The following is a 72,089-nucleotide window of genomic DNA, read 5'->3' as shown; positions in this document are numbered from 1 at the left end:
CTTTGCCTTCTTAACTACTTAACGTTCACTGTCGAAGCTTGGAAAATCTACATTTAAAGGATTCATACCATAGTTAAGCCTTAATGATACTCTTAAATTCAAACTAGAATAATTCATGAGTTAACGAAAATTGGGCAGTATTTCCCCTATTTCATCTACTTCCACCATATTACAAAACAACTCCAAACATCCATAATAACATCCACAATATCATAATCAAGTAATCACATTCCATTAAGTCTTCAAAATTCAGTCTCATATTCAACTTATACTACCAACTTCACATCAACCCTTAGCACATTTTCATACAACGCTTCCTCATCATCATCATTACCTTTTATAACAAGAATATATCTATATCATACTAAGAATCATGATTCAAGTTGGCTTACTGCTCAAAAACATCATGAAAACTATATTTAGACCTCATCTTCTACTTTCTCATTCTACCCAAGTTGTTCAACAACTAAGCACTCTTAATAACATGAAATTAGCATGAAAACTAATCTTTTATCTCATAATAATGAGCTTTGGAGCAGCTATCAACTTATATGAAAAACCTAACTTCAATGCCCAAGAATTTCTTGTAGTCTACTAACCCTAGCAAGACTTCTAACACATGGATATCTTGATTCTTGCCTCTTGATATTTGTTTTCTCTTGGGTTGGAGTGGAATATACTTGGAGAAGGGTTTTGGAGCTCTCCATGACTTTTGGAAATGAAATAAAAGAACAAAGGTCATCTATTTATACAAAAAATTAAAAAGTTGCCCGATGGACTTATACGGACCACTTATACGGTCCATATAATACCACCAAGAAATTACCCCTCTCTTTAAGGGTCATGTTATACGGACCGTATAAAGTTATACGGACCGTATAAGTGGTCGTATAACCCACAGTTATCCGAAACTTTCTCTCGTTGATTCGTTTGACTTCCAATCCTTGTGGAAGCTTCTTTGCACTTCTATAACACTTGATTAACCATACAATAGACCCTATAGCATCCCCTAAAGATATTACCAAATAAATATTAGCTCAATTATAGCGAAAACCTTTCCAAACACGACTTACATTTCACTTCCTTCAACAAACTAAATTTCACATATTCATATGACTTCAAAATCTTACAGTATGCACCTTAAGCCCTCTAATACTTCCCTTTATCTCGCAAGGATTTCATAATCACCTTAAGCTCACGTTAGCCTACTCACAAGGCAACAATCCGAAATTTTCGAGATGTAACACCGAGTTTAAGAGATTGCCTCTTTAACCAGAGCCAAACACTAAGAATATTCCACCCTCTTTAACCCGAGCCACACACTAAGAAAATTCCACTGCCTCTTTTTCAGATTACAAGTGTGATGGATAATGAAAATATAACCCTAAAATGAAGGGGGTACACCCTTATTTATAGCTACAAATAGATGTGCCTTAGTACAATCTAAAAAAGTCCTTTCTAAGAAAACCCTAAAATGGATAAGGCGGCGTCCGTATGGGTACTCTGACACCCATATTGTTGTCAGTGCACATGGCGGAACGGTCAGATGACGCGTGGCCTGGCCAATAATGGATACTCTGAGCCTATGTTGATTGTCTTCGCCTTAGGCTCGGGTTTTCTGCGCTTATCAATATGCCCTCGATTTTGACACTCAATTGGATGAACTCACAACCCCTCGGTCCTCATTCCCTTTGATGGCCAACGACCTCGTTCTTCTTCGATCTCGTACAGGATAGCTGTAACATTTACTCTGATTCTTATCGAATACAAATTGCTTCAATTTTTACCGTATACAGATAGTCCCCATACTTCTCGGATCGAAGTTTCATCGAAGTGACGGGAAGTGGAACGATTACCTCGGTGCCTTAGTAAGCCTCTTCTTTGAAAATATGCAGGAAATGAAACGTCCTTTCATGTTACGTCTCTCTCACTTCAAACACGTGTCTCCTTTTGTTTGGACGACTTCGGTAACCGCCTCAAAATTTCCTCTATAAAAGGCGTTACAGTGATTTTATTTTTCACTTTTCACCTTTCACTTCTCTTTTTTCATTCTTCACATCTTGATCGTCTCACTTACCTTGTTGTGTTCTTGCTTCCTTTTGAATCTTTGTTCCGAAATTTTGTGTCTTCAAAAATTTGTTGAGAAAATTTATCCGAGGTCCCAAATCCTTCTCTAATTGTTTCTGGAAAATTCTCTTCAAGTCTTCACAAGTTCATCCTTTCCGTCTTCAAATCTTCATACTTTCCTCTTCGAATCTTCAAATCTTCATATTTTCCTCTTTAAGTCCTCAAAATGGCAACAAACACTGATCCTATTCATGAAGATGCCCCTTCGGTTAGCTCTCTGAATACCGACATTGTCGCTAGCCCTGGTGGCAAATCACAAACCAGTTCCTTCGAACCCCAGGCCAAAGACATAATTCCCTCGAAATATAACTTCAACCACGAGTTCGCCGTTGAAAAGGCTGTTGTTGACACCTAATTTTTGACCTCCCGTAATTTATTTTAGTCACTCGGAATCCTTGGATATCAAACAGAGTGAAATACGTATTTTAGAAGCTAAATGATTTTATAAAAAATTATTCAGATAATATTTCATCATTCTTAATTGGTAAGATAATTTCTATAAATATTATAAATCATTTATTGTTAAAATGTCAATTTGCAAGTATTTTACTATGTTCAATGCAAGGAATTTGGTTAATTAAATAAATTAATCATTTTACCTCTCAATTATTGTTTAATCAATCTATTATAATTTTATCATAATTATTTATGATTAATTCTGAAGATTGCCAATTAAATGGCTATAATTGAAATAATCAATCAATAGTCCAATTATGGCCCAATTGAAAATGAATTTCCTTAATTGGGGTCATTATTGCAAAATTAGTCTTTTTAATCGTTATTTAGTTTAATTGTAACTTTATATGAAAGGGCCAAAATCATTGGTTTGAGTAATTAAGGTCATTATTGCAAATTTTGCCCTAAGTTGGCTAATTGGACCAAATAAGGCCATAAGTAAAATAGCGTGGTCTTAAAATTAAGCCAATTAAGGCCATTATTTACAAGATTAGTTTTAGTTTCTTAATTAACCTGTTTTAATTGTAAGTGAGAGTCTAAATTAATTAGTCTTTACTTAATTTTGGTTATTTATTAAAACGAGTATCAAAACCTGGCATATATACACGTATATACACGGATATACATGTAATATAGATGTATATCACATGTATATATACATGTATACGGCCAAGGCCCTTTTATATTTTAAATGGGATCGAGCCAGCCCAATAATGAGGGGCATGATCCGGCCCAATACGGGTTATAAAGGGGCAAAACCCCACCTTTCTTTTATTTTCCTCACAACAACACGACTAAACACACCCTATCTCTCATCTTTCCCCTTTCCCTTTGAAACCCTAGTGCCGCACTATTACTTTCTCTCTCTCCTCGTCACTTTAGCGCCTAAAATGGCAACGCACAGAGCCCCATCGCTTTATTGCAGTGGGTGTTCAACTATTTTGAGTAAGCATTTAATGTCTCGTACCCGTTTCCACCTAAGTTCTACCAAACGAGGTATGAATATCCATTCCTTGATTACTTTTTCTGTAAATTCAAACGGGCATGACTGAGAAACCTTAATGGGTTTTATTGTATTTGATTTTGAATGCTTGATTTCTATTGGATCTTGAAGGACCCTACGGATCGATTTTTGTTGGCCTATTCCTGGCCTTTGATGTTTAAATTGATCGAATCGTAGCCCTACAATGCTATGTGGTGAGGAGCAAACCCTAAAATTGGGTTTATCCCACATCGGTGAACTTAAGGTTTAAGCGATTTAGGGATTCCTATATAAAGGGTCCTCTATTTGCATTTAAGGGGGGCATCTGATTTTCACTTGCAAAAAATTCGAATACCTAAGGAATTCTAGCATATTTTGCTTGAGACCTTAAATTTTCGATTGAGTTCAAATTTAAAAGTTTATTTCTTTTCGTTTGTGTGTGGTTCTCTGTGATTCCGAGCATTTGGGAGAAGCTTGAAGTTTTCCAAGTCCAAATCTCGATTCAAAGGCTGCACATAAGAAAGGTAATTCCCCTTCCCATTCATTTAGCATTTCCTTTTAGGTATCTATAGGTATATGTGTTTATGTGCTAGTTTTAGTTAGTTGAATATGTTTTCCTATATTAGTTTGGTTTAATAGTTAAGCATGTTTTATATGTTAGTTTTTAGTTAGTCCTGTATATTAGCTTAGCTTAGTCCTATAAAATATTGTTTGAATATGCCTTGTATGAATTTCTCTTGTTTTTGGTTTAAAAGTTGTTACTTAAGGTTTCATCTAAAACTGTTTTACTAAAACTTGTATACTGTTGCATATTGGTCCTGCATATTGTTGGCTGGGCTTTGAGTCTATTATTGCCAGCCCATATGAGATTTTGAATAATAAGAACCCTCAGCATGTTTTCCTGTAGCTCTTCTCTCAATATATTGGTTTTCTGCCCTATATACCAAGTGATATACCAAGGTATACAGAGTATATTCATCTCTGTACCCTCACAGGTGTATAGAGGTAGGTATATTTAGTATATCTAAGGTATATCACTCCTACAACTTATTAATATGGACTAACATTGTGCCAGTTTGGTCTTCTGGGCCGAATGCTTTTATCTAATCATCGGGTCTTGTCTTGCATGCTAAATATGCTTTGTACTTCGGCTGAATTTTTTTCCTGATTTTGTTAAGTGACCCATCTGGGCTTTGGACTTCTTTTTTTTTTACTTTGGGCCTTAGCTGTTTCTCCTAAATACCATGCTGTCACTGAATGACTTATTTGCTCAACTTGTGAGCTTGCTTAGCTTAAATGAAAATTGTTTATGCCTTAGTACCAATACTTAGACGTATACTAATCCTCTTTCTTTTATGTGCTCCATGTGAACCAATTCTGCCCCATTCTGCCCGTCTCTTGCATTAAAACTTGGTTGGGCCAGAGGCCTAACACTATTTCTTTTATCGAGTCCGAACGAAAAAAAGGGAAGCTAATATTGTTTGAAGGCCTAGTCATGGGTGAAAATGACATGAAGGCTCAACTATGGGTGAAAATAGTAACTGGGGGGATTAGGTGGGCCCACCAGCTTAAACCCTTTCCTTTTATATATTCATTTTATGTGAAAAATTGTATTTGTTAAGAAGACTTGATAATTATTGAAACCCATGTGAATGCTAGAACTTAGGAGATGATTAGATAGGAAAGTCGCCAAAATTGATTTCTAAACTCGGCTAATAACCATTTTAAAACTTAATCATAAATGATTTTAAATTGTTTCAAAATCACGATAAGGCATAAGAACAAGGAAGTGGGATTTAATTAAGTTAAACGGGTTTGGGTTAAATAAGATGAGTGTGTTCTTTTTCTACTGATAAATAACAGATTCTGGGTCTTAAGCCGATAATTAAAATATGAAACTGTTGGAAAGTTGTAATTGACAAAAACTGACTTTGAAATTGGACTCTAAACTACTTGCAAATTTCACACTTTGAGACTTGCAACAGTTTGGCCAGCCTGAGAATTGGGCTTGGAAATAATTCTGGAAAAGAAAAAATCTTTGGGCTTGGAAGGCCAACACTGAATTTGGACCGAAAAATCGGCTTAATGGACTGAACTCGAGGGCGAGATGGATTTGGACTTAGAATTGTATTGACCTGGTGGGCTTCAATGTTAAAACCGGACATGAATTAACACCTGTAAATTTCTTTATATATATATACATATACATACACGTAATAAAAATCGGAGATATACTCCATATTTTTATGTATACGAATAAGTAAAACCCGAAAGAATTAAACTCATTTTATTAGGACTAGAATAATAGTGATTCTGCTCGGGAGAAATTCCGGGTGTGTTCTAGTTCGGCAATAAAGGGAGTTGAACACTAACGCAGATTTTCAAACCATAACCCCTTTTTTTAAGGGGACTTTTTGCCGATTTTTTTTTTGAAATTATGATATGATATAAAATAACATTTATTGCGGAAAATTTAAAAACTTTTAAACAAATAAGTACATTAATCACACAATGAAGTTCATAGGTCAACCGTATTTTACGGATCTTTAATAATAGGGTGCGTAAAATCTTCCCTAGGGGATGATTACCAGAATCCTTACCTTGAACTTTGGTCCAAAAGATTTTCTTTAAGAAAAAATCTTTAAATCAGGTTTTCCTAGTTTTCCATAAATAAATTAGGTGGCGACTCTAAAAATACTAAAATTCAATTAGAGTACCAACAACCTCGTAGTAACTTTTATGCCTTGGCCCGCGTAAAAGCGAACCGTAACAGCTGTAAAGAAATCTGATCGAGGTTACGATGTGAGGCCTTACCCATCATCGATTAAGGAGGTGCACCTTCGCCGAGTCCGAACTGAGTGCGGTTGGGATAACCGCCCCATAGAGATTATTGCTCCCGGTGATGACGAAGCAATCACCGACTTTAGGGAGGGGTTTTCATATATTCACACATACCCTTTCACTTTCAAGCTTAACCCTCTAATAGATCTGGTTATCCTTGAGATGTGCTGGACATATAAAGTGTGCCTCGCTCAAGTAGGCCCAAACATATGGAGGATCGTGGCCTGCCTCCCTCTTTTGGCCGGTAATGCCAAAGTTAACTTCACCTTGCACCATCTGATTCAGCTATATTGCCCGAGGATCTTCCGTGGCAGAGTTATAAAGCTCTCTAAACGAAGAAGGAACCCCATTCTCTCCTGTGCCGATGAGAACAGAGATCAGGGCTGGTATGAGCGTTTTGTCCGGGTTAGGACCGAGGATATTATACCGGAGGAGTACATTCCTTTCCTCGAAAGGTGGAATGACAAATGTAAGTTTTATAGGACTTATCTCCCTTTTACGTACCTTTGGGCATTTTTTTCTAACTATTTTTGATGTTTCAGCTGATGGATGGCTTCCGGATGCGATCCCCGGATTTACTAGGTGGATCGAAAGTATTATCAGCCAACATCCGCGCCAAGAGCGGACATGGAAAGATCTGTCCCGCGACCGGTGGGCAGCACAAAATCATGGTATCTTTCTCTTCCCTTAGCTTCTTGTTATTTTCTTTTGTTCAACCTTCTTCTAGTTTTTATCCTTCTATTCCCGGCTCATTGCCGAGGATGAAAAGAAGAAGAAAAAACCCAAGTCTAAGGGTCAGAAAAGAAAGAAGAGCTTGAAGGATGGTGCAGGTACATCCGCAGTTCGAGGTTTGAGGGATGACCCCGATGATGATATTTGGGTTGCGAGCATCGGATCAGACCCTTATGTTGCTGCTGCTGCTATCGGGACTGAGAGAACTTCGGTGGACGTCCCGGAGAGTGTTGCAGCTGATTTGCTGAGCTCTGCCACGGGTGGGGAAATTGAGACGCCTTTACCTCCGGTAACCGAATATCTCCAAGCCTCGGTTCCCATAAAGGCCATCGAGCTGATAGACGTTATGGGCGACACTTCACCCGAGGCGGTGCCTTTGGCAAAAGGACCGAAACTATTCCAGCACCTCCTCCTGATCAATCTACTTCACCACTTCCTTCTGCTCCATCTTCGTAGTAGGAGAATTTTGATGACATGTTCACAGATAATCCTCCTGCAAAGGCAGCAGCCTCGAGGTTCGGACATCTCCCTATTCCTCAAGCATCGAGGAGGCCTACTCGATTTACTGAGTCTAGTTTGAGGTCTCGACTTACAGATATTTTTTCGGCCCTAAGTGCAGAGCCGAAAAGGACCTGGTCGGCCATAATCACCGTACCTGAAGATTGCAAATTTTTTTCCCGCCCCGTGGGGATGGCCAGCTATCTCCGACCTCTTATGTCGGAGTCCGACAAAGAGACGATGACAGGACTCTCGTGGCAGTGTGTCACACCCCGACTTTACTAGGGTGTGATGGGCACCCGACCCCATATCTGGAGCCGAGCGAACCCGCTGACTCTTATTACATAGATAAACTCTTGTATCAATTCAGAAATAAATACATGGTAAGCCCTCCAATATTTTTTTTCATATGTAATGTCTATCATCATATGGGACCCGCGACATGAAACATAATAACATTGTGACGGTTGAAGCCGTCTACCAAGCTGACACTCAATACTCATGACTCTGTCTGCAAAGTCTCTAACATTGAACAAACACCATAGCTCATATACTCTGACTCGGCAGCACTCCAGAACAAGTGGAGCCCGCCAACTCCGCTGGAACATCTTCTATGATAACTGTGGCTCAGCTGGTGTACCTGCGCGGCATGAACGCAGCCCCCGAAGGTCGGTGACCTCCGATTACATTATGGAATAATCATGGTCACTTTGTCTCACCTTGAAGGAACGAGTATTTTAAGGCGAGACTACCAACGGAAAATAGCCTTAAGAGAGAGCATAGAATGAAATCATGGACATTATAACCGCCAACTAATATGCTTTGAAGTCTTTTAGAAACTAGTGTCATAGCTAAAGAATAGAATTGAGGTTCAAGAACTAGTATAACACTTTCATATTCACATAGGATTCTTAGCTCAAGACTCTTAGTCATGGAATCATTCTTGTCGTACTTATCGTAGGCATATTCTCTTTCTCAACATCATCATTATCATTGTCATCATAGGAGTATCTTCGTTAGCATAGTTACAGTACTTGTCATTCGGTGAACGGAATACGGATCAAGGGTTTCTTTGGATTCTGCTTCAAAATAAATCAAACGGAACAATAAGGAAAATCCGGGGACCATGGGCCCACCTCGGGTCAAATGAGGTGGCGTACCAAATTTACATATGTTACATGTCATGGCGTTACTTGTGAGGGTTTTAGGGTAGTCGGGTCCTATTTATGCGAGTTCTAGAGGTTTAGGAAGTTCTTTCAACATTTTACACAATTTTTAATTCAATTCTACTGAATGAAAAAGGGGAAACTTTAAGCGCGGATTCCGGAGGGTAGAGTTATCCCCGAGGCTCATATCCAACATATTACATCTAAGACATGCCATAGAAGGAAGGGTGAAGCCTTACATACCTTTTATGCTTCTTATGCGACTCCAAATTCACGTTCCAAATCCGCCAAAATCTACAAATTGGTCATGTTTACCAAAACTTGATTAGAGCCTTTAGAAGTTGATTCTTTAAAGTAACACTTTGTCTGCCGAAATTTCGGCAGCATTTCCCCTGTAAATGTACCAACCCCGAGAGTAAGGCTCGGCCCCAAATCGATGACAACAATCCGGGAATTTGACCCGGCCAAACCAACAACAATACTAGCAATTATCCCAGCAACAATTGAATTAAATTCACTTCAATTCAATTCTCATAATCTTCCAACAACTTAATAAACATATATAATCAATCCAAAACCATACAAACATGATTCCATAACATTTCCAACAATCCACAAAATTTTCCAACACAACCCGAAACCTTCCAAGTCCAAGGAAATATCACAACACATTTCTTTCTTCAAAATTCACAAACTACACCAACAAACCACACTTTAACAACATTATTATCATAATTACAAGAAACTACATTTGATTCAAATTGGCTTACAAAAACAGCCCGCAACAACTACGACACCAACTTGGATCATTAAACTCTCATTTACATCACATAATCCACAACACAACAACCCAAACATACTAAATAAAATTAGTCCATTCTTTGACATGCAAAACAGTCCATTTTCGGCCACAACAACTACACCCCTATTTTCATGAATTTCCATCCTTTTCCATACATTGCAACAACAACTAACATACTACATAGAATTAATCCATTCTCTTCCAAATCACACTATGACCACACGGCCACAACTACATATACACGGACAACTATTCAACATCCATATTTTCATAATTTTCATGAGTTTCATTCGCTCCTACACACCACAACATACACAACCATACATAACATATAAAAGAAGATTAAGTTCTTACCCTTTTTCTTCAATTTCCCACTTGGCTAGAATGTTGATCTTGCAACAATAAATGTTCTACTTGTTCCAATGACCTCTTCTCCTTGCTAGGGACCTTCCAATTAGTAGAGAGTAATTTTTTGAGAAATTTTTCCAAGGTTCTTGTTTCCTCCAAGCTTGGCCGAAATTGGCCCTTTAATTTTCTTCCAAAGTGTCTTCTTTTTTTTTCTTTGTTTCTCTTGAAATTTCTAGAGTTGTAAATGATAAATTGTCTTGTTTTTTCAAGACTCATACATATATATATATATAGTTATAGTGGCATGTGAGGGGCACATGCCTCTCTCTAGATTTTTCTCTTTTTTTTTTTTTTCCATTTTTCCTTTTCTAGAGTTTTCTTGAAAAAGATGACTTGGTTGGCTTCTCTTGCAAGCTTTGTCCATACATGTACATAATTAACCCCCATTAAATAAAAATGTGGACATATAGGGGCATGCCACACGGCCAAGGGCCCTTCAAGAACATTCTTGATTTTTTTATTTTTTTTGTGAAATTCCCATTTTGCCCCTATTCTTTCCGCAATTTTACCATGAACCCTTTTGCGAATTTTCTTTCTTACCCTTGGCCTTTCTTAACATTTCCATTCTAGTAATGTCCATAATTGATATTTATAACCAACTTGTACATTAACATAATTTTTGAAAATAGCCTTACCCTTAACTTGCCACGACTACCTTGGAATATCCGAACGTTTAAAATACGGGATATAACATCCTCCCCCCCTTTAGAACATTCGTTCTCGAATGTTCAACTGGTCTTACGGGGTGTCATAATATTTCCGGAGGATCCCTTTGTAGTCGTCCTTTCCTTCATGCTCACTCCTTGTCCTTTACCTCATTCCTTTCATAATCGAACTTCTCGGTTTTTACATGAATCTTCTTCCCGTGTCTTGGGCTTTCTACTTTGTTGGGCCAACGTATTATCCTTGTCCTTCTCAGATCATCTCTTTTCTTGTTACTGTTTCATAACCATTTCTTAACAAAAACCACACCTTTAGATTCTTGCTACAACTCTTCTTTAGTCTCTTTTTGTATCTCTTGATACATGTATACTTGTCCTTGGCTTCATGTGTTGGTGCTCATTTCGTTCATCGTTATTCCTCGTAAGCCTAATATGGCCTCCCCCCCTTTAAGGGGTTCCTTATATGCTCATAGTCCTTTATGAAGTCTTCGCTTATACCTTTATCCCTCACCTTCTTTTCCAGCTTTGTGCTTAACATATCGAAAACTTCTTATCTTAAGCTTTTCTTTTACTTCATGTCTAGGTCCTCATTTGTCCACATTTCCATACCTTTCTATCCTTTATTCGTTCTTTCACTTGCTGAGCTCTCTTGCTCGTAATTCTTTCTAACCACGTGTTCGTGTTGTAGCTGTGTGCCCATATTTCTTAAACGTTTCGATACTCTCTTGAACCTCTAAGCATATTACTATGGTTACATACTTGTCCTTTTACAGATCTGTCAACTCAACACCATCACCATCCTAAGCATTCTTTCTCTTACTTCACATTCCTCTACCCTGGTCACCATTCTCTTAGACCTACTTGTTGAAATCAACTCTCAACCTCTCCACATTGCTCCTTGTTTCCTTTTACCTCACTCTATCTCGTCTCACATGCCTACTTGAATTCTCATCCTAGTGGTCTCGTACTTTTACCATTAATTTCTCGCGGGGGTTTCACTTACTAAGGTTTTCTTAACTTTCCTCTTTTCCGACATTTAAGCTTCCTATCTTCCCTTTACTCACACTCTCTTTATTTTCCGAGTATCGTTATACTGGAATTTCCGACCTCAACCTACAGTAAAATAATAACAGTTCACTCGCCGCACTTGTACCATTTATTCTTGCGGTCACTCGTACTTTTGCACCTTTGCGTGATCAATACCTTTCTTCCCGTAGTTTCGGTTACTAGGCTCGCACGCCACCGATACAATCATATACGGGATATCTTACACATTCATATATACATACATATTCACTATCAACTAGTTCACAAAATACTTCTAAGCGCTATTCAAGCCTATCCTAATTCTAGGGCTATGATGCATTTTCTGTCTCTTTACCGGGCTAGTCTGCCTTGTTTCACGCGTCTTCTTATGGTCTCTAATCATCCCATACACTTTAATGTTTCCTTAGACTACTCTAGCTTTTCATTTGTCTCTTATGTCTCAATTCATAAAATTTCTCATCAACTTCCCAGGGGGTCACCCATCATGGAATTGCTCCCACCTGAGCACGCTTAACCCAAAAGCTTCACTGAAATTCGGTGCCTTAATGCCGATATTTTCGCGTCAGCTTCCTCACATGACCTTTATTGCATGCTCTGGATCAAGTCGAAGTCTTACAGGCTCCGAAACATTTTCGTAACATGTCCTTTCTTTTATAATTACCGTTTTGCCCTCTTTGATTTCCAATGTTCACCTTCCGCCTGTGTATATGGCTACCCCCTATTCTGGACTTCCGGGTTCTCGATAGTAACGTTCACACCTCCGTTGCCATACCAAATCCACGACCTTTCTGGAACAACGCATCTTACCTATTGCCGGTTTGCAATATTTCCTTTCCACGCGCCTTCCTGTTAGGCGTATCCATTCTTACAGAATCTCCTTTACCATTCCCACTCTTCACAGTCTGTACGTAACAATTATCGACGATACTTTACAGAACATACAGCTGTATGACATATTCCAGCCATTCAGAACTTCCTGTCCCAAGTAACAGAACAAATATCCCAACTTACCTCTGTGTCTTACCGTGTCGTCATTCGCCTTTCTCCGTCGCTATTGGACGTCTGCGAAAATTAACGATTAGTACCAGGAATCTCATTTCCTATGGCTTAGCTCTATCGCACGATCTAAGACTGAATGAAGGTCAACATTTCCTAGATGCCCCGCAGCCTCCTATTTATAAATGTGGCCGGCTTCACACCCATAAACAGGACTCTACTGAACACGACTTTGCAGACAACCCTTAGACCGACCTGCTCTGATACCACTCTGTCACACCCCGACTTTACTAGGGTTTGATGGGCACCCGACCCCATATCTGGAGCCGAGCGAACCCGCTGACTCTTATTACATAGATAAACTCTTGTATCAATTAAGAAATAAATACATGGTAAGCCCTCCAATATTTTTTTTCATAAGTAATGTCTATCATCATATGGGACCCGCAACATGAAACATAATAACATTGTGACGGTTGAAGCCGTCTACCAAGCTGACACTCTATACTCATGACTCTATCTGCAAAGTCTCTAACATTGAACAAACACCATAGCTCATATACTCTGACTCGGCAGCACTCCAGAACAAGTGGAACCCGCCAACTCCGCTGGAACATCTTCTATGATAACTGTGGCTCAGCTGGTGTACCTGCGCGGCATGAACGCAGCCCCCGAAGAAGAGGGGTCAGTACGAGTAATGTACTGAGTATGTAAGGCATGAATAGTGACATAATAAAGGAATATATAGTATGAATAATAACGGAATAGACATATGGAGCTTATCTTGGAACAGAAGTAACCTGTACATATGAATGCCTTTCAGGCAGATGCCATGCATGCTTAGTCTTTTTTTTTTTTTCAGAAAACAGTACTTCTTATTTACATGTACAGAAAACAGAACGTTTCAGAAAACGGTATCCTTTATTCACATTTACAGACGCCGAGTACATCGGCTCTCCCACCCCCCTCCCCAACAGTGTCCCAACATATCATATATAAATGTATATAACATATACAGACGCCGTATCGGGCTCTCCCATATCCCGCGTCCGGGACGAAATCCAGCTGAATCAGGTGGTGATGTAACAGTGGCCCTTCCCCTTTTCCTCATACACATATTCACATTCATATACATATGTCATACAATTGGCATGCATGAGAGCCCAAAGAAAGTCATGTGTCCATCGGAGTGACGTAAGGTCGGTGACCTCCGATTACATTATGGAATAATCATGGTCACTTTGTCTCACCTTGAAGGAACGAGTATTTTAAGGCGAGACTACCAACGGAAAATAGCCTTAAGAGAGAGCATAGAATGAAATCATGGACATTATAACCGCCAACTAATATGCTTTGAAGTCTTTTAGAAACTAGTGTCATAGCTAAGGAATAGAATTGAGGTTCAAGAACTAGTATAACACTTTCATATTCACATAGGATTCTTAGCTCAAGACTCTTAGTCATGGAATCATTCTTGTCGTACTTATCGTAGGCATATTCTCTTTCTCAACATCATCATTATCATTGTCATCATAGGAGTATCTTCGTTAGCATAGTTACAGTACTTGTCATTCGGTGAACGGAATACGGATCAAGGGTTTCTTTGGATTCTGCTTCAAAATAAATCAAACGGAACAATAAGGAAAATCCGGGGACCATGGGCCCACCTCGGGTCAAATGAGGCGGCGTACCAAATTTACATATGTTACATGTCATGGCGTTACTTGTGAGGGTTTTAGGGTAGTCGGGTCCTATTTATGCGAGTTCTAGAGGTTTAGGAAGTTCTTTCAACATTTTACACAATTTTTAATTCAATTCTACTGAATGAAAAAGGGGAAACTTTAAGCGCGGATTCCGGAGGGTAGAGTTATCCCCGAGGCTCATATCCAACATATTACATCTAAGACATGCCATAGAAGGAAGGGTGAAGCCTTACATACCTTTTATGCTTCTTATGCGACTCCAAATTCACGTTCCAAATCCGCCAAAATCTACAAATTGGTCATGTTTACCAAAACTTGATTAGAGCCTTTAGAAGTTGATTCTTTAAAGTAACACTTTGTCTGCCGAAATTTCGGCAGCATTTCCCCTGTAAATGTACCAACCCCGAGAGTAAGGCTCGGCCCCAAATCGATGACAACAATCCGGGAATTTGACCCGGCCAAACCAACAACAATACTAGCAATTATCCCAGCAACAATTGAATTAAATTCACTTCAATTCAATTCTCATAATCTTCCAACAACTTAATAAACATATATAATCAATCCAAAACCATACAAACATGATTCCATAACATTTCCAACAATCCACAAAATTTTCCAACACAACCCGAAACCTTCCAAGTCCAAGGAAATATCACAACACATTTCTTTCTTCAAAATTCACAAACTACACCAACAAACCACACTTTAACAACATTATTATCATAATTACAAGAAACTACATTTGATTCAAATTGGCTTACAAAAACAGCCCGCAACAACTACGACACCAACTTGGATCATTAAACTCTCATTTACATCACATAATCCACAACACAACAACCCAAACATACTAAATAAAATTAGTCCATTCTTTGACATGCAAAACAGTCCATTTTCGGCCACAACAACTACACCCCTATTTTCATGAATTTCCATCCTTTTTCATACATTGCAACAACAACTAACATACTACATAGAATTAATCCATTCTCTTCCAAATCACACTATGACCACACGGCCACAACTACATATACACGGACAACTATTCAACATCCATATTTTCATAATTTTCATGAGTTTCATTCGCTCCTACACACCACAACATACACAACCATACATAACATATAAAAGAAGATTAAGTTCTTACCCTTTTTCTTCAATTTCCCACTTGGCTAGAATGTTGATCTTGCAACAATAAATGTTCTACTTGTTCCAATGACCTCTTCTCCTTGCTAGGGACCTTCCAATTAGTAGAGAGTAATTTTTTGAGAAATTTTTCCAAGGTTCTTGTTTCCTCCAAGCTTGGCCGAAATTGGCCCTTTAATTTTCTTCCAAAGTGTCTTCTTTTTTTTTCTTTGTTTCTCTTGAAATTTCTAGAGTTGTAAATGATAAATTGTCTTGTTTTTTCAAGACTCATACATATATATATATAGTTATAGTGGCATGTGAGGGGCACATGCCTCTCTCTAGATTTTTCTCTTTTTTTTTTCTTTTTCCATTTTTCCTTTTCTAGAGTTTTCTTGAAAAAGATGACTTGGTTGGCTTCTCTTGCAAGCTTTGTCCATACATGTACATAATTAACCCCCATTAAATAAAAATGTGGACATATAGGGGCATGCCACACGGCCAAGGGCCCTTCAAGAACATTCTTGATTTTTTTATTTTTTTTGTGAAATTCCCATTTTGCCCCTATTCTTTCCGCAATTTTACCATGAACCCTTTTGCGAATTTTCCTTCTTACCCTTGGCCTTTCTTAACATTTCCATTCTAGTAATGTCCATAATTGATATTTATAACCAACTTGTACATTAACATAATTTTTGAAAATAGCCTTACCCTTAACTTGCCACAACTACCTTGGAATATCCGAACGTTTAAAATACGGGATATAACAAAGTGCATATTTTCTAAAAAAAAAAAGGGGGGGGGGGGGGGGTTAATATCCCCGCCCCCCAATTTATTTCTCATTTTTACGCGTCATTTTAATTTTTACCCTAAACATTTCCTTTCTCTCTCTTTGAGAGAAACCGATGGCGGCGCAAGGGTTTTATTTTGGTACCATCACTAGCCACCGTTCCACCACCATTTTTTAGCCATGTTAGGTATTTCCCCACCATCTCTCGTGGTGTGGGATGCCCTGGGCTGAGCCTTGAGCTCTTAGCCATCCGGTGCCACCACACCACACATGAGAGATGGCGTTGTGGTGATTTGCTCGACACCTGGCTACGAAATTCGTCCTTTGTACTACTTTACAAGACGTGTAAGGCTTGGATTAATTTACAACGATCCTTTTTTGGATAAATTTCGGGTACAATTTGTTTGTTTGTGTGATTAGGCGTACGATTTGTGATTTCTGTTATTTTTGTGCACTGGTTTGGGTTCGTTTTTGTCCCTCTGGTGTACAATCACGCGTGATTTTGCAATTGGTACGATTTGGATAAAATTCCTTTTGTCTTTACTGATTTTTGAATTCTGATTTGATTATTTGGAACTTAAGGGAAAATTTCGTGGATGACACTTAGTTTAGGTCGATTATACCCCTAAGGTTATTATTTGGCATCCTGTAAATACATAGTATGGGTGACATTATAAGGGGCCAGATTTTTATTTATTTTTTAGTTCAAAAAACCTCTCATGGACAGCTAGGGTTTGATTGTCACATTGATTTTTCCATCCTACTGTTATATTACTACTATATTACCTAAATAATTTATTATTATTATACTACTACACTGATATTATACAAAAAATACTATTATTACTCTGAAAAATTCAAGAACAAGGGACCGTTTTGTTACACCTCAGAAATTTTTCGTGAGCCAACAATGAATAGACCAACGAAGAGCATGAGTGTGCGATGTTTTACTAAGTAGGGAATGACTATTTATGAACTTTGAAATTAAGAAAGTTGCAGAATTTCATTTCAGCCAGTGGTCGTAAAATGGAATACGGCCCGTAAAGTAATTTACGGACCGTAAAGTTCCATCGTCCTTCAACATTTCAAAAATTTCAACTTTCTGTCAAATGCTTCGAATGGTTAAAAACGACTTGGAATACGGACCGTAAATTGAAATACGGCCCGTAAACTGAGTTGTAAACCGCCATGATCTTCAGCTAAACTTTCTGTTCTTGATATGCTTAAATACGGTCGTGGGGGACGGACCGTAAACCAGTATAAGGCCCGTAAAGTGGGGTTTACGACCACTGTGCATTTCGACCACTGTTCATAAAAATTAGATTTTAGCTATTAAAAAGGAGGGACCCAAGTTCATTTTCTCATTTCATCTTCACGAAGTTTCTCCCATGAAATCTCTAGAACACTCCAAACACTTCAACCACAAGAATACCAAGGAAATCAATGATCATCAACACCAAATCTATGAAACAAAGTGTATGAAACCTAATTGGAAGTCATCTCCTTCAAGAAATTCCAAAAGAGGTGAAGAAGGGTTTTGGTGCTAAATGAGTGATTCCACTCTAGGCTTGTTCCACCATCATCTAAGGTATGTTTCATGACTTTATCATGTTATTTAAGGTATTGGAAAGCTAAGATGCTTGAAATGTAGAAGAACATAGAAAATGGGTCATTACTGAGTGAATAGTGTCACAATTGAATGATAGTTGGATGGAATCATGAACGTTGATATGTTGTGATGATGAATACGTTATAAGTGGCGTATAGACCATGGAATAGGTGTGAAGTAAGCAAAATTATGATGATGAGCTAAAACCATTAAATGTGGAGAAATTGGAGGAAAATGGTGGATTTTGCTAAATATAGATAAGTGATGAATGTTGATACGATATTGTGAGTGTTGTTGTAAATGTTTGGGAGTTGAAATAGAACATGAGAAAAGTAGTAGAAACAAAGGAAACGCTGCCCAATTTTCTCTAGAAATAAGATGCGTTCTTATGGTCGATTGACTAACTATAATGCGTATTCTCTCGTGAAGGTAGCAACGTGATATTGAAGGAGAACGAGTGAATGATAGCTTAACTAAGCGACAAAGGTATGTGAGGCTAATCCTTTTCTTTCTATGGCATGAATCCCATGGTATGATTCTTCTTCCTCTCCATGATTCTCCTATATTCCGGAAAGCCAAGAGCTTAAGATCATGAATAGCTATATGAGTCAAGAGATATGATACGACGTTCCTATAAAGTAAATGATGTCGTCCATTTTATACACTCACCTTACATACTAATCCCTTCAAGGTGAGGCAGAATGTTCATGAATGCCCATAGTGGAATCGAGGGTTCACGACCTTACGTCACCTCGATAATATACACTTGTTCTAGAGTCCCTATGCATGCACAATTGTGAGCATATTTTGATAAGCATATTATTATAAGTATTTCATAATGAGCATGTCATAATCATATTACACCGGGCCTAGTTGGCCGGGCAGTCACCGCAAAAGCGGGCATCTATACGATACACCATGGCCAGTTGGCATGGGCAGACACCACTAGTGGGCAGCATGAGATGGTATCCCGGACGCGGGAGGCCTGGACGCGGGCTAATGTTACTGATTATCACACCGCACCTATATGGTCGGGCAGTTTATATATATATATATATATATATATATATATATATATATATATATATATATATGATATGCATACATGAGTTGATGATAAGCATAAAAGTAAGTCAACATGCATTACTTTTCATACGATTCCTAGCCAGGTAAAGTTGCTCCCTTTATTTTCTTGATGTGTTGTTATTGTTCATGTCTCTCATACTCAGTACAACATTCGTATTGACGTCCATTTTCTTTGGATACTGTGTTCATGCCCACAAGTAGGTAGGGAGGCGAGCTCGATCCGAATTCTTAGGAGCTGTCAGCTGATTGAAAGCACTCCATTGTTCGGAGGTGCTTATGATTATTCTTTTCGTAGATGCGTAGTGTGGGTTAGATGGTCTCACAAGTCTACTACGGTATGCATAAATATATTACATATATTATTTTGATAGTCTACTGAGGCATTTATATATATATATATATATATGTATGACTAATTGTCCCCACGATGTGGGATTTCGCTGGGTTGTTGTTGTTGTTGTTGATGTATGGACTAATTGTGCTTTCCACCGAAAAATGATTGTCATGCGATTATGAATTTGTGAATGATAAAGAAGCGTAAATGACTATGATAAGTGAGTGAATAAGGGGTGCTCGGTGGTCAGTATCGGGTACCCGTCGCGGCCCCCGGCCGGGTCGTGACACGTTTAAGGTCTTTGGGTGTTGGTGTTTGAAGTTTGTGATCCATTTCCTCCATTTTGACCTTTTGGTTGCCCCATAAAAAGGTAATATCGTTTTCTAGCTTATTTATATGTATTAAGTTGTTTTATGTTTGTTTAAAGTTGTTTTAGTTACTGTTCCATAGAGTCTAGTTTACTTGTATGTTTTAATACTGTTTATGTTTGTTTAAAAGCTGCTTAGTTACTATTTTATTGAGTTTATTAAGTTACTGTGTTAGAATGCTAAAATGATGAAGGTTAATGTTTAAGTATTGACTAGTAGGTATCAAGGTCAAACAAGGTCCAAAATGAAGTAGATTTGTTTTTTTGATCATTGGTTATTATTATATTGGCATGGTTGAGGGTTCTAAGGCACTTTTCCCATTTTTTGTGTTGTTTTGCTCTTGTTTGAGGATCCTGTGTTCTTTTGATCCTGTGTTGAGTTGTTTTAAGTTCAAATTAGGGCATTAATCTAAGGCATAATGATCTTTAAACAAAGCATAGGCATTAAGTTTGGTTTATGGATGGTTGTCAGATGTTCTTTGTCCAAAACTGTGTTGAAAATTTAAAATGAGACTGTGTTCTTGTGCTTATGGTTAATAGTTGAAATCAAGTCCAAATGATGTCTTAAATGATGTCAACATCTTTTGAAATGATTAAATAACTTCAAATTAAAACTTGTTTAAGTATGAAGCCTGAGTCTATATTTTTTCTTTTGGTTAGCTTGTTTGTGCATATTTTTAGAGTCTTGAACGGATGCTACATGTCCTGATCGTACATGGTCCTCTTGAATAAATTTTGAGCTAAAAAATAACTACAAAACTGGAATGTGTTGTTTGTTTCTGTATATTTTTCACATGGAGTTGGATTAGAGAGTATTTGAATCTCTGTATTCTTGTGTTATCTGTGCCTAGGCTTGTTTTTATCCTTTAAAGACTTGATTATTTTCAAAATTTGCAAGAAATGGTCCTAAAAAATCTACAAATCTATAAATTTTCTAAACTTGAACCTCTGAACTTCCTACATTTTGACTAAATGATTATTAAAGGCTATAAAAGGGACATGTATGTTCTTGTGACTGCCTTGTCCCACTTATATACATTTATAACCTCTGAATCTTAATAAAGCTTTAGAAGAAGCAAAAAACGAACCTCTTAGTTTGCTTGGTGTACTCTGAGATTGCTAAGTATGAATTAAAGCCTCTAAAACTGAAAATCTGTCTAAAAATGAGAACTTGATGGGTTTATAACTTGTCTTGCTGTTTTAGGGAATAATTTGAGTTATATCTAGTATTGTGATTGTGTTAACCACTTGTTTTGGGAACTGTGATAGGAAAGAAGTAATGGGAAGGGAGAGAACATGTTTTCTTGTTTAAAAAACTAAAAAATAGAAAAATAGGCTAGTGTCTTTGGGGCTATGGTGATTGTTTGTGATCTTACTGTAACCTGCCTTCTTTTTTAGCCCTTTTTTTTGTATGATTGACATCGGAGCTTGCATGCTCTATTCATTGCATTGTTTGAACCATACTATGTCTTGATAGGCCAAAAACATAACCTAAAAGATTAGCCTGCACCTTCTTTGATTACCACTTGGGCATTTGGCCATTTTTTGTGCACTATCTTTAGTTATTTGCCTACTATAAGCAGTGCATATTGTTTCTGCATGTATTGTTGGATCATGCTAAGTTCTTGAGATTTGGTTATGATTGAACTGCCCCCTTTAGGCTTGATTAGAACTTGTGACACCTATTGCAACTTGGACTTGTGCCTTGATTTGTTCTCTCTCCTAAAAAATGAAATCTTGAGTAGATAATGTATCACCCTGCCTTATTAACCATTGATTTTCCTAAAAACAACTAAGATTTTAAGTAGGGTGACTGTGACTTTGCCTTGGTTTTTTTTTTTTTTTTGCTTCACTCTTAATTTTGCACTGCTTTGGTTTTCCTTACTCCCATTTGCTGTTGTTTCTTGTTTAACCATCCTGAAACTTGTCACGCCCTCTTGGCTATGCCATTGCTATTCTGCCTGAGTTATGACACTTGTTGTGCTTTCGCATTACTTGCCTTAGCATTGCTTGGAACTACTTGGTTTTCTTCTTGTTGTTGCTTGCTATGTGACTCTGTGACAACCTTGTTCTGTGTTCTTAACTAGTCCTGAAACTATGTTTGCTTGCATGGCCTTACTTAATAGTTAAAACATGAGTTGAAACTGAGAGACTACTGGGTTTTCTGTGAGATGTTTAAAGGTTAATATCAGTTGAGTATATATGGTATACTAGGGTGTATAGAGGGTATGCCTTCCCATGGGTTTTGCTCTCTATTTTTAGAAGTATATCAGCAGTTTATCATGTATACCATGGCCTGACACTTAGAAAAATTGGAAGAAAAATGACTTGCTTGTGTTTTGGGCCTATTGTTTTTGGGCCCTCCTTATTGGAGATAGTCGTTGTTACGGTTCATTGCGTATGGGCTTGGCCCAATAAAAATGTTGTAGTTCATTTTTTTGGCTAGGTAATACTTATGTAGGCTTTTAATTTTGCACTTAGCTTGAATTATGAATGTGTTCTAATGTCAAGTATACTCGTTTGCAATTTTGTCCACCCAAACCCGTTGGTGGTCCCCAACGGGGCCCATTAACGTATCTACATCGAGTCAACCTTTCTCTTGGAGCATACGCAATTTTGGACCCGAAGTTACCCCGTTGCATAACATCTCTATTTGGGCTTGGTCGGTCCAATTTCCCATCTCTTTATTACTTATGCCTTTAAATTCTTATTTGCGTATTTATTTATAAATTGGAACCCTTAAAGATTATCCCACATTTAAAGTCACCTAAATTAGATTTTAAAACTCTACAAAACCGGTTTTGGAAACTTTAATATAAGTTGTGATTTTAAACAGACTGATTTAGTATAATTTGGACTAAAAATGCTCAATTTCATAAATTATGGGACTGATTTGAACATTTTTGAAACATGTGGACTGATATGAACTTGTGAACTATATGGACTGTTTTGACCATCTTAATAACTTGGACTATTTTGGACTAAAATTGGCTAAAAATCTAAAAAATATAAAATATGGATAATAATAGTATGCCAAAAATGATTTTATAAAACTTGAAACTAAAAACCTTTTTCTAAACTCGGGTGGGTTTATGTAGTGTTCTACTTAGGTTAACGCCTTCAGGTTTTGACCTAGGTGTTCTAGTCCGAAACCCAAAAACGCCCAATTTTAGGCAGAACTTTACCATTTTTATTTCTTGGAAAATGAGTATTTCTTGCATAAATGACCAACCTTGATTTGCGGAATTATAAACAAAAGCAGTTTTTACCAAAAACAACTTATATCTACGAGGCAAACTATTAGAACCCGTAGGTCAACTGTCACGACTCAAACCGAAGGGCCGTGACTAACACCCAAGACCCTACTCGGCTGAGTGTCATACTACCATGCTATTCATAAGTCACACCTTATTGTGAACCTTTAAATTATGACATGATGCATCCGTCAAGTAAAATATGAAAACTTTTTAATAGAACTCTTTCATCATTTCAGGGACTTCTCCCTTATCGTTTAGTCAAAGGAAACCTTTAGTCACAATAAAATCTTTAAATCAGTGCATATGAACACATCGACCTATGTGACCGCCTTACACAACTGTCGACATCTTGACGCACTATCCACAGGACACTGTCGGCAAAGTCTCTAACATGAACCAAGATACCATAACATAGGTCGGGACAGGGCCCCAACGTACCCACAATGCATATGACACATATGTATACATATGTACTCCGACTCGGAAATACTCCGAATAGAAATGGAGTTCACCCAAACTAGCTGATAGCCCAAGAACATCCCATGGCAAGCGTCCTCTACTCAACTGTCTGCACCTGTGTCGCATGAAACACCGCGCCCCCAGGCAAAGGGACATCAGTATGAATAATGTACCGAGTATGTAAGGCAAAAATGAAACAACATATCAAAATTCAAAGGATAAAAAGAATGTAGGAGTCAACCTGTACCTGTGACTGTCGCTAAGGACCATGAATATGCATAATGCACATTTGAAAACATGTATATATGTATATGCACCTTTACCCATTCGCTCATTCGAGCTTCGCCCCGTCGGGCATCATATCATAATGGCCCCATCGAGCATCTCAATCATAATATACAGCTGATCAGGTGGTTTGAATATATAACGCCATAGCCCTTTCCCCTTCCCCATAAAATAATGATACATGATAATTTTTGTAAAATATCAAAAGACTCCCCTCGGAGCAACTTTTAGTTCAAAATGGGAACTTCTTCCCCTTTTTTATTTGTCTCCTTCGAGACTTAAAAATCAAATATGAAATGCATATGAATAAAGAAACCTCATGAACGTTACCTTCGTGATTTACACACCATCATGGAAACATACAACTTATTGATGCCCTTTCGGGACTTAGGAGGTCAAGGATACGCTAAATCCTATACCATCTAAGAGTAGAGTCTTTGGAACTCGTTTGCTCACTCTGTTCGTTCGTAAGATAAGAATCATGCAAAAAGAATAGAAAGGACAGCCTTAACATACCTTGGAAGCTCGTTTCTCGACTTTCCAACCTACCTCCTGTGTTGAAATCTACATATAAAACCATTCATACTATTTTTAGGCCCATCGTCATACGCTTGTCTTAAGCCTTCAATTTAAATCCTTTTGAATCTGCCAAAATTCGGGCAGCCTCTCCCCTGTTTATATCACTACCCCGAAATAACAATACCAGTAACCAACAACAACAATAACAACATAATTACCATGGTTACTCCACCTTAAAAATACTCAGCCAAACATCTTCAAGAAGAGGAGACAAGTGTAGACCTCACTTGGAACCCTTAACCACTTTAGTCTTCATTTTGATCCTTGGTTTAGGCTTGGAAATATGTTGGAATATGTTTGGAGAAGTTTCTAGGACTTCCTAGGACTTGGGGCTATGCTAAAAATGAAATAACAATGACCAAAATTATCATATAGACTTGTAGGAATATTCATGTATGTTGTGGAGTTGGAGGAAGGTTCTAGAGGATTTGGGAAGGTTTGGGGAGGTTTTGAATATTGGATGAATGTTGTGCGAAGTTCTAGAGAGGTGTGGAGATGAAAAATTAAATGATTTAGATGACTGAAAGGGTATATATAGTAGTCCAATTCGGTTTGGGGTAATGGGTCGGAATTGGTGGGCTTTTAAATGATTTTCTAGAATTTTCGTGTAGGTTCGCGGGCTTCTAGCAGTCCGTTTTAAAACACCCATAACTTCCTACTCCGATGTCGTATTGACAAACGGTTTGTTGCGTTGGAACTAGACTCGACGAAATTCATTTTAGGCTTTTGAAACACCTCAAAACTCCTGATGTACCAGGAGATATACCTCTCTGAACTCGACCCAAAATTGTCCCCCATCTTTTCTCCAAAATTCCAGCAAACTTAATTTCCTTAATTCACTTGTCCTCCAATCCTTTCATAGCTTATTATATGAACTTAAACCCTCATAACCATAAGATAGGTGCATATAATCTCATATATCCTTAAAGGTAACTCCAGTGTCCATACTTAAAACAACCAACACCTAACGAATTTCAACGTACAAAACTACGGGGTGTAACAACTTAGCCATAGTTCAACATACTTACGTTCAAGTTTGATAAGTGCTTCTCCGAAAGTACAGGGTGTGACATCAACCGTATTTTCGGATCCTTAATACTAGGGTGCCTAACACCTTCCCCGAGGGATCATTATAACCCTTACCCAAACTCTGGTATAAATGGTTTCTTTTAAAAACTTAGTCGTTTTAAATGAACCCTTTCAAACGGGTTTTCCTAACTTACCTACAAGTTAGGTGGTGACTCTAAAACGATGTCCATTTAGAGCACCATCCACATAGAAGTATATTTTTTTCTTTTTCCCGGTACGATTGCCAACCCTACTTTCCTGGGACACTTTCCTTTTTAAATGAGGCAAGTGCAAATACGAATCGAAAAAAATATGACCCGCTATAGATGGCGACTCTGCTAGGGACAATTTAAGGTTCTAACCATAAGGGTTCCAATAATTTGTTTGCTTTGTATGATATAAATTGTCTAAATGATATAAACTGTTTATGTGTTTAAATTCTCGCAAAATAACTATCATTCATGCATGGATACTCCGTCATTCCTAGCATTTATTTTGCACTTTTTCCGAGTGTGACGACATGGGATGAGCTGCGGTCATACCTTCACTAAAAAAAACCTTTGCTATATTCTTTGGAGGTCTCTAAGGTCGAGTGGGCATGTGGTCATCCCACAGCTTTAGAGATCCCACCCCCAGCTTGTCCGCTTGGGTAGCCTGTGTCATTTGCTTAAAAGACCACTCTAGAATAACTAGTGTAGAACAAAGCCAAATACTCACTGATATAGTGCATACTGACCATAGACCGGTTTGGGTATCTCATACCTACTTGAATCGGACAGGACAGACACCTTACTGTGTTCAGATGGTGTAAAAACCTGATGACACTGCTTCCCACTACTTGCTATTTGGAAGTACTATTGTGCCTTGTATGAAATAAATTACTGTTCCTGGGGGCGGGGAACTAAAAATGTTCTGTGTTGCAGATGTCTCCTAATGTGCAGTTGGATATGATTATGGGTCCACTACTAGGTTTAGTGATGTGGTGGGAAGGTTTGACTAATGATCAGAAGAAATAGATAAAGGGCTGCATAGGGCATCTACCTTCATTGATGAATATGACTGAGGATTCGGGTTTGCTAGAGATTATTACTAGTTATTGGGATAATGACAGAATGGTGTTCAGGTTTGGACAAATAGAGATGACTCCTACTTTAGAAGAAATTAGAGATGTCTTGGAAAGCGTGGGAAGCGCTAACAGGTCCAAAAAGAAGTTAGCTCAAAATATCCTCATCCCTCATAAACCTATCCTAAAAGAAATTAAAGACATGTTTGCTGTCAACAAAGTTGATTGGGCACAGGGACCCACTATAGCCTTTAGAGAGTTATATGCCGTATTCATCCAAACAGGGGTACGAAAACCACATCCTTGAGTTTTCTTCACTCCAGTCCTGGGAAGCTAACCAAACACTAGCCTTTATCACCTGCCTATGGGGAACCACGGTATTTCCACTAAATTCCTCCCTAGCCATCGACACCCGGGTTGTCTTTGTTGCCCATGCTGTTCTTGTGGTAGTTACAACAAATGGGCTTACCAAATATTTTGACATTATCCCTATCATCCTATCAGATATATACCGAGCTTTAGGAAAGTGTCGCAACCATTATTATTACTTCCAGGGTTACAACCTCTTAGTCCAGTGGTGGGTACTTAAAAATTTAGATAGGAGTGGTTTATCTTCCCACCGAGATCCGACCCAGAGAAAACATGATTTGGGAGTCACTGTTGTGCCTTGTGAGGTTCAAGATAAAAGAGGATGGGCTCACATCTTTTCCAGACTAAGAAAAGAACATATCAGGTAAAGAGTACTTGATTTTCATTCTAAGGCTGTTTGTGTTAAGAGCCATAGGCGTCCCTATTTACTGCTTATGGGCATTAGGGGGATCAGACCCTACGTACCATTGAGAGTACTTAGACAGTTTAGTATGAGACAGGTTATCCCAAATGTGGGAGATATAGGAGAGTTTGTAAGAGATTATGAAGAAGAAAGTATCGAGGGTATTCAGGACGCTAGAAAAGATTAGAAGAACGTAATGAGAGAAGATAAGTTGGATGAGGATCCAAATAATCCAGTCATGATGAAGATTACTACAAGTGGCTTAGGGCTGAGTTAGCACGTACTGCCACTCCAGGACCATACCTTTATAAGTTTTCTGAGGATAGAGAAGCCGCGAATGCGATTCAGGTTAGAAGGATGAAACGACGAGCATAAGAAAGGACAGCAAACTGTCAGGCAAAGACAGAATACGACCAAAATGTGATAGAAAGGTTGATAAGTGAGGCGGATGCCTCATTGACGAGCTTGGAGTGGCTCGACTCCTTTATTAGAGGAGCCATAGGTACCGAGACGTCATTGACGGATGTTCATAGGGGCCAATGGGTAGGGAAAACATTGATGCCAACCCACATAGCCATTCAGACCCCCCTACGAAGGGTTAAGAAGGCATGGACTGAGAGGGAGCAGATTTCGATCCGAGGAGTGGACTTCTTTTGATATTATTGCAATCATTTACTTTAAAGCATTATCATCCCACTTGGGAAAGATATTATCAATGAAAAGCATTAGGATTTTTATTTTTGGGAAACAATAAAGTTGTTTTACATATGGCACAATTTTGCTTCATACGCTAGTAGCCTTGCAGCAACGAGGTATAGGAAAACGAATTATTTACTGTCTAAATGCTTATCTGATATAACTGCTTTGTGTGAAAACTATATATATTATTAAACTCTTGATTGGTTTGCATTCTGGACACTACCTAAAATAAAAACCAAGAAAAACCCCTAAAACTAAATTTTGCTCCACTTTTAAAAGGTTGATTTGCTAATAGGAAATGGAGACTCCAGACAACATGAGTGCGACTTCTCCTTACGTCAACCTAGTCAGTGACGATGAGAACATAGAAGCGACATGTAAGAAAAATCGACAGTCGGACAATTACCTAGCTCTAGCTACTGCTAGAATGAAAGAAGCTGTCCAAACCGCTAGGGCAGCCAATGAGAAAATGAAAGAAGCTGAAACTCTCTTAGCCTATGTTGAAGAACTAACTAAACAACACCCTGGAAATCGGTAAAACGGGGAAAGGCACCTGAAACGCCACTTGGGAGTTATGTCCCACTCAGTCAACAAGAAGGGCTTGACCCCATACCTTACGGAGATGACGAACTACTTATCCCCAATTTGAAGCGATAAGTCTTTGGAGACTCGTGCGAATCTCAGCTCGAGAAACCTCCCGTTTCATGGACAATTATTCTCAAGGGCAAAAGATCACATAATTGGGGTATGCCAGTAGAAATGTCGAAACAAGAACTCTTAGAGACTTTGGGGAACTTTGCAGTTTACGCGCAAAGCCCAAATCTGTTGCCATCGCGTGCTCTTTCCATGATCTATAAAAAATGCCTTCACCACCGAAGTCAGTCAGGGCATACATCTAATGAATGTGGAGCGCTGGAAAGAAAGTTGATCCAATGGATTGACCAAGGAAGAATTAGCCAACTATAGGGGCCCACTCTTTCCTGACCCATGACCAAGGAAAAAATCATCCAGAAAAGATATTAAGGGCTAGGTTCTGGATAAGCGACTTCTCCAAATTCGAGGAGTCATATGCCAGGATTCACTCCTTACTGTATAGTGTGAAGAAGATAAGAGCAGTGCCGCAAACCTATCAGGGTCACCCAGGACCTCCAAGAGAAAGGGTTTGTGTATTTCATCATAGTCGCCCTGGCCACGACATTGAGGAATGTGTGGATTTCAAGCTTGAATTGGAACGCCTCGTGAATGAAGGCCACGTTTGGATTGTCGTAGGAAGACAAGGTTAGAAGATGAAGATGAAGAAGACAATGAAGACCTTCTTAGCATGGTTGGGCAGAAAAACATAAGTATCCCTTTACTGCTTTCAATAAGATAGAATATCCCTTTCCTTTTTTATGTAAATGGAACCACGTTGACCTGATATCCCATCGGGGATACGTGGGAAGCCTATCAATAAGATAGAATATCCCTTTCCCTTTTTATGTAAATGGAACCACACCGACCTGATATCCCATCGGGGATATGTGGGAAGCCTACATAAGGCCTGGTCAGGGTAGAAAACTAAGTTTTGGGTGGCATAAGAAAAAAACTTTTCTGTGTATTCCTGAACTACGTATTGACCTGATTTCCCTTTGGTGGGATACTTAGGCAGTCTATTTAAGACTCGGTCCTTTTATAATAAAAATTAAAATCCCCCTTAGTACAGGATGGGTAGAAGAAAATCAACCATGAAGACCACTTACCAAAAATCAATATTCCTAGAACACAAAAAGACCAAAATTCCCTCAAAATGTCGATCAATCAAGAGTTGAAATAAGATATATGAATCTATGTGCTATAAACTGCGAACAACGTAATATTTTGTATTTTGTGCCTAAACTAACTTGGGAGCCTTTGAGTTTCTTTCTCTTATTGACAGGGGTCGATTCGCTGGAACCAGTTACTCGATCAAAAGCTGCTGCAGCGTCCTTAAACCCTCCACAAGAAGAAAACATGTCTGAGACTCCGCCACCAAACAACAACTAGAACATAACTGTTTTAGTCGAGGGTACCCCAACAATTGACATAGCTGGAATGCCTTTGGAAGAGGCTGTTAACCTGCTAATAAGGCAATTAGCTGAGGCTAGAGAAGAAGCAGTCCGCCTGAGAGCTGAAAAAGAAAATACTACTAATACTGAGGCTAGACGGCCTGCACCTATTTTCCCAAAGTTGGACTTACCAATCTCTGACCATTTCCCACAAACTCAGACTGGGGCTACTTTTCAAACTTCACTGCGCCAAAACACCACCCATGTGGGGGATTCCTCCCACCAAACACTAGTTTTCTAAACACCTGCTCACGCTACAACATCTCATAACACAAACACTTATCAAGCCCCTCGGGCAGCGGGAATTCCTACAATCCGCCCCATGTAACCAAATGTTACTTTTCAAGACCATGTCACCCATATTGACTCCTCACCAGAACTGGAGAACATAGAAATGTTCTTTGAGCCAAGAATAGACAAAATCGAGAAGGAGATGGGGAAGAAAATTGCTGAATTAGAACATGGCTCTAAAAAAAAGAGGGGCTAAGGTACTCTAATTTTGTGCATACATACAGACTTGGGTCTACCAGAAGGTTTTAAAATTCCCAAATTCGACCATTTCAATGGATCGGGCAATCCTAAGGCCCACTTAAGAGCTTATTGCGACCAGTTGGTAGGAAATGGTGGAAATGAAGCTTTGCTCATGAGATTATTCAGTCGAAGTCTGTCAAGAACAACCATGGAGTGGTTTATCTCACAAACATGAGTCAATGGAAGACAAGGGAAAAAAAGTTAATTCATGGAAAGATTCCGCTTCAATGTGGAAAACGTGCCCGATCGCTTCTCATTGGAGAAAATTCATCAGTAATCAACTGAAATCTATAGAGAATATGTCAGTCGTTGAACAGATGAGGTGGTGCATATGCAACCACCTATGAATGAAGCTGAGTTGGTGGCTGTATTTATACGGTACCAAGAAGCTGATTGTTTTGACAAAATGATAACTATGAAAGGGAGCTCCTATGCAGATTTAGTCGCCGTTGGGGAAGACATAGAAGGTGGCCTCAAGACCTGCAGGATTGTCAATGTATTAAATAGAGCAGGTGCGTCCAGCGCCGCTAGTGGAAAAAAGAAGAGAGCAGATGTGGCTTATGTTTCTAGAGCTACTAGCCCAAAAATTCGAGGAAAAGAGAGAACCCATAAAAATCAAGACAACTACCTATCGCCTCCACCAACCAGCTATATAACCACTTCACCCCAATATAGCCCGATATCTGTGTGCTACGCACAACCTGGCTACCAAGATCTATAACCAAATTACCAAATGCCAGCACCTAGCAACTAAGCTCCACGACCAAATTATCGAATGCCAACACCCAATAACCAAGCTCCACAAAACCAGACTTTCCAAAACCAGCCTCCACCAGCAAACTATAAGGCACCCCAAAAGAAACCTCCGAGAGTATTCACTCCATTACTAGAATCAAAGGCTAGTTTGTTCGCCAAATTAAGAAAAGTCGGTCGAATGAATGTTGTTCCACCAAAACCTGAAACCCCAAGGATTGATGGTGCATGCCAAATTTCACTTGCGCCTATCATTATAACCAAGTTGGCCATACTACCGAATATTGCATAAACTTAAGGCACAAGCTACAAGATATGATTGACAATCATGAGCTGATCCTGGAGCTAACACCTCTAAATGTGGACATAAATCCTCTCCCGAAGCATGGAGGGAATCAAATTCACATGATAGAAAGAGGTGATGAATAGGAAGAGAGCCCTGCGATCATTTGTCTAGATATTGAAGGATTGGAGAGCATCGTCGCATTGTTGTCCTTACAAGAGCAAAAAGAAGTGTTAGGCCCCATGACAAGGAAATCTTAGATGTCCCAGTCATTTGTTGTAGCCAAAAAAGAGCCCTTCGTGCTCAAATATCCCTCAACAGTTGCTCGAATTCAAAACGAGCCGTTCGTACTCAAAACATCAGGGCCAGTTGAGACTGCACCTTTTGTGATCAAATCACCGCACCTGATGATGGTCAAAGGAAAAGAGGTAGCCGCTGTGGTTCAGGGTATGACCAGGTCTGGAAGGTGTTACACTCCAGAAGAGCCCGTACTCGAAGCGCCACATTGTGAAATTCCCCAGAAAAGACTAGTCACTAAAGGTGAAGCTGAAAACTTTTGGAGACAAATGCTAGTCAAGGTTTTTCGATTGTTAAGCACTTGCATAAGACTCCTGTAGCGGGTCGATATTTTTTCCGATTCATATTTGCACTTGCCTCATTTAAAAAGGAAAGTGTCTCGGGAAAGTACGGTTGTCAATCGTACTGGGAAAAAGAAAAAATATACCTCTACGTGATGGTGCTCTAAATGGATATTGTGTAGAGTCGCCACCTAATTTTTAGGAAATTAGGCAAACCAATTCGAAAAGAGTTCATTTAAAACGGCTAAATTTTAAAAGAAACCACTAACCAAAGTATGGGTAAGAGTTTTGGTGATCCTCCGGGAAAGGTGTTAGGCACCCCGGTATTAAGGATTCGTAAAATATGGTTGACCTACGGGTTCTAATAGTATGCCTTATAAATATAAATTATTTTTGATAAAAACTGCTTTTTTTGGATTTCCGTGATAAAAGGTTGGTCATTCATGCAAAAATACAACACTTTCAAAAAAAAAAAGTGGTAGAATTTTGCCCAAAATTGGGTGTTTTGGGTTTCAGACTAGAACACCTACGTTAAAACCCGAAGGCGTTAACCTAAGTAGAACACTACGTAAGTCCACCCGAGTTATTGGAAGTTTTTTAGTTTAAGTTAAGTTTTAAGAAAATCATTTTTTGGCATACTATTGTTAACCATATTTTAACCGCATTTTATTATTATTCTTTTTAGATTTTTAGCCAATTTTAGTCCAAAATAGTCCAAGTTACTAAAAATGGTCAAAACAGTTCATAAAGTCTTAAATCAGTCCACATAGTCCATAGGTTCATATTAGTCCACAGGTTTCAAAAATGTTCAAATCAATCCCATAATTTATGAAATTGGTCATTTTTAGTCCAAATCATACTAGATCAATCTGTTTGAAGTCACAAGTTATATTAAAGATTCCAAAATCGGTTTTGCACAGTTTTAGAAATCGAGTTTAGGCGACTTTAAATGTGGGATAATCTTAAAGGTTCCAATTTATAGGTAAATACAGAAGTATAGAATTTAAATGCATAAATAAAGAGATAGGGATATTGGGCCGACCAAGCCCAACAAGAATATGTTATGCATTTGGGAAAATCCTCGGGTCCAAAACGTATGCTTCATTTTTTTCTTCAAGTTGGGTTGACTCGATCTAGGTACATTGGTGGTGCCTTGCTGGGGCCCACCAACGGGTTTAGGTGGACAAGGATACAAATGGGTATACATGATATTAGTACACATTCATGAATTAAACTAAGTACAAAATTAAGAATACAATAATTATTACAAAGCAAAAAGTGAATTACAATTTATTGGGCCTAGCCCACTTAATAATCCACGACTTCAAATAACCAAAATGGCGCAGATGTGGAATAGGCCCAAAAATAATAGCAATAATAAGTCAAGTAACAAGTGACAGACCCAAGCCATGAGCCAAAGCCCTTTTCTTCTAAAGTTTTTTTTCTCAGTGTTAAGATGTGGTATTCATAATATACCGCTGGTATACTCCCCCATTTTTCTCAAATTTTCCTAAGTGTCAAAACTCTAAGATACGTGATATACTGCCAGTATACCACTCAATCAAAATTTCTAAGTGTCAAGACTGTGTATACAAGACATACTCTAATGATATACGACTAATGGTAGCAAAAACCCATATGACATACTTTCCATATACCCAATATACACTCCTTATATGCACCATGGGAGAGTAAAACCTTAAGGCATACCCTCCCAATTCACTTAATATCCATTTTTAACTCAAACAGATTTTCCAGAAGGCCAAAAGCCAATTCACACATTTATTCTAGGACTAGTATTTAGTTCATTAGTTGGTTTAGGAGGAATGGAAATTCCTAGAAACAAGCAAGCTAAGGGGATGACAGCAACAACAAGCAAAAGCAAAAAAAAAAACACATAGTTCAACAAATCTTTTAGTAATGTAACTTAGGCTCATGAGTCACAGGGAGTGTCAAGATGGCCAAGGAAATAAGCAGCAGCCATATCAAGGGGATAAGGGGACAAAGGAACATGAAATCATGCACAACAAGATGGGGAATACACAAACAGGCTACCAAACACACCCTCATGTTTCTATCTCCAGTTTTAAAAAGCTAGCAATCAAAGAAGAGGTAAACCTAAAGGTTAAATGCCTTAAAAGTCACACCTGTCCAGTGATGAACTAATTCAAATACCAAAACCATTCTTTAAATCTGGTTGTTATCAACAAGGATGTCACAGAAGCAAATTTACAAGGCCATGGTTATTCTAGCTTAGTATACCACAGACACACCCTTGATTTTCCTTCTCTAAGTGTTAAGGCAGCACAGTGTATTGCTAATATATGAAGAGCAAAACTTCCTCAAAGAGGCATACCATCCTTACATATACCTGATATACTTTACAATATTCGTTGGATACTAAACCATAAAACACTCACACAAATCACTTAAAGAACTCCAATTTTTTTTTAGAAAAAACCTCACAATCTTAGTGCTGGGAACTTATCGTAACAGTTGAGGTTAACAATAAAACCTCTATAATATGACAATTTTCCATACGTACAAAGTAGAAATGTCACAGGAAAGTTTACTGGATCAAGAAGAGAGATCAAGCAGCCTTAAAACAGGATGAGAGTATGTCAAGTGTTGCAAGTTCAGAGGTAAACAGTGCAAACAAGGGAAGTATAATATATTTTTGGCACCATAGCAAGTGGTAGTAGCAGTAAAGGGATAAGAGGCAAAGCAACACGAGATTAAGAGAAGAAGAAGGAAGAAACAAGCTAAGGCATCAGTCATATATTCATAGTTCTGGTTTTTGCATTTTTCAGAGGGGAATCAACTATTAACAAAGGCAAAGTACCAAATTATTCTATCAAAAGTGCCCCTCAGTAAACAAGAAGGCTTAAACCAGTGACAAAATATAATTTTAAGCTAGTTTTATTAATCAAGCGAAACACAGAAGCAAGTCCTAGGATTCAAAGATCATTTTTATATCAAATTTTAGCTCAAATTGTCTAAGTATCTAGCATGTTCAAAGTTGCAAGTTTACAGATGACCCATAAGTTCCCAAATGCTAGTTTTAAGTTTAAATACCACAAACAAATAGAGTTCTAGTTGTTTTTAAATCGAAATATGCAGAAAACAAAGGACAAGTCTCATATTCCAAAGTTTCAAATTAGTTTTCAAAGCCAGACAGTCTCCAGAGGGTCATTTAAAGCTAACACACAGGCAGTTTTGAAGAAGTATACACAAGTATACTCTTTTAAGAAGAAAATCAAGACTTAGGTTCATTTTAGGACCTGTTCTTGTCATGTGGTCATTTTAAACCATCTTAAGGCATCATTTAGGCTAAGTCTAGTCTACAGATAATTAACAAAGAACCAGAGGCCATTTGTACCCTTTGAAGCAGCTTTGGTAAAGAGCGTTGATGATAAACCATAAGCATCACATACTCATTTTTCACTCAAGATCAATATATAAGATTAATAACTTAAAATGATCTTAAAACAGTCAGTATGAGGCTAAAGTGAACACAGAATCCACAGGAAATCAGCAAAACACATAGGAAAATTGAAAAAATGCTTCAGAAACCTTGAAATGATCCGTGAAACAACAACTATGGTTTAAGACTGACATTTCTATCTCATTTCAAACCTATTTGAACCTTAATATTATTAGTTAATGCTCTTAAAACCCCCTTTTACACCTTGTTATAGTAATACTACGACATAACAGCCTCAAAACTTCCAGTGAGCAGTAAACAAAGATCCAAAACCAACATCTGGTTCTTTGATTCTTTACTTTTTAGCCTTAACACCTAATAGTTAGTGGTGAATTCCTTTGAACCTCATATTGCTAATATCATAACACCATAACATGATAAACTTAGGTGCCGTTTGGCCATAAAAATTATTCACTTTTTTCCGAAATTTTTTTCACTTTTGGGCGTTTGGCCATAAATATTCCGAATACAACTTGAAGTTGTATTCCGGAATACCAAAAACTCAAAAAACTTGTTTTTAAAAAAAAATCATTTTTTTCTCTTTTTTACAACTACATTTCACCAAAAATTACAATTGCAAAAACTATGGCCAAACACAACTCCAACTCCAACTTCAAAAATTCAAAAAAAGTGAATTTATTTTTGGTATCTATGGCCAAACGCCTACTTAATGAAATAGCAAACCAACTGCCTTTGTATCAATACAAACAATACTTAAACAAGCATACATACTAGATTCTACAAAAACAGTAACTTGGAACATCTTTAGACAAATATAATCAAGTTAATGCATAAAACAAACTAGAAATAAGAATGAAGTGAACTAAAATAGGGTATTAGCTTATTGTAGGTCAACCTAAAGATCAAAGCGGAGGGGTCGGATCAACACTTCAACACCAACACTTAATCCTTGAAAGAACTACCTTTGTTTTTTATTTTTTCTAATATATTGTAGTATATATGTAGATAATATATGTATAGTATTGATATATTGTGGTAATTTCAGTAGTGTATATATATATATAATATATTTGGTATCTAAAATAGGATTGTGGTAATGAGAATTTAGAACCCTTTTTAATTCTTTGAAAATTTTTCGAAAAAAAAAGGAACCTCTTGAAGTGTCACCAAACCCTTCTATTTATAGCACAAAATGGGGGTGAGGACCAAAAATGGAAGGTTCTAGGCTTCTTCCCTTACCTGAATCCCCCCCCCCCCCCCCCCCCAATTTCAAGACCTTATCCTAAAACCAATTCAAATTCAATAGAAAACAAAATGAATTTTCAACAATTTTGTACTAATTCGTATTATATCCCATCAAAAATCAACATTAAATCACATAATACAACAAAAATCTAACAAACTGTACCGTAAAATACAAATAAAATCTAATAAAACAGTCAAATACTAGGATAGTATTCCTAGTCATCAAATAAAATAAATTCGACGCATTTTAACGGTACAATTGTATCCAAGTAGATAAAATCCCCAAAAATAGTACTCGATTTTTGAAAGAATCTTATAGGAAATTACCCTAGGTCCTTCACCTTTTATACGTAGCGCAAAAGTTGGCCAAAGGCTCGAGACCTCGCCCATGGCTACTATGTACGTGAAAAGACCCGAGCAACATCCTAAGTCAAATTCGAGACCCTCAATGAAAATTACACGAAGTTAACCTGCGAATCGCCAGGGACTCACGACTGGGAACAAAACCCTCAACAATCCGGCATAAAACAGCCATGGACTGGTCGTGAAATTGATCGCCATAGGTAACCCTAGAAAAAATCACAAAATCGCCTGAGAAGGTGAAGAAAATGTCGGGCATTCAAAAATGAAAAGTTGGGGGGGAGGGGGTGAAAGTTTTATTTTATTAAACTTTCACTCCCCTTTTTAATAAACCTCACCCCCCCCCCCCCCCCCCCCCCCCCCTCACCCCAAAAGTTTTTAAAAGGTTTTAATTAACCCTTCTAAACATTGTACTCATTTAATAAAATACATATTCTTTAAAAACGTATTCGTCTAAAACTTTCTCGTCAAATAACTTTTTGACGAAAACAAGATTTATAATACGTAGTTTTAAAATACAAGCTTTAAAACAAGCCCCGTATTGACATAGTTTCGAGCAATGTTTAAAAATGCGGTCAAAATGAGCCTTACTTCATGCGTCGTCTTAATTAACAATTTTCCCGAGTTTGACGAAGCGGGATACATATCTTCTTTTCAGATCATATTTGTGAAAGTAAATAACCAACAATTTTCTTGTAGTTGTTAATTTTTTACATATCTTCTTTTCAGATCATATTTGTGAAAGTAAATAACTAGCAATTTTCTTGTAGTTGTCAATTTTTTATGAAATAATAACTAAATGTCAATTTTTTGCAATTTTCTCAGGATTTTTTAAAATTTTGATTTTTAAGGTGCACCCTTACTCCGTCTTGGATTTGGGAATTTTGCAAATTAAAATATGCATCTTATGAGGTGAAAATTAGGTGTCAACAACTCCTGCCAGGATATCAGTAATGTCATTATTACTCAGTTCGTCTCCACATCACTTAGCCTTGATGAAAGCTTTGGATGAAGTCCAAGTACCCGTCGGCACTACAAGTGAAACATTGGCCGAGATTGTAGGCTATCATTTTCTGATGATGAATTACCAAGAGAGGGTAACACCTATAACAAGGCCTTACACATGCCAGTCAAATTCCACGATAAGATTATCCCTCAAGTGTTGATTGACGGAGGGGCTTGGTTGAATGTATGCCCCGTAACGACTTTGAAATAGCTTGGATATGATGTTGGTAAAATTCACCAGAGTCGACAAAATGTAAAAGCTTATGATGGCGCAACCAGTAACCCAATTAGAGAAATAGATCTACACATACAAATGGGTCCCACAAAGTTCGTGATGAAGTTCCTCATCATGGATATCAAAACGAGCTACAACTTATTATTGGGACGAGCATGTTGCACACCGCTGGAGTCGTGGCATCATCATTGCACCAGACTCTCAAATTTATATGGGATGATCAAGAAGTCGTGATTCACGGTAAGGGAAGTATCCACAACTATCCGGACAATTCGGTACCGATCATAGAGAAGTCACCAGTTGGTACTGATTTCCACACCGTCGAATTATCCATGATAGATCGCAGGGGAGATAATGAAGATATCCTTATGCCACCGGTCTACAAAATGGTTGCTACGACTATGATAAGAAGTGGGTTTGAGCCCAGGAAAGGTCTGGAAGGAACTTACAAGGAATAAAAGAACCAGTGACTATAAAAAATGGGAAATATCGTTTTGGGGTTGGATACAAGCCGTGTGAGACGGAAGAAGAAGAAGCAGAACATGGACCAAGAGGTCCTGTTGAAATGAGAAAGTCATTTCCTTGTCTATACCAGTCCTTCACAACATGCCTATTGAGTCACAACGACGAAGAGGGTTTAAGGACGTTGTTTTGGGAAGAGGAATGTGCAACCATCATTGAAGAATGCTTTGAAGCATTGGAGATTCGTCGTGCTGAGCCAGGAGAAACGACAAGTGGATGGACTTCTGCCCCGTTATTCACTCTGCGGTTGAAAGAATGCAGGATCGGCTTGTCACCTTTCCATGTTTTCTTATTACGTGTTGTTTAATAATGGAAATGGCTCAATGTTCCATTCCGAGTTAGGACCAAAATTTGTATCACTCTTTTAAAATTTCAACGAAAAAGCCTCAAAGTTTTCAATAAGACAAAATTGTTTTACTTTACCTATATATATATATAAATACATAATTGAGATTGCTTTTATATGATTGATAATCATGCTATTTTACGTTACAGTAAAAATACAGAAGCCATAAATAATGTCATGACATGTTACGAAACAAGTAAACACAATGACGAACAAAACAACGATCAAGAAGAAGAGATAACTCAACCAGAAGGATTGATAGACATTGACGAGGAATATAAAAATAGGCCAACACCAAACCTAGAGGAAATAGAGGCAGTTAATCTAGGGAATAAGGAATTGGTTCGGGAAACCAGAATAAGTATACATCTGACAGGGATTGAGAAAGAAGGGTATCAGAGCTTGTTGAAAGGGTATGAAGATGTTTTCGCTTGTTCATACGCTGATATGCCAGGTTTGAGTACGAACATTGTTGCCCATAGGTCGCAGATCCTAGAGGGATTCACCCCGATAAAACAGAAAATCAGGCAGCTTAAGCCTGATGTCAGCATTCGAATTAAAGAAGAAGTAGAAAAACAGATTCAGTCGGGAGTTGTGGAAGTGACACCATACCCGACATGGTTAGCGAACATAGTCCCGGTACCAAAGAAAGATGGGAAAATAAGGATATTTGTGGACTATCGTGATCTCAACCGCGCTAGTCTAAAGGATACTTTTCCACTCCCACACATTCACATACTTATTGACAATTGTGCCTAGCATGAGGTGCAATATTTTGTGGATTATTACGCGGGCTATCATCAGATATTGATGGATGAGGAAGATACTCCGAAGACGGCGTTCATCACACCATGGGGGGTATATCATTAAAGGGTAATGCCTTTTGGGCTCATGAATGCCGGCGCTACTTACATGAGGGCGATGACCGCTATCTTTCATGATATGATGCATAGAGAGATTAAGGTATATGTGGACGACGTCGTCATCAAGTCCCGAGTGGGTGATGATCATCTTGAGCACTTAAGAAAGTTCTTTGACAGACTCTGCAAGTATGATTTGAAGTTGAATCCTACAAAATGCACATTTGGACTGCCCACTGGGAAGTTGCTAGGATTCATAGTCAGTCATCGGGTATTGAGTTGATCCCACAAAGATCAAAGCAATTCAAGAACTCCCACCACCAATGACAAAGAAAGAGGTCATGAGTTTCCTAGGAAGATTGAATTACATTGGGCACTTCATTGCCCAGTCCACAGTAATTGTAGAACCAATTCTCAAACTCCTCAAGAAAGATGCTCCAACTAAATGGACAGAGGATTTTCAGATAGCTTTCAACACAATCAAAAGATACTTGTCAAATCCACCCGTTTTGGTCCCGCCAAGACCGAGAACCCCTTTACTGTTGTACATGTCAGTATCAGATAATGCATGTTGGCACAAAATGACGAAACAGGAAAGAAAGAGAAAGTCGTCTATTATATCAGTAAGAAGTTCACACCCTGTGAATCCAGATATTCTTTGGTGGAAAAGTAGTGTTGCGCTCTAACCTGGGTGTCTTAGAAATTAAAGCATTATATGGCTGCATACACGACTCATTTGATCTCAAGAATGGACCCCTTTAAGGTACATCTTTTGCCAACCTATGCCGATAGGAAAGCTAGCCAAATGGCAAATGCTATTGAGTGAGTTCGACATCCAGTGCGTCGCACAGAAAGCAGTTAATGGGCAAGCATTAGCAGATTTACTGGCAGGAAGCCTGGTAGATGACAACCCCGTACCTTTATGGACTTACTTCTCGGATGAAGAAGTGATGACAATTGAGGGAGAAGAAAATGAAATTGAATTAGGCTGGAAAGTATACTTTGATGGAGCGGCCAACTTTAAAGGATCAGGAATCGGAGCCATTTTGGTTTCAGACTCAGGCCAATATTATCCAGTGGCCGCCAAGTTAAACTTCAGCTGCACCAACAACATGGTTGAATACGAAGCTTGAATTATAGGTCTTCGATTAGCCCAGGACATGGATATTCGAAACCTTCGGGTAATTGTTGACTCGGTTTGTTGATTCATCAGGTTCGAGTCCACCAAAAACGAGAAGATCATACCGTATGTTGGACTTGTTCAAAGACTGGCGAATCAGTTCCAAGAAGTCAAGTTCAAACTTATACCAAGAACCTAGAATAATTTTGCTGATGTATTGGCGACAATAGCATCCATGATTCCGCATCCTGACAGTAAATACATTGATCCGGTCAGAGTTGAAATCAGATCAACCAGCTCACTATGCTTTTATAGAAGCAGAGATTGATGGAAAACCTTGGTACGTTGGCATTAAAACGTACTTGGAGAAAGGAGAATATCCTGAAGGAATCACCATCAATCATAGGAAGACTATCAGGAAGTTAGCGAATGGTTTTTTCCTCAATAAAAATGTTTTATACAAAAGAACCCCGGATCAGGGATTCCTTAGATATGTTGACTCCGTCGAAGCCACGAGATTGATTGAAGAAGTGCATGCTGGAACCTGTGGGACTCACATGAATGGGTTCTTGCTAGCAAAGAAAATCTTAAGAACAGGTTATTACTGGATAACCATAGAGAATGATTGTAGCAAATTCGTCTAGAAATGCCACAAGTGTCAAATTCATGGAGACTTGATAAAGGTCCCTCCAATAGAATTGAATGTTATGACATCACCTTGGCCATTCACCATTTAGGGCATGGATGTCATAGGACCAATTGAGCCAGTTGCGTCAAACAAGCACCATTTTATTTTGGTCACCATAGACTACTTCACCAAGTGGGTGGAAGCGGCATCTTATGCGTCAGTAACAAAGAAGGTAGTGGCAGATTTTGTGCGCAACAACATCATATGCCGATTTTTCATCCCAGAATCGATCATAACAGAAAATGAGGCTAATTTGAACAACCACTTAATGAAAGAAATGTGAGCGCAATTCCGAATCACTCATCGGAATTCGATTGCAAACCGGCGACAAATGAATAGAACTGTGGAAGCCCCCAACAAAACCATCAAGAAAATCCTCAGAAAGATGATTGATAATTACAAAGACTGGCATGAACAATTGCCATATGCATTATTGGGATATCGTACAACCGCCAGAACTTTAACCGGAGCCATCCCATATCTGTTGGTCTACAACACTGAGGTGGTGATACCGACTGAAGTAGAAATCCCTTCATTTCGAATCATACAAGAAGCTGAATTAGACGACGCGGAATGGATCCGCAAGAGGTATGAACAATTAGGTTTGATAGATGAAAATAGGATGATTGTCGTTTGCCACGGTCAGCTGTACCAACAAATAATGGCGCGAGCTTTCAACAAACATGTAAGGACTAGACTTTTTCAAGTAGAACAATTGGTGCTCAAACGGATATTCCCAAATCAAGAAGAATACAAAGGGAAGTTCGCGCCAAACTGGCAAGGTCCTTATATGGTGCAAAAAGTGTTATCAGGAGGAGCAGTTGTCCTCGCTGAAATAGACGGCCAAGAGTGGCTGAGAGCAATCAATTAAGACGTCATCAAGAGATACTGCGTTTGAGAAAAAAACGACTTCAGAGATTCCTAGATTTAGTTTTATTTGCTTGTAATTGCATTTCCATTCCTTGTGATATTTCATTTTTAGTAGAAAAAATACGTAGGCGCTTTTCCAAGCTCGGTCGCTTTAACCCAAAAATCCAAAATTATGTGTTTCTGAACTACGTTATGACCTGATTCACATTTGGGATACGTAGGCGCTCTTTGAGTTCGATCTCACCAATAAAAAAAATTACCCCGAACTATGTTTCGACCTGATTCTCGAAACGGGATACATAGGCGCTCTTCCGAGCTCGGTCATCCCAAACATAAATTCCCAATAAACCCTAAGAAACCTTAGAGATGCCTTGGCAAAAAAAAGACAAAGATAACCCCACATGAAAACTGGGGCGGAATTTTCGAGAGGACCTCAAGAATTCTTTTGATATACCACTTCAAAGGAACAAACTGATTAGGATTTCTACACTGGGGCAGAATTTTTAAGAAGGATCTCAAAAATTCCTTCGACGCAAATAGATCCAGAATCAACTAGTACACCCTTACACTGGGGCAGAATTTTTGAGAAGGTCTAAAAAATTCCATTGACATGGCAAAATCTGGTTTTATACAAAGATGTATATAAACTGGGGCAAAATTTTCAAAAAGGATTCAAAAATTTTAGTGCAAGACAAGATCAAGACGAAGAAGAAGTGATAGATGACTTTGTTCGAGTAACCAATGTCATGACATTAAAAGGCTGCGTATAAAATATATCATTTTCAAAATAATATATATATATATATATATATATATATATATATATATATATATATATACTACAGATTTATTACTACAAATATATATGTTTTCAAAAAATCACCACCCAAAGAATTTCCTCTTAGCGAAAACAAAAGATTTTCAAGGAAAATGAGCATTCTTTCCTACCAAAGTGTGAACTATAGAAATCCACATGTAGGAAGAGCGATCGACTAGATAGGAAACTGACAAATTTTTCTGTGGGTGCAGGAACAAACAAACAAGGATTTTTACATTAACTTGTTTGCTAAAGATGTTTGAAACAGGAATAACAACGATGAAACAAAAATGAAGAAGACATTTAAAAAAAAAAGGCGGAGAAGAGCATACAAAAAGGGTAATGAAATCCTCCCTAAGTAAAATTGTTTTACGCTAATAAGTTTGTTTGTTTTGCAGAGCACAAAGATTTCTATAAAATTTATTTTAAGACTACTAAGAGATATAATCACGGTTTACCGAAGTCTGGTCTCGACTAAATAGTATTGTGTCAAGGTATTGAGACCTCGGCCTAAACGTCGCATGGCTTACCTTGATACATTGACTGATTAGACGTCTTAAATTTGGTAAGCACAGTTCTCGCCTGAATCAGGTGACATAATTTTGACATCAAATTTAAGATCATCGACATAGAATGTCAGCAAAGATGAATTAATTCTGGCCCGAAGGGTGGTTACAGTTTTCATCATAACAATCTATGATTTGAAGACAAAATGTTAATATCAGCATTGTAGTGTCATATTCATTGAGAAAGAGTCTAGTCCTTTGGAAGATGTGAACCCTGTTAACGGGCGGGTATTCTTCCCCATAGTCAAAAAAGGAAATTGTCAATCATACCACCGAGGTAAGATTCGTTCCTCAAAACGATGATATGGAGTAAACGACTACGTGCCGAAGGGGCTGAGTCGTCCTCCATATTTATAGCCAAAAATAGGTAGTATAATTTCGAGGTTGATGTCCACAATCATTGAAATACGAATGTGATTCCTACATCAAGATTGCGGTCGCTACTGTAGTTTACCTCAAGTTGATGTAATTCTGGTTCAGGGGTAGCAGTTGTCATGAGAAAAGGCCCGCACTTGAGTATACAGTCGTTAACTTGAATACCCTGACTAAATGTTGTAATTCTGGACACAGAGGTTAGTGGTTATCATGAAAGGAATATGATACTTCACTCTGATGTGCAGTCTTCATTTGGGTATTTTTGACTATAAGTGATGTAGTCCCGAACTGGTATAACGCAGACTTCGTATGAGGATAATGATGCAGTCGACACTAGATTTACGATAGTCACCGCAGTATGTGAAAATGATGTGATCCCAAATTTTCAGGGGTAGCGGATGTCATGAGAAACAAAAATGACCCCGCACTTGAAAACATGGTCTTCATTAATAGCACCCTGCTCACAAAAACAAAATCGGACTGGGTTGTGAAGGTTTCGAAAGAATGCAGTGTAGCCTGACCTAGATCCTAACGGAAGTTATCATTGAACAATGAAAACATCTGAAAATGACAAGAAAGGAGCCGGCAAAAGTGTCACGATCCTTATTCGAAGTAGTCAAAAAGTTATTTTTCAAAAATACACTAAACCACACACTTCAAGGAAAGAAGAAAGAAAACGGACAGGCATTTGCGAAAAGATGGACATAATATCGGAGGATGACAAGTCAACGTCAGCAAAATAGCAAAATGCCACCTAGGTATGACTACGTTAAGATCAAATTTTTGATTAACTAACATGCAAGACTCAGTATTTGGAGACGAGACGTAGGACTCAGCATTTAGAGACGAGCTAGAAGCTACGGAGGACGGAAGCAAAAAGCCGGATTCAGAACATGCGGAGCATAAGTGAAACTTTTTCTTAGGCAACCGGTAAGAAACTGTACGAGAGTCAAGCTTTCTATACCAGGGATTGAAAAATCACTTCAAGCACCAACACTAATAAATCTGTTTCAAAAAGTCACTTTCGGTTCGAATTTTCAACAGGAAATAGTCAAAGGTATTCCCACATAAAGGGATATTCTTTTTTGAACTATCGAGTCGAACTAGAATTGTCCTGATTCTCCGAGCCAGGGATATGTAGGCTACTCAAGTTTCGAGGATCGGCCATATTCCTATAATTATCTCGGGACATCCTGAGATAGTTTAAAGAAAGTTCTTTACGTTGTAGTCCTCGTAGAGTCAGAACTACAAACGACTTGAATTCTCATGCAATATGAGATATATAGGAAGCCTAGAAACCAGGGTCCGGCCATACTTTCAAAATTTGTGCGAAAACGAGTCATGAATTCTATTATCTGGTAAAAATTAGGATTGTCAAATTCGTAGCTCAAGGATGACGTTGCCATCCTCGAACTCTGAAGGGGAAGTTCTTGACACCTAATTTTTACCGCTTAAGAGTCATATTTTAATTTTCGCAAATTACCGAGTCGAAGACGGAGAAAGGATATTTTTTAGAATTTTAAAGTAAGTAATATTTCAAAAATCTCGATAAAATTGCAAAATTGACGTTTGAATTAGTAGTTAGTGAAAACCGACGATTACGAGACATGACGAGTAATTTAATTTACAAGCATGTGTTAAAATTAAGACAAATATCCCGCTCCGTCTAATTCGGAAAAATCGCTAATTAAAAGGCGACGTATGAATTACGTCTCATTTAACCGCATTTTTTACATATTTGAAATATTAGTCGAAACTATGTTAATATTGGGCTCATTTTAAAGCTCGTATTTTAAAACTGCGTATTATAAATCTTATTCTTGTCAAATGTTATTTTACGAGGGATTTTTAAACTAGTATGTGATTTTTCAAAGTATGTATTTCATTTTAAAGTGGGTATAATATTTTAAAAGTGCATATTTTAAAGTATGTATTTCTCATTTTTATGCGTCAATTTTATTTTTACCCTAAACATTTCCTTTCTCTCTCTTTGAGAGAAACCGATGGCGGCGCTAGGGTTTTGCTTTGGTACCACCACTAGCCACCGTTCCACCACTATTTCTCCACCATTTTTGAGCCATTGTTGGGTATTTCCCCACCATCTCTCGTAGTGTTGGATGCCCTGGGTGGAGCCTTGAGCTCTTAGCCATCTGGAGCCACCACACCACACATGAGAGATGGTATTGTGGTGATTTGCTCGACACCTGGCTACGAAATTCATCCTTTGTACTGGCTTGCACGACGTGTAAGGCTTGGATTAATTTATAACGGTCCTTTTTCGATCGATTTCGGGTACAATTTGTTTGTTTGTGTGATTAGGCGTACGAGTTGTGATTTCTGTTATTTTTGTGCACTGATTTGGGTTCGTTTTTTGTCCCTCTGGTGTACAATCACGCGTGATTTTGCAATTGGTACGATTTGGATAAAATTCCTTTTGTCTTTACTGATTTTTGAATTCTGATTTGATTATTTGGAATTTGAGGGAAAATTTCGTCGATGAAACTCAATTTAGGTCGATTATACCCCTAAGATTCTTATTTGGCATCCTATAAATACATAGCATGGGTGACATAAAAACCTCTCATGGACAACTAGGGTTTGATTGTCACATTGATCTTGTCATCCTACTGTTATATTACTACTATATTACCTAAAACAATTATTATTATTACACTACTACACTGATATTATACCAAAAAAAATATTATTACTTTGAAAAATTCAAGAACAATGGGCTGTTTAAGGTCTTCGGGTGTTGGTGCTTGAAGTTTGTGATCTAATTCCTCCATTTTGACCTTCTGGGTTCCCCATAAAAAGGTAATATATTTTTCTAGCTTATTTCATTCCTTTTTCTAGCTTATTTATATGAATTAACTTGTTTTATGTTTGTTTAAAGTTGTTTTAGTTACTGTTCCATAGAGTCTAGTTTACTTGTATGTTTTAATGTTGTTTATGTTTGTTTAAAAGCTGCTTAGTTACTGTTTTATTGAGTTTATTAAGTTACTGTGTTATAATGTTAAAATGATAAAGGTTAAAGGTTTGTTTAAGTATTAACTAGAAGGTATCAAGGTCAAACAAGGTCCAAAATGAAGTCGATTTGTTTGTTTTGATCATTGGTTATTATTATATTGGCATGGTTGAGGGTTCGGAGGCACTTTTCCCATTTTTTTTGTTGTTTCGCTACTGTCTAAGGATCATGCGTTCTTTTGATCCTGTGTTGAGTTGTTTTAAGTTCAAATTAGGTCATTAATCTAAGGCATAATGATCTTTAAACAAAGTATAGGCATTATGTTTGGTTTATGGATGGTTGTCATATGTTCTTTGTCCAAAACTGTGTTGAAAACTTAAAATGAGACTGTGTTCTTGTGCTTATGGTTAATAGTTGAAATCGAATCCAAATGATGTGTTAAATGATGTCAACATCTTTTGAAATGATTAAATAACCTTCAAATCAAAACTGGTTTAAGTATGGAGCCTGAGTCTATATTTTTTCTTTTGGTTAGCTTGTTTGTGCATATTTTTAGAGTCTTCAAGGGATGCTACATGTCTTGACCTTATATGGTCCTCTTGAATAAATTTTGAGCTAAAAAATAACTGCAAAACTGGAATGTGTTGTTTGTTTCTATATATTTTTCATATGGAGTTGGATTAAAGAGTATTTGAATCTCTGTATTCTTGTGTTATCTGTGTCTAGGCTTGTTTTTATCCTTTAAAGACTTGATTCTTTTCAAAATTTGCAAGAAATGGTTCTCAAATATCTGCAAATCGATAAATTTTCTAAACTTGAACATCTGTACTTCCTACATTTTGACTAAATGATTATTAAAGGCTATAAAAGGGACCTGTATGTTCTTATGATTGCCTTGTCCCACTTATATACATTTATAACCTCTGAATCTTGCTAAAGCTCTAGAAGAAGCAAAAAACGAACCTCTTAGTTTGCTTGGTGTACTCTGAGATTGCTAAGTATGACTTGAAGCCTCTAAAACTGAAAATCTATCTAAAAATTAGAACTTGATGGGTTGATAACTTGTCTTGCTATTTTAGGGAATAATTTGAGTTATATCTAGTATTGCAATTGTGTTAACCACTTGTTTTGGGAACTGTGATAGGAAAGAAGTAATGGGAAAGGAGAGAACCTGTTTTCTTGTTTAAAAAACTAAAAAAATAGAAAACTAGGCTAGTGTCTTTGGGGCTATGGTGATTGTTTGTGATCTTGCTGCAACCTGCCTTCTTTTTAAGCCCTGATTTTTTTTTTGTATGATTGACATTGGAGCTTGCATGCTCTATTCATTGCATTGTTTGAACCATACTATGTCTTGATAGGCCAAAAACATAACCTAAAAGATTAGCCTGCACCTTCTTTGATTACCACTTGGGCATTTGGCCATTTTTTGCGCATTGTCTTTATTTATTTGCCTACTATAAGCAGTGCATATTGTTTCTGCCTGTATTGTTGGATCATGCTACGTTCCTGAGATTTGGTTATGATTGAACTGCCCCTTTTAGGATTGATAGAACTTGTGACATCTATTGCAACTTGGATTTGTGCCTTGATTTGTTCTTCGGCCTAAAAAATGAAATCTTCACTAGATAATGTATCACCCTGCCTTATTAACCACTGATTTTCCTAAAAACAACTAAGATTTTAAGTAGGGTGACTATGACTTTGCCTTGGTTTTTTTGCTTCACTTTTAATTTTGTACTGCTTTGGTTTTCCTTACTCCCATTTGCTGTTGTTTCTTGTTTAACCATTGTGAAACTTGTCACACCCTCTTGGGTATGCCATTACTGTTTTGCCAGAGTTATGACACTTGTTGTGCTTTCGCATTACTTGCCCTAGCATTACTTGAAACTGCTTGGTTTTTTTCTTTTTGTTGCTTGCTAAGTGACTCTGTGATACCCTTTTTCTGTGTTCTTTACTAGTCCTGAAACTATGCTTGCTTGCATGGCCTTACTTAATAGTTAAAACATGAGTTGAAACTGAGGGACTACTGGGAATATTTGAAGGGTTTTCTGTGAGCTGTTTAAGGGTTAATATCAGTTGAGTATATATGGTATATTAAGGTGTATAGAGGGTATGCCTTCATATAGGTTTTGCTCTCTATTTTTCTTAGTATATCAGCAGTATATCATGTATACCATGGCCTGACACTTAGAAAAATGACTTACTTGTGTTCTGGGCCTATTGTTTTTAGGCCCTTCTTATTGGAGATAGCCGCTGTTACGGTTCATTGCATATGGGCTTGGCCCAATAAAAATGTTGTAATTCATTTTTTAGCTACGTAATACTTATGTAGGCTTTTAATTTTGCACTTAGCTTAAATTATGAATGTGTTCTAATGTCATGTTTACTCGTTTGCATTTTTGTCCACCCAAACCCGTTGGTGGTCCCCAACGGGGCCCACTAACGTATCTACATCAAGTCAGCCTTTCTCTTGGAGCATACGTGGAGCATACGCAATTTTGGACCCGAAGTTACCCCATTGCATAACATCTCTATTTGGGCTTGGTCAGCCCAATTTCCCATCTCTTTATTACTTATGCCTTTAAATTCTTATTTGCGTATTTATTTATAAATTGGAACCCTTAAAGATTATCCCACATTTAAAGTTGCCTAAATTAGATTTTAAAACTCTACAAAACCAGTTTTGGAAACTTTAATATAAGTTGTGATTTTAAACGGACTGATTTAATATAATTTGGACTAAAAATGATCAATTTCATAAATTATGGGACTAATTTGAACATTTTTGAAACTTGTGGACTGATATGAACTTATGAACTATATGGACTGATTTAAAGACTTTATGGACTGTTTTGACCATCTTAATAACTTGGACTATTTTGGACTAAAATTGGCTAAAAATCTAAAAATATAAAATATGGATAATAATAGTATGCCAAAAATAATTTTATAAAACGTGAAACTAAAAACCTTTTTCTAAACTCAGGTGGGCTTACGTAGTGTTCTATTTAGGTTAATGCCTTTGGGTTTTAACCTAGGTGTTCCAGTTCGAAACCCAAAAAACGCCCAATTTTGGGCAAAACTTTATCATTTTTATTTCTTGAAAAATGAGTATTTCTTGGATAAATGACCAACCTTGATTTGCACAAATATAAATAATTTATCAAAAATAACTTATATCTACAAGGCATACTATTAGAACCCGTAAATCAACCGTGTTTTACGGATCCTTAATGCCGGGGTGCCTAACACCTTGCCCGGGGGATCACCAGAACCCTTACCCAAACTTTGGTATAGATTGGTTTCTTTTAAAAACTTAGCCGTTTTAAATGAACCCTTTCGAACTGATTTTCCAAACTTACCTATAAGTTAGGTGGAGACTCTAAACAATGTCCATAGAGCACTATCCATGTAGAAGTATATTTTTTTTCTTTTTCTCGGTACGATTGACAACCGTACTTTCCCGGGACACTTTCCTTTTTAAATGAGGCAAGTGCAAATACGAATTTAAAAAAATATGACCCGCTACACTCCTTCTCTTTGACTTTCTCAAAATCCTGCGCTTCAACCCATTTGGAAAAATAGTTAGTCATAAACAAAATGAACCGAGCCTTACCTGGAGCCCATGGAAAAGGACTGAAAATGTCCATCCCCAATTTCATGAATGGCCAAGGGGATAGAACCGGATGAAGCAACTCCCCCGACTGGTGTATTATCGGTGCGTGCCTTTGGCATCCATCACATTTCGGACAAAATGTTTTGCGTCTTCCTCTGTCTAATTCCAGTAATACCCTGCACTAATTATCTTTCGGATTAAATCTTTGGCTTCCTAATGATTACCACAGGTCCCTTCGTGGACTTCCCGCATCATATAATCCGTTTCTCCGGGCCCCAAATATTTAGCCAAAGGTCTGTAGAAAGATCGGCAATACAACTGGTCATTGACCAAGCAGAATCTTGCAGCTTTGGTTCGAAGGGACCTCGATTCCTTAGGGTCTGTTGGGAGCTTTCCTTCTCATAGGTAGTCTATGTATTTATTGCGCCAATCCCATGTCAGGCTCATTGTATTTATGACGGTGTGGCCTTTTTCCACTGTCGAATTCATCAACTGAATGACTGTGCCAGAATTGAATTCCTCCACTCCAACTGACGAACCTAAGTTGGCCAATGCATCTGCTTCATTGTTCTGTTCCCTCTCCCGTATTTTGCGTATTCGGATAATTCAAGATAATTGCGAGAAGTTAAGGGCAAGGCCATATTTTTTATCTTGTTTAACACACAAGTTGGTTGTGAAAATTATTGATGTGGAAATATTAAGAAAGGCTAGGGGCAAAAAGGGAAATTCACAAGATGGCTCATAAAAAATATGGAGGAAGGCTAAGGGCAAATTTGGAATTTGAAAAATAATTTTTCATGCATTCCAAAACAAAAAAAAAATATAATGGTCTTGAAAAGGCCAAGTGGGCCGTCCAAGTTGGGTGGGCTAAAGCCCACATGGGAATTAAATAAAAGTGAATAAAGATGACTCATTTGCTCATTTTTCATCTTCATCCTTAGAGAGAATTCAAGAAGCTTGGAGAAGACAAAACAAGAAGGCCATATTCGGCCAAGCTATGCAAAAATTGACCCCTTGAAAATCTTGATCAAAAATTATTTTCTCCTAGCATTCCTACTAATTTGAAGGTCCTCTTTAACGTGGTATAATTGTTGGAGCAAGTAGATCCCTCTTTGTTGCAAGTTCACAACCAAAGCCAAGTGAGAAGTTAAGGGAAAAAGGTAAGATTTAATCTTCTTTTATATAGTATGGATGGTTGTGTATGTTGTAGTATGTAGAAAATGGGTGAAATTCATGAAAATATGGATGTTGGTTGTGGCCGTGTATATGTGTGTTGTGTAGGAAGGTGAGTCAATTATTTTATCTAGTGTTTTGATTGTTGTTGTGGATTCTATGTTGAGAAAGAAAGTTTAATGATTCTAGTAAAGTTGTATTGGTTGGAGAGTTGCTTTAGAAGTTAATGTGATTTGAATATAGTTTTCTTGTAATTATGGAAAACAATGTTGTTAGTATGTGGATTGTTGGTATAATTCATGAATTTGAAGGAAGAAAATGTGTCGTTATTGTTCTTGTTGCATTTGGGAGGTTTCGGGTGGTATTGTGCATTGGTTGGGTTGTTTTGGTCATTTCGCGGATTGTTTGAAGTGTTCTTGAGTCTTGTTTGTAAGGTCTTGGGCAAGTATTTGAACGTGTGAGCATTTATGTTGGCTTGATCGTATGGTTGAATTGAATATAAATGAAATGCCATCGAATTGTGAAGAAGGGATTGCTAGTGTTAGAATGCGTTTGAAATAATTGTTGAAGTTGAAGACATGATTGTTGGTATTGTTGTTGATAATTTGGCCGAGTTGAATTCTCGAATTTGTTGTTGATAAATTGGCCGAGTTAGATTCTCGGGGATGGTATATTTACAGGGGAAATGCTGCCGAAATTTCGGCAGATTATAAATGAATGTATTTGGAAGACTAAGGTAAGTGTGTGATGGTGTGTTTAATGATTGTGTAATCTTCTTGAATGTAGACTAGCGATAGCGAGCTTGGACAAAAAGCGTAGCTAATAGGACGTGGAACAGGTATGTAAAGCTTACCTTTTCTTTCTTTGGCATGTCGTAGAGCTAAGTAAGCTATGATACTTATCTTGGGGTAACTCTATTCTCGATTCCGAGCTTGTTAATGATTATTATTCACTTCTTGACGTGAGTATACTTAGTATAGCCGAGCTTATTGTTTGATTGAATAACAAGAAAAGTCTAAAGAATTCTGTAAGTAGTAATGTCCCTAACTTTCGTAGACGGTCTCGGATTGCTTGAAGATGGTTGTAGAGGTTCCTAAAATGAATAACGTTCATAACCTTCATGTGCTAATTCGGATTGTTTGGGAAATGCTCGTAGAGGTTTCTATAATGAATAACGTTCATAAATCTCATAATAAACTCGGATTGTTTTAGAAACGTTCATGGGGGGTTTTATAATGAATGATGTCCATAACGATATATGAAAGCTACTTGGTATGATTGTTGCTTTAATTTTTCAAAAATAGCTTCTGAAACGCTCATAACTTTTTCATACTAAGTCGGATTGACCCGAAACTTGTTTCTGAGCCTTCAGGCGTCGGTAAGTATACGTATACATCGAGTCTTAAAAGTTGATTTATGCACACTTAGTTTCCCATTACTCTGTTCGGGCATAGGGTTGTTAACTTTCTTATACTAACCCGGATTTACTTGAGACGTGTTTGTGGTTTATTAATGATTTCAAGAAAATTAGTTTTGTACTAAAGGAAACATAAAGTCGATTTTCAAAACCACTCCGAAGGGGGTGCGAGATTTTATTATTTAGATTTTCAAAACCACTCCGAAGGGGGTGCGAGATCTTACTATTTGTTTCATTTACGATTTTATGTTTACACTCCATAACGGTATCTCTTTGTATTGATATTTGTGGATTGTGTAGTGTAGACACCATCATTAGTATTATGTCGCAAGTGGCATGCCCGAAGGGGCCAGGACCAGTATTATTATGTCACGAATGGCATGCCCAAAGGGGCTAGGACTATTATTATGTCGCAAGCAGCATGCCCGAAGGGGCCAGGACTAGTATTATTATGTTGCAAGCGGCATGCCCGAAGGGGCCATCATTATCATAATGCCGGACGCGGCATTCCCGAAGGGGCCATCATCATTATTATTATGTCGGGACCGGCATGCCCGAAGGGGCCAGGGTAGTATTATGTCGGAACCGGCATGCCCGAAGGGGCCATCATTATTATTATGTCGGGACTGGCATGCCCGAAGGGGCCAGGGTAGTATTATGTCGGAACCGGCCTGCCCGAAGGGGCCATCATCATTATTATTATGTCGGAACCGGCATGCCCGAAGGGGCCAGGACTAGCATTATTATGCCGGCGGCATGCCCGAAGGGGCCATCATTGTTACTCTGCCGGAAGCGGCCGTCTGAAGGGACTATTATGATACTATATTCACATTGTGTATTCTAGAATTTGGGTATGTTGTACTTATATTGTGTGCTAGAATTTGTGTAAGGCACTACATGGCACGGTTCAAAATGTTGTTCCAGGTTACTCCGGGTTGCCTCTAAACTGGTTTACTGTTACGCCTTTCCTTGTTTATGATTCAGTGATGCTTTACATATTCAGTACATATTCCGTACTGACCCCCTTTCTTCGGGGGCTGCGTTTCATGCCACGCAGGTACACCCAGATGAGTAGAAGGCTTTGCTAAAGGTGTTCCAGCGGGATTGGCGAGCTCCATCTCAGTTCGGAGTGTTGCCGGGTCAAAGTACTTATGTCATGGTATTTTGTATATGTTAGAGACTTTGCAGACAGTGTCCTGTGGATAGGGCGTCGAGAAGTACGAATCATTTGTAGATGTTATAAGAGTATGTATTTTCGGATGATTTTAGTTGGTAAAAAGTACGAAATTGATTGAAAGTTTTTCATAATCTGTATAAAGATAATGACCTCTATTTGGAATAGTTTCACGTTTTAAAAGTTTTTTTTGAAATGACAGATTTTGGTAAAGTGAACGTTTAAGGGTTCGCTCGACTCTGATGAGCGTCGGGTGCCCATCATGCCCTATCAAGATTAGGGTGTGACAACATGTTGCATAGTCCATTCTTTGAACCGGTGTAAGATTACTTGAATTTTTTTCAAGCATTTCCGCATTCGCTCGTCTTTGACCTCGAAAGCACCATTGACTTGATTCAGGTCCAGAAGGGACTCGCACTTTGCTTTGATGACTTCAGCCCCTAAGCTTCGAGCTAATTCCAAACCTGCAATCATAGCCTTATACTCGGCTTCATTGTTAGTCAATTTTAAAGTCCTGATAAATTGTCGAATACAATCACCTGCGGGGGCCTTAAGAACAATTCCCAAACCGGACCCTTTCACATTCGATGCTCCATCCGTGTACAAGGTCCAGATCCCTGCGGTTTTTCCCAAGGTTAGCAAAAGCTCTTTTTCTACCTCGGGAACTATTGCAAGTGTAAAGTCCGCCACAAAGTCGGCTAGAATTTGAGATTTTATAGCACTTCTAGGTTTGTACTCAAAGTCATAACCGCTTATTTCTACGGCCCACTTCATCAATCTACTCGACAACTCTGGTTTATGCATAATCCTTTTTAACGGGTAAGTGGTCACTACACATATGGGGTGGCATTGGAAATAAAGTTTCAGTTTCCTAGAAGCACTTATCAAGGCTAATGCTAATTTTTCAAGGTGAGGATAACGAGTCTCTATATCCCCTAATGTTCTACTCACATAATAGATAGGGAATTACGTACCTTCTTCTTCTCGGACCAAAACGCCACTTACCGCAACCTCGGATACTGCTAGATATAAGAAAAGTTGTTCATCTACCTTCGGTGTGTGCAGCAAAGGTGGGCTCGACAGGTACTGTTTCAAATCTTCCAAAGCTCTTTAACATTTCGGTGTCCACACGAAGTCATTCTTCTTCCGTAGCAATGAAAAGAAACAGTGATTTTTATCCAAGGACCTTGAAATGAACCGGCTCAGAGCCGTTATTCTTCCGGTCAACCTTTGTACTGCTTTTACGTTGTTAACCACTTCGATGTCTTCAATGGCCTTAATTTTGTCTAGGTTGATTTCTATTCCTCGATTCGACACCATAAAACCCAAGAACTTACCCGATCTAACCCTGAAGGCACACTTTTTCGGGTTCAGCTTCATGTTGTATTTGCGAAGTACGTTGAAGGTTTCCTGCAAATGCTTTAAATGGTCCTCTATTTCTAGGGACTTAACTAGCATGTCATCAATATAAACCTCCATTGTTTTACCTATTTGTTCTTCGAACATTCGGTTAACTAGGCGTTGGTAAGTTGCAACGGCGTTTTTTAATCTGAATGGCATTACATTCTAGTAATAAGTCCCGTATCGGGTTATATAAGAAGTTTTCTCTTGATCCTCCGGGTCTATCCGAATCTGATTGTACCCGAAGTAGGCATCAAGAAAACTTAACATCTCATGCCCGGCCGTCGCATCGATCATTCGATCAATGTGAGGCATAGTAAATGAATCCTTCAGGCACGCTTTGTTCAAGTCCTTATAATCAATACACATTCTAAATTTATTACCTTTCTTCGGCACGACAACGACATTCGCTAACCAGTTCAGGTATTTAACCTCCCGGATAGAACTTATTTTCAAAAGCTTTGTTACGTCTTCTTTGACGAAGGCATGCTTTACTTCGGCCATCGGCCTCCTTTTCTGCTTCACTGGGGAAATTTTTTATCGAGGCTTAACTTATGCGCCATTACTTCCGGTGGCATACCTGTCATGTCTAAATGGGACCATGCAAAACAACCGGCGTTAGCTTGAAGAAATTTAATTAATTTACGACTGAGTTCCGAGGTTAACCCCGTGCCCAGTTATACCTTTCTGTCAGGCAAGTGCACAAATAAGATCATCTGCTCCAGCTCCTCTATGGTAGACGTGGTTGCGTTCGAATCATCTGGTAACACGAATGATCTGGGCACACCGAAATCATCTTCTTCGAAGTTTGGGCTCATCTCTTCCTTTTCTTCACCCCGAGGAGACCGCGCCCCTATTCTTTAATTGCAATTTAGTATCTTTGCCTTGGTTGATTCAACATCTTTTTAAACCGGTTCATTCTGAGTGAGGGGTGCTTCTTCGACCGCGAACATCTCCCTCACTGCGGGTTGTTCACCACATACCGTTTTTATCCCTTCCGATGTCAAAAATTTTAACATTTGATGCAATGTCGAGGATACTGCTCTCATGCTATGAATCCATGGTCTGCCGAGCAATGCATTATACTTCATCTCACTCTCGATGACATAGAACACCGTTTTCTGAATAGACCCGGCGATGTTGACCGGTAAAGAGATTTCTCCCTTAGTATTTTCGCTTGCCATTTGAATCGCTGAGAACCCGAGCTACCAACACAATTTGGTCCAACAGCCCCAGTTGTTCTACCACTCTCTATCAGATAATATTGGCCGAACCACGTTTAACTTAAGATTTAAAAAATGGATAGAAATTACCAACATATCATTGTGTGGTTGAATAATTCCTTCTGCATCCTCATCGTTGAAGAAAATAGATCCTTCGCGTACATAATCCCTGGTCCGCTTCTCTCAAACAACTGAAACCTTTGTCCTTTTCATCATCGGACCTCGTGGTGCTTTCGTTCCTCCGATTATCATATTGATCACGTGTTGTGGCTCCATGGGATCGGCCTGTTTGTGATTTTCCCTGCCTTTGTAGTGTCCTTTGGCTCGATCACTTATGAATTTGCAAAGGTGGCCGTTTTTCAACAACCGAGCCACCTCTTCTCTCAATTAGCGACAGTCCTCGGTCCTATGACCATGAGTTCCAATACTCACACATTACGCTTGGATCTCTTTGAGCTGGATCAGATCTTAATGGTCTCAGCCACCTGGCATCCTTGATATGGCCAATGGCCGAGACAAGATCTATGGTATTAATATTGAAATTGTACTCTGATAACCTCGGGCTGTCCCCATTGTTGGCTGACCCACCGATGGTATCACTTCTAAACAGAAAACCTTGACTGCTTGATCCGCGTTCAACTCGTCGATCACTCCTACTCGAATGATGACTAGGGTCGTTTCTTCCCCTATCCGATCTAAAGCTGGACTTCTCCGATTGAGCATAGGGTCGGTATCTATCCTTCGATGGTCTTATTTTCGTCGATCACCACGCGATTGCAAAGAGTGAAAGCTACCCGATCGGGTTAACACCTTTGCGATCGCTAAGCACCGCGACTGACCCACTTTCACACATGCATCCATGTGATCGCGGGACCTCACCACGTGATTGTGAGGGGTGTTGTTTCCATCAGGCTCACGGCCGCGACGCCTTCTTCGTGATAGCAAAGAAGGACACCAGCAATAGCTGAAACCAAATTTTCTGGTTTTTTACTCCAATTCCCCTGACCACCCTTGTTTGAGTCTGGGGAAAAACCTCTTAATATGCCCTAGTTCACCACACTCTAAGCATGAACGGTCCAACGTAGGTCGCTAAACCAAATTTGATGAAGCGGTGTAGCCCCCATGCTGACTCGAAGAATGATAATTGGCCCCTGATGGGCCCCTAGCAGACACCTGCATAGCGGACTGAACCGAACGCCCTGAATACACCTGAGAACTCTGACCCCTAGAGAAAGATATAGTTGCTGAAACTTCCACCCCTTTTGGGCCTTCTTCTCTGCCTGCTTTGCGTAACCCTCCTGTCTAATCCCCTCAACAACACGGACATGCTTCACTACCTCCTGAAATGAAGCCCCTGTGGCTACAAGCTGAAGAGCTGATAGTTGAAGTCCAGTGTTCAATCCTTTCACAAAACGTCGGATCCTTTCCTCCTTAGTGGGCAGCAACTGAAGAGCATATCGGGACAAAGAGTGAAAATGGGACCCATAAACAGCAACAGACGAGTTTCTTTGATCAATATTAGCAAACTCATCCTTCTTCATGTCCCTCAGAGTACGCGAGACATACTTCTCTAGAAACACTGAATAGAATTGAACCTAAGTTAACGGAGGTGACCCAGCTGGCCTGCACTCCACATATGCCCTCCACCACAACTTGGCATCACCCAAGAATAGAAAAGTCACAAATTCAACACGATACTTGTCCACTGACCCCATCTCATAGAGCCTCTCATGACAATCTATGATGAACTCGTACGCATCCTCCAACTTTGTGCCATAGAAAATCAGAGGCTTCATCTTAGTGAACCTCCAAAATAAATCATGCTCCTCTCCGGTCATCACCGGCCCTGTAACTGGCCTCGGAAATGCCTCAAAACCCGGAACTTCATCCAAGCGAAGAGCCACTGCTGCGGCATGCTGAACTCCCGGAGCCTGAACTCTATCCGGACCTGGGGCTGCTATCCCTACACTTCTACCTGTAAGAACTCCCGGTATCGCTCCGGTCTGGGCCAACCCATGTAACTAGTTCAGCACCTGAGCCATCGCATTCGGTAACCTGGAGCAGCTGCAGCCCTTGGCGGAGCTGGCACTGCCTCTGGCTGAGCTGGCGTGGCTGCATCTCCCGCGACCTCATTAGGAGCCACTGGAGGCACAAGGTCAACTGCTGGGACTCCGCCCCCAACCGGTGCTGCCTCTCTACCTGCTCCTCTACCTCCACCTCCTGCCGCGCATGTTCTCGCCATCTGCGAGAGAATGAAGGATAGTCAGCTACCAATTTGAATCACCCAGATACCAATTGGAATCAAGTAGCACGAAGGAAAGAAAGAAAAAAAAAGGGAATTTTCCTAGTGTCTGGTAGCCTCCCGAAGATAAGTACAGACGTCTCCATACTGATCCGCAAGACTCTACTAGTCTTGTCCTTGTACGACGAAATCGATGAATCTAAGGCTCTGATACCAACTTTGTCACGACGCAATCCGCCATGACTGGCACCCACACTAATTCCTAGTGGGCGAACCAATACACCTAACCATCTACTCCTTCAAAGTCCATTTTTATTTAACCAATTCCATCAGTTCATAAAAATTTAAACACAAGATTAATCAAAAGTAGTCATGCCAATAAAACAATAATGTAAATGCGGAAGTCCTAACTATTACAACCCCAAAATTCGAAAGTCACGGTACAAGGACTCTAATCCAAAACATGTCTAAGGAAGGTATACTGTCAGAAATAAATAAACATCTATCTCTAAAATGGAAATAGACATTAGATAAGGAAGATCTTCGAACGGCCTGACATGGATAGAAGCACACTCTCAATCTGTCAGCAAATGGCCTCAACGCTAGATGTGAGGTCGGGTAGCAGTCCCTGGATCACAATCTGCACTCAAAAGAATGCAGCAGGGCGGTATCAGTACAAACACTATGTACTAGTAGATATCATAGGCTGACTAAGATTAGTATCATGCATGAATCATAAAATCAATAAAATAGGCAGACCAGTCAACAACACATAATCAAATAGCCAACACCAAGTAAATCAATGAAATTAACAAATCAGGCCAACCAATGATATTAACAACTAAGTCAACGGAAACAAGCAATGAAATAAACCTCCCAACAACATTCTCACTTACTCAGCCACTGATCACTCATGTACATACATGCTAATTGGTGTCTTTACCCAATAGTCATGACCTGCAGGAGATCCATGGTGTCTATGTACCACTCGTTACGGAACGAATCTTGGACCACGAGCTCACAACTAGGCTACATCCTCACCCCTGTCAAATGTTCCTTTTCATATCTAGGCCACATCCTCACCCCCGATCAAATGTGCCTTTTCATATATATATATATATATATATATATATATATATATATATATATATATATATATATATATATATATATATTGTCACATCACTTTCAATGATCGATTATTAAGTAGTATCTCAATTTCATCAAGAAGATCATGTTAACTTCTCACCACAATTGTCATCAAAAGATACATCACACACATCGAATAATGGCATTAAGCCCACATCATCACTCAATAAATAACATATAGGAATTCCAACCATACATTTCCTGAAGATAGACATGCTTTCTCCTATCAATCTCATAACATATACAATCAACTAATCAAAGTCTACCTCAAGTAGACCGTAACCTACCTCAACTGTTGAGCTGGAACAATGCGAATCACTTCGCTATAGCCTTTCCCTTTCGTAATGCCTCGGAACGCTCAAAGTCTAGCAATTAAGATGCTAAATAAGTCACAAACACTCTAGTCAACAATATCAATACAATGAACACCCTTTCCACCTTACCCCATTTTCATGGGTGAATGATTACTAAGTGTCAATCATCCTAACATTGGCCTTAGCAACCATAAACTATTGATTCATAAGGTTATTCAATCAAGTTATCTCTTACAAGCAGTTTCTATGGTCAAGCTACCATTTTTATGAAACCCTAAGTCTCAAATCACTTAGTTCATGCCTCTAATGGTTCAATTCTTGATTAGAAAGTGATAAACCCAAACCTTTAGATGATAATCACATAATAATACTCATAACCCACCAACTATTGAAGGCCTATTAAGTTCTAGGGTTACTATTCTCAATTCACCATTGTAGACCCATTAGAACGATGACAATCTTAGAGATGAAAGCGCAATGAAGGAAGGAATGATTGAGACTTACCTCTTGAGAATATTCTTGCCCTAGCTTTAGAATTTCGCCCTAGGTACTCCTTGGAAACTGTTTTGGAGTTTTATGAATAAAGAATTCGGTTTTATGAATAAAGAATTCGGAACTGAGTGTTTAAAACCCGAGATTCTGTCTCCATCGACCGCTGTGACAATTATTATGCCGCTGCAGCGGTCTCGCTAGAGCGGGCAAGTGCCCATTGTAGCGGACCTAATAGAATGTTTCCCTCCGTTGTGGCGAGCCTAGTTCCGCTACAGCACAAGTGCTGCAGCGGTCCAGTGCCCGCCATAGCGGACACCCCAATTTCCTGTCTGACCGCGGCGACGAGAGGTCTGCCGCTACAGCGGTCCCGCCACAACGGTACTTTATCCGCTGCAGCGGTACCACTGAGCCAGTAGACTCGCTAATTTCCATAGTTTTTCACCCTACCACCCAACACTTCATCCGAGGCCTCACAAACACAAACAAAACATGCACACTAATGTAAAAACACCATACGGACTCACTCGTGGCCTCGGAATTCCCAACAGAGGTTTAATTTCTTACGTCAGCCCCAAACAGACTCAACACAACCAAACAATAATCACGACAAGCCAATTTTCCAATTCTTAGACTTTTACACTTCAGTTTCTATTAGCTCGTTCTACCCTTGGAAAGATTCTATTTGGTAGGGTGATCCTAAATTTTCCTTAACGACCAGGAGGGTCGTTACAAAAAGTTAGTGTTTTTCTTAAGAGGTGTGAAAAAGGCTAAGTATACACTTATTTTGAAGGGAAAATGACATAGGGTACCTACTTAAGCCTCTGTATTATAAAATATATAGATAGTTTTCCGTATTTATAAAACATAATGATATTTTACGAAACATGATGGATTTTCATATATTTTTTGTTTTTTTATTTTTTTTAGAAAAATATATTTTTTTTAAAATAATTTTTTTCAAAGAATATATTTTTTTTAAATTTAATTTTTGTTTTTGCTCAATGTCTTAAAAAATTAGCTCAATTTGTTTTGTATGAAGTGTGTATGTGTGAGCGAAATTTTAAATATAGTTTCATAACAAAATTGTGAGCGAAAGCTTTAAGCCTTGAATATTGTATGAAAGTTGTTACAATGTTGTTGTAGTTGTACATTAATTTTCTAGAAACCTAATATGAAATTTTGAGCGTTGAATAAGATATACACATTTCATATCGTTTCACACCCTAAATTTTGAGCGAAAAAATGATTTTTTTTAAAAAGTTTTTTTTTTTTTTGTAAAATAATTTTTTTTTTTTAAAAGTATGTTTTGTATATGATTTGTAATGTTGTGTTTTGTAAATAGAAAACTATCGTCACGTTTCATAAATATCTCTCCTTAATATGTATATATACGTACTTTACCCAATTTTGAACCAGAGAGCTTACTAGTTTGTAGACCATTTAGCACACGGAAACATTATTTCTAATCTTCATCGGCGCACTTTTTACTAACGGAAAAGGGCCAAAATTACCCCTGAACTTTGAAAAATAGTTCATTCATGCCCTTCGTTATACTTTAGGGCCAATTATACCCTTACCGTTATACTTTGGGCCAAATATACCCTTGAGTATAACGGCGTGCCACGTGTCAAAATCTCAGTGACCAACTTATTTTCCCTCTTTTATTTTTCATCCGGATGCCTACTCCTTCAGATCCGACCCAATTAATTTATTACCCAACCCGTAAAATAACCCAAATAAGCCAAACCTAACCCGTATAACATATCTATAGCTTGCCTCTCTCTCTCTCTCTCTCTCTCTCTCTCTCTAAAAAAAACGCAGATCATCTTCAACCTCTTCAAATGGAAGCTGCAATTATGATTTAGTGGGTTTTATTGTTACCTTTTTGCTTGGTGATTTAGTGGTTTTTCTGCATACCCTTTTGCTTATTTTGTGGTTTGGATTTTGAGTTTTCATATTTTTTGTTTTGGGATGTAGATCGTCTTCAGATGGGTGAAGTAGTTTCCACTATTCCAAGTAGGTTCTCTTCTTTATTTCCTTTTTTTTTGTTTCAATATTTTAGTGAAGTGAATAATTACTTGTGTGTTGAAAAACAAAATGATTACTTGTGTCACTCTTCCTCTAGATTTATTTGTTGCCTTTGTTAAATCTTACCAAATTTTCAAACTAAACCAAATATACCTATTCTACTTAAAAAGAAATAAGATGTTCAAATTGACATAGAGTTAGTATAACTGGCAATTTTTCGTATACCAATGACCATAGATCTGTCTTTAAATCTGTTTTTTTATCTGTTTTTAAATCTGTTTTTTAAATCTGTTTTTAAATCTGTTTTTTTATCTGTTTTTTAAATCTGTTTTTTTTTTTAAATCTGTTTTTAAATCTTTTTTGTAAATCTGTTTTTTTTAAATCTGTTTTTAAATCTGTTTTGTATCTGTTTTGTAAATCTGTTTGTTTTTTTAAATCTGTTTTTAAAATCTGTTTTTTTTATCTTTTTTGTAGATCTGTTTTTTTTTAATCTGTGTAAATATTGAGCATTATTTTTTTTTAAATCTGATTTTCAGTGAAGTCTTACAATGTCCGAAATTAGTTGTAATTCAACGAAGAAGTGTCACTGTGGTGAAATTGCAGTTACTACCAGTCTCATTAACAAGCTTAACTTGGCAAGGGAATGATGCAGTTACTACCAGCCAGTTGGAGGCTACAGCTCAAGAAAGGATTGGGAAGTTGAATCCAAGAAGCGGACCTAACAATTGATTTAGCTTTATGAAATGTTATTGTTTTTTGTGAATTATGGTGATGTATTTACTGCTTATGACAGTACTCTTAATTTGCTAATTATGTAATGGTCAAACTAAATGGATGCCACATTATGACTTGGGATGTATTAGTTTTTGGGGTTATAGTGTGGCATCCATACAACTATTGGCTTATTTTGTGCTGTGGTTGACAGTTTCTATAGCATATTTATGGTGTTTGAAATGTCCAGTTGTTTTGTCGAATTGGATTATGTTTAGTTTGACTGAAATGTGTATGAAGTGTAGTGAATTGAGATGTGCAGAAAGTGTGCAAAACTGTGTTGAAATGTACATCATATAAGTTTGCAGCTAAATACAACCTTCATTTCACCATAAAACTATATAGTTGACAAGAAGCGTAGGACTTAGTGTTCACTAAAAACTGAATTGTCTTTGATATTTTCTAAGTAGGTGATTTTCTTTTCCAGTTTGGGACATTCGAGTCAAGGAAACATGGTAGTATCAGTACTTCTGAAAAGATCAAATGCTCTTTGAGACTGCTGTAGAAATGATGAATTTCAAACCAATTATTTTAGCATGGACTTTACTATACCAATACCATTCACTCTTTATCAAGTCCAACAATCAGCAAATATGTTCTATGTACCTGCAAACATTTTAGAATCTAATATAAATGAAAAAATGGACTAACTAGCTTACATATCAAGACTATACCTTTGTTACACAGAAAGATTAATAGCCCCATGAGTCCAACAGAGAGAAAAAATGGATTTCTTATTAGCAACATTAAATTAGCAAGTTTACACATACAATAACAACAACAAACTAGCTTACATAGCAAGACTTCAACTCCTAAACAAACACTTCTACTCCTACACATCGTCATCTACCAAAACAAGCCTTTCACTTCTATTACTAGACCAAGCATAATTCATCCCAAATTAGCGACAAAAAAATTCAACTAATACGGACAATGAAATCATAAACATCTTCAACTTCAACATCTTCTCTTCCAATTCCCTTGATTTGCTCACTTGAGAGTTATTTATAGCCTCCAAGTTATGCACCTTTTTCTTCAAGTTGTCTCTTTCGAGCTTAACCGCATTCAACGACTCTCTTAAATTGTCCATCTTCGTCGTAGCCACTTCCAATTTACCCTTCAAATCACTTATTTCCAATAAAGCATTGTCTAGAAAATTATCTTGCCACTCCCAAAAACCACAATTTTCAGCCTGTCCAAACCAATAAAATACGAAAAAATGATCAACACTTTAATGAAACAATCTCTGGACAAATAATTCAATAATAACACTTACCTTAAGTTTAGGAGACTTATAGAATATCCTACCAGGATTTGAAGGTGTTTTCGAATTGAAACAACGAGCAATTTCACCACAGTGACACTTCTTCGTTGAATTACAACTAATTTCGGACATTGTAAGACTTCACTGAAAATCAGATTTAAAAAAAAATAATGCTCAATATTTACACAGATTTAAAAAAAAAAAAAAAACAGATCTACAAAAAAGATAAAAAAAACAGATTTAAAAAAACAAACAGATTTAAAAACAGATACAAAACAGATTTAAAAACAGATTTTAAAAAAACAGATTTACAAAACAGATAAAAAACAGATTTAAAAAAAAATTAGATTTAAAAAACAGATTTAAAAACAGATAAAAAAACAGATTTAAAAAAAAAACAGATTTAAAAACAGATAAAAAAAACAGATTAAAAAAACAGATTTAAAAACAGATAAAAAAACAGATTTAAAAAACAGATTTAAAGACAGATCTATGGTCATTGGTATACGAAAAATTGTCAGTTATACTAACTCTATGTCAATTTGAACATCTTATTTCTTTTTAAGTAGAATAGGTATATTTGGTTTAGTTTAAAAATTTGGTAAGATTTAACAAAGGGAACAAATAAATCTAGAGGAAGAGTGACACAAGTAATCATTTTGTTTTTCAACACACAAGTAATTATTCACTTCACTAAAATATTGAAACAAAAAAAAAAAGGAAATAAAGAAGAGAACCTACTTGAAATAGTGGAAACTACTTCACCCATCTGAAGACGATCTGCGTCCCAAAACAAAAAATATGAAAACTCAAAATCCAAACCACAAAATAAGCAAAAGGGTATGCAGAAAAACCACTAAATCACCAAGCAAAAAGGTAACAATAAAACCCACTAAATCACAATTGCAGCTTCCATTTGAAGAGGTTGAAGATGATCTGCGTTTTTTTTTTAGAGAGAGAGAGAGAGAGAGAGGCAGGCTATAGATATGTTATACGGGTTAGGTTTGGCTTATTTGGGTTATTTTACGGGTTGAGTAATAAATTAATTGGGTCGGATCTGAAGGAGTAGGCATCCGGATGAAAAATAAAAGAGGGAAAATAAGTTGGTCACTGAGATTTTGACACGTGGCACGCCGTTATACTCAAGGGTATATTTGGCCCAAAGTATAACGGTAAGGGTATAATTGGCCCTAAAGTATAACGAAGGGCATGAATGAACTATTTTTTCCTTTTCCGTTTTACTAATTATTATAGACTTACACTTTTTACCCTTTCTCGAAAATAAAAAGCCTCCAAATAGAAGACAAAAATAACCAAAAAGAAAAAGAAAATATAAAGAAGAGAAAAGAAAAAACCTACACAACAAACACGAACCGTTAGATCAAACTCGATCCATCGGCAGGGACACTGAAAGAATTAGCCCTAAGTTGTATTAAGTTCGCGGCACTCGTCTTGTTTGATTTCCCAATAATACGTTTACAGACTCCACAAATCACCGAGCTGCAAACTACAATCTAGCCAGAGTAGCATTACCTCGCAATGAGTCGCAGCTTAGGCATACCGGTGAAGCTTCTACACGAAGCAACAGGGCATATAGTGACTGTAGAGATGAAGAGCGGTGAAGTTTACAGAGGAAGTATGGTGGAGTGTGAGGATAACTGGAATTGCCAGCTTGAAAGCATTACTTACACTGCTAAAGTATGGGTTTAGTATATTTTCGTTTGATTTCCTGTTTTAGTTGAACTTTCTTGTTAATGCCGTGTTTGCCTGTTTCTCAAATCTAAAACCCTAGTTCTTATGGTAATCTTTGTGTAGTTTTGTATTAGGTAAATTTATTTTAGGTGCTTATCATTATTTTGGATAGTGAAGTAGTATAGCGCGAGGACAACTGGAATAACCAGCTCGAAAGCATCACTTACAATGCTAAAGTATGGATTTTATACATGTTCGCAATTCATTTGATTTCCTGACCCTAGCTCTTAAATATAAAACCCTTTGTTCTTATAATATTACGTGATTCAAAGTGTTCTCTGTGTAGTTTCGAATTAGGTAAGTTTGTTTTAGAAAAATTGAAGAACTATTCCAAATTCAGATGGAAAATTATGTCTTTATCATTGTTTTGGATAGTGAAGTAGTTGAGTGCGAGGACGAATGGAATAACTAGCTTGAGAACATCACTTACACTGCTAATGTACGATTTTTTAACGTGCAAATTCCTGATTATTTGTCTCTGGCTATGTAAATGTTTAGTTAAGGAAGTGAAAGAGGGATATCCGATTTCACACAAAAAGTTTGATGCTTAAACCCCTGGTAGTCTTAGTCTGGTAGTCTTAGTCATCGTATGTTTGGACAGTAGGAGCAGTTAATAAAAAATACCTACTTGAGTATCAGTAAGAGAACATAGATCCGAGTTCAGTATTTTGTGGGAGGTAGTTATAGGCTTATAGCATTGGACCAACTTCCTTATTGTTACTGGGACAATCACGGGCCACTGGGATTTCTGGTTCTGGGCCAAAGTTAAAGAATCTCATTGACTTATATGAAATATTTCTCATTAATTGGATTAGTTTCAATCTCTTGGTCTTTGTTGTCCTGTTGTTTTCTGTTACAAGTTAATATCTAGTTTTCTCCTAAATTTATGTTGTGTTCAAATGAAGGATTATGTAGTGTTTTCTGAAAACAAAAGTGTCTTTACTGACAAACAGCTTCACTTTATGAAAATGAATGACTTTTTTTTTAGCCAAACATGGCCTAAGTGCCTGTTTGGTTTATTGAAACATTTTATGTTTCCATTCTTCAAGAAAGTTATTGTTTTTTTATATTTTCTCCATAGAGTTGTAGGAAAAGTTGTTTGGTATTAGAAAACGAAAGCAGCTCTCGCGCTGATGTCCAACTATCTTCCATTAGCTAAACAGAAGCGGAAATCTTCAATGCATAAATGCTATTACTGTTTAAAGCAATTTATTGGTTACCAGCAACAAGAGAATAGCAGGTTTTTGTTTTCTTTTTCATACAGTGGTGTGCGAGTCAGCTTGCACACACCCCAACTAATCCCCACTAGGTACCTGCTATCTCCGTTTGCACAGATCACTTAAGTTTTTGCCTTTGTTGAGATTTGAACCTTGGTTAACCCATGATCCATCTCAGTTTCATTGATCATTAGGTCACCCTTTGACTGGATGATGGCTAAAATTGCATGACCAAAACTTTTCTAGTTTCATGGGTCTTAAAAGGTCATTATCCAAACTTGCACCCCAGAAGGCTAAAGTACGTGCTACACAAATCATTTCGCATCACACTCAAGGACTTGAATACCAATTTCCAACACAACCCAACCATAAAAACATGGATTTTCATGGAAAAAAAATCTCATGTAAACAGACAATAATATAAGTACGCCTTAGTCCCAAACAATAAGGTTACGGTTGATAGAAGTTTGTCTTCCTTCCATATCCATTTATTTATTTTATGATCGAGAAATGCCCGAGGGTCATTGGTTTACTGTTTGAAATTCGGTGGATCATTGGCCCATCCCTCTATCCTTATCCACTTAAATACTAGGGTTTTTGTCTGCAATAGGATTTGAACCCGTGATGTGCACCTTAACCCACACATTGCGTGTTGCGGTCTTACCACTAGAGCAAAGCCCTATGACCATATCCATTATAAATATGGATGACCAGATCCTACTGTAAATAATTAATGCATAAATGACACCACAAACATAGCAACAATTCGTATATGAAACTTCTAGCTTCTGAGGTTAGTCTTATTTATTTGGCTTTCTGATGTTCTATAAGATCAAGTGTGTATTTTTGGTAGTAAGGTGTGCGCAAGCTGACATGGACACCACAGTTTTTTTAAAAAAGTTCCTGGTAGTAAAGGTGCTAAGAAGAGGTTTTAGAATTTGTGATATTTTGCTGTCATGTTTTTTTTTGCGCTTTCCATTTGTGTTTTGCAGGTTCCCCCTTTTTTTGGTTCTTCACTTCCAATTTCTTGTGGGGTGCAACTTACTCTCCAGTGCATTAGTAGTACAGGGAAACAAAACCAAATTGGTTTTACACTGCTGTCCCTGCCATTGATATTTTCTTTAACTTTGTCATTGAAGAAAAGCATCAAGCTATATCAGATACATCCAAATCCTACTGAACCTTTGCCAAAGAGAAAGAGTGATTTTTGCGATCCTTGAGTTGAAACTCTGAACGGATAGTTGTTGATATGCCTGGCTACTTGAGAAGGTTTGGTAAAACAAAATAAGAAACCAGTAAAAGCTGATTTAGCAATACGTCGGAGTCGTGTTTTGCATTCATAACTGTATTCTAGGTATTGGGTGCATGATTCACCTTCTAAGTTGTAGTATTTGGTTCTTTCTCCAGTTACTTATGAAAAAAGAAATGTAGGTTTCTGTATAGGACCTTCCTTCTATGTTTTTTTTATATATATTGACCCTAGTTTCTAATTTTTAATCAATGCAGGATGGAAGGGTGTCACAACTAGAACATGTTTTTATTAGAGGCAGTAAAGTCAGGTATATAGAAATGTAGATTCCTATTGCATGATTTTAGTCTGTTTCCTGGTAAGATCATAGCTGAACTTTAATTTCTACCAGGTTCATGATAATTCCAGATATGCTTAAGAATGCTCCTATGTTCAAGCGCCTAGAAGCAAGAATTAAGGTACTTTACTATAGCATCCGTCTTTGTTTGTTCTTGTTCTTTACTTTAAGTATTTTGCTTATGTTTAATTTCACTTTTGAAGGGAAAAGGTTCATCACTTGGTGTTGGACGTGGACGTGCTATGGCAATGCGAGCTAAAGTGAGTGTTGAAGCATCCCTTCTACTTATTTTTTCTGTTCGAGGCCAACTACTGAAACTTAACCACATATTATCTCTTGTAGAATTTAGGTATATGCGGTTAATTTGCTTGATTTTGCAAAATGGTGGGGCCAATTCCATATTTGGTTCAAAGAAAAGGGAGTTTTTTTTTTGGGGGGTGGGGTGGGGGTGGGGGGGGGGGGGGTTTATGGTTTGTTCCTTAGTTTTGCTTCTTAGAGAAAGTTGAACTTATTTATCTCTCAGTTTGTCCAATTTAAGAAAGTTGTCAACTCCTGTTACATTTACTTCTACCCGCCATTTCACCGAAACTATATTAGATGTCAATTGCTGGTTGCTCTAGGTTATGAGTTGGGAATTGTTATCCTCCCAAGAACTTAAGTGGGATTTATCCGGCTTTTCTTTTGCTGGAGGGAAGGAGTGGAGAGGATGTTATGTAGAATTGCTCTGTTAAAAAAAATTTAGAAGGATGTCATGAAGAATTTGTTGTGGTGGCTCAGTTGGTTGAGCATGGGACTTCCATAATGGAGGTCTCAGGTTCGAAACCCCCTGCCTACAACAGAAGGGGATTTACCTTCTGGGTCGAGCTCGTCGCACGGGGCTTGCCTAGTGCGGTTTATCTCTCTTGTTGGTTGCGGGCTATTGCACAGGAGCGGGATTTACCCTGTGCGCATCCGAAGGGTAGCGGCTGCGGGTTCCGTTGTCATAAAAAAATTGTTGTGTTTTAGCTAGCCAATGTTGTACTCTTAGTGAGAAATGAAATGTCTCCTTTGCAGGCTCAGGCAGCAGGTCGTGGAGCAGCACCTGGTCGGGGTGTTGTACCCCCTGTAAGAAGATGATTGCCGCTTGCGGGATTTTATATGATCTGGTTTTGAGTTCATAAGTTCATTGTATTGGCAGTAAGCTTCTGTTCCCTTGTAATCTAAGAAGTATGGAACATTCGGGGTAGAATTTTAACTTTTCTGGTCTAGATATGACTTGAGTGAGCTGGAAAATCGAGTGACTTTCGGATGGCCGCTATAGATTATGGTAATATGGATTGGTCTAGTTTCTCGTTCAACATTTTGTGGTCCAGGAGTACTTTGCTGTGCCTCTGTTTAGTGATGGGTTATGATTTTTTTTCCTAGCGTTTTTAATGCAAATAGTCCCTTTTTGATTCGCTATAACCTCTTCCGGTGCTTAGCTTGACTGGTTCGTATCAATCTCTTGCTGTCAAGAAACCTTTTCTTAAATATTTTCATTAGGATGCTTTCATGAACCTTAATAAAATGTTGATTGCTTTTCCTTGTGAGGTCAATAGCTGAAGCGAGCAGGCAAAATTATATTTTAGGACGGAAAAGCAGATATTCGGGTTGAACCATTGGTAAATAACCTCTGGAACTTGAGTTGGATAGAGTTCTGCGTCAGTTTCAGTTGGAAATCCGTT

General features: G+C 38.1%; 2 protein-coding genes and 2 long non-coding RNA genes across 6 annotated transcripts; 3 read left to right on the top strand and 1 right to left on the bottom strand.

The window, feature by feature from the left end:
• Positions 1–42,302: 42,302 nt before the first annotated feature.
• LOC132624155 (uncharacterized) lies at positions 42,303–42,842 on the top strand. Its single transcript, XM_060338978.1, has one exon. It carries the CDS (start codon positions 42,303–42,305, stop codon positions 42,840–42,842), a length of 540 nt encoding a protein of 179 aa, XP_060194961.1.
• Positions 42,843–63,278: 20,436 nt separating this feature from the next.
• On the top strand, positions 63,279–64,750 carry LOC132623027 (uncharacterized). Of its 2 annotated transcripts, XR_009576079.1 has the most exons (3): positions 63,286–63,632; positions 63,746–63,784; positions 64,333–64,750. It is a non-coding gene; the product is annotated as an uncharacterized LOC132623027 (long non-coding RNA). The 2 variants fall into 2 exon arrangements; XR_009576080.1 differs by having other exon boundaries at positions 63,279–63,784.
• Positions 64,751–65,282: 532 nt separating this feature from the next.
• On the bottom strand, positions 65,283–67,099 carry LOC132622170 (uncharacterized). 2 transcript variants are annotated; one of them, XR_009575834.1, is made up of 4 exons: positions 66,725–67,099; positions 66,573–66,611; positions 65,844–65,975; positions 65,283–65,759 (listed from the first exon to the last, which is right to left on the bottom strand). It is a non-coding gene; the product is annotated as an uncharacterized LOC132622170 (long non-coding RNA). The 2 variants fall into 2 exon arrangements; XR_009575833.1 differs by having other exon boundaries at positions 66,573–67,099.
• A 154-nt stretch (positions 67,100–67,253) lies between these two features.
• On the top strand, positions 67,254–71,799 carry LOC132622168 (small nuclear ribonucleoprotein SmD3b-like). Its single transcript, XM_060336713.1, has 5 exons — positions 67,254–67,529; positions 70,307–70,359; positions 70,441–70,507; positions 70,590–70,646; positions 71,440–71,799. Exons 1-5 carry the CDS (start codon positions 67,371–67,373, stop codon positions 71,500–71,502), a joined length of 399 nt encoding a protein of 132 aa, XP_060192696.1. The 5' UTR covers positions 67,254–67,370; the 3' UTR covers positions 71,503–71,799.
• Positions 71,800–72,089: the final 290 nt, after the last annotated feature.

The sequence above is a fragment of the Lycium barbarum genome, chromosome 12 (genome assembly GCF_019175385.1).
Source record: "Lycium barbarum isolate Lr01 chromosome 12, ASM1917538v2, whole genome shotgun sequence".
NCBI lineage: Eukaryota > Viridiplantae > Streptophyta > Magnoliopsida > Solanales > Solanaceae > Lycium > Lycium barbarum.
Note: the sequence above shows the minus strand (reverse complement) of the source record. Positions and strands in the feature narration are given on the sequence as shown.

Coding starts and splice junctions, on each gene's coding strand:
- LOC132622168 (XM_060336713.1), top strand. CDS start 67,371: ATGAGTCGCAGCTTAGGCATACCGGTGAAGCTTCTACACGAAGCAACA. Junction 67,530..70,306: donor GCATTACTTACACTGCTAAA/GTATGGGTTTAG, acceptor TAATCAATGCAG/GATGGAAGGGTGTCACAACT. Junction 70,508..70,589: donor GCCTAGAAGCAAGAATTAAG/GTACTTTACTAT, acceptor TCACTTTTGAAG/GGAAAAGGTTCATCACTTGG.
- LOC132624155 (XM_060338978.1), top strand. CDS start 42,303: ATGAATAGAACTGTGGAAGCCCCCAACAAAACCATCAAGAAAATCCTC.